The sequence below is a fragment of the Myotis yumanensis genome, unplaced genomic scaffold (genome assembly GCF_028538775.1).
Source record: "Myotis yumanensis isolate MYYU_CA2020_CCGP unplaced genomic scaffold, mMyoYum1.0.hap1 SCAF_11, whole genome shotgun sequence".
In the NCBI taxonomy this organism is placed as follows: Eukaryota; Metazoa; Chordata; class Mammalia; order Chiroptera; family Vespertilionidae; genus Myotis; species Myotis yumanensis.
This window is the reverse complement of record NW_027223762.1, coordinates 61,230,589-61,301,262: the sequence shown is the minus strand read 5'-3', so window position 1 is coordinate 61,301,262 and position 70,674 is coordinate 61,230,589. Positions and strand designations below refer to the sequence as shown.

At 49.5% G+C, this 70,674-nt stretch overlaps 2 protein-coding genes and 1 pseudogene across 2 annotated transcripts; 2 read left to right on the top strand and 1 right to left on the bottom strand.

The window, feature by feature from the left end:
* Positions 1 to 6,076: 6,076 nt before the first annotated feature.
* LOC139019297 (pre-mRNA-splicing factor 38A pseudogene) lies at positions 6,077 to 6,970 on the top strand (annotated as a pseudogene).
* Positions 6,971 to 14,252: 7,282 nt separating this feature from the next.
* LOC139019296 (F-box only protein 31-like) lies at positions 14,253 to 20,028 on the bottom strand. Its single transcript, XM_070428344.1, has 3 exons — positions 19,980 to 20,028; positions 14,599 to 15,529; positions 14,253 to 14,505 (listed from the first exon to the last, which is right to left on the bottom strand). Exons 1-3 carry the CDS (start codon positions 20,026 to 20,028, stop codon positions 14,253 to 14,255), a joined length of 1,233 nt encoding a protein of 410 aa, XP_070284445.1.
* Positions 20,029 to 35,494: 15,466 nt separating this feature from the next.
* Positions 35,495 to 57,129, top strand: LOC139019295 (protein Daple-like). Its single transcript, XM_070428342.1, has 11 exons — positions 35,495 to 35,539; positions 36,827 to 36,964; positions 37,513 to 37,639; positions 39,947 to 40,092; positions 44,718 to 44,855; positions 46,406 to 46,867; positions 47,356 to 47,600; positions 50,731 to 50,874; positions 53,042 to 53,222; positions 54,297 to 54,920; positions 56,980 to 57,129. Exons 1-11 carry the CDS (start codon positions 35,495 to 35,497, stop codon positions 57,127 to 57,129), a joined length of 2,400 nt encoding a protein of 799 aa, XP_070284443.1.
* Positions 57,130 to 70,674: the final 13,545 nt, after the last annotated feature.

Genomic DNA, 70,674 nt, shown 5'->3' with positions numbered 1-70,674 from the left:
AAAAAAGAAAAGACCGTACCCTTTTATATAATGATATTTACTTTGAATTTATATTAGTTCACACAAACACTCCATCCATGCTTTTATTCTGGCCCTCCGGTCCAGTTTAAGAACCCACTGTGGCCCTCGAGTCAAAAAGTTTGCCCACTCCTGAACTAGATCCTCCCATCCAATATCTAATCTCAGGTACCTTAGTGGGTTATTTTGCTTAAAATCCCATGTATCCCTGGCCATGCATAGATTGTGCAGTGAGTCTCAGCCTCATCTGGATAAACCCAAGGGTTCAGATTCAATTCCAGGTGAGGGCAGTTTACAAGAATCAACCAAGGAATGTTTAAAATCAGTGGAAGAACAAATAAATGTTTCTCTCTCCCCATTTTTCTCACTCTCTAAAATCCATATACTTGTTTCATTCACCCTGTCAATCCATGCACATGAGAACACTAGCACAGCTCAGGGATCCCATGGGACCAGAAGCCAGGGTTTCATGAGGGCAGAGCACGAACAGGAAATGACTGAGGGAGCACGAGCGAGGTGCCTCTGCTGTTAGTGTAGCAGGTAGGGAACTGGGGTGAGCTACACAGTTACCCACAAGAAATGATGACGCCAGTGTGCTCCTTGAAACTAAAACCGAAGCGGCCAGAAGCTCTGAGCCTGGACAAGCCCCTTGTGCTTTCTGTACCCTCCAGCCAGGTGTTGAGGTGGGGCTATTTCAGATTCAGGTGGTCAAGGAATCCAGCTTGCTCTCAGGTGTCAAGGCTGGGAGCCACAGTGGCAGCTGGGCAGAAGGATGTGGGCAGGCAAAAGCCCTGAGCAGTTGTCTGGGAGAGTTGTGTGTGTGGTCCTCGTGTGTGGCTCTGAGGCCCTCTCTAGTCCAAATCCAGGCAGGTGGCCACTCTGTCCCATGGTTAGTGGGAAATGGACTAAGCTCTGCTGCATGAGTTACTAAGGGACCTGACCTAGGAGCCGGCATGAGCTCCAAGAGAATTTGTGATCCTGGAAGGCCCCACCCATTCCACTGTAATAAATCGCTTCCAACATTGACCTGCACAGGCTGATCGTCTGCCCAGCAGGAGGGTTGCTGGCTGCTGAGCCAAGTGAGCCTCTGGTGTGATGGAAGTGTGTTGAAGTTTAGCGACTAAAGGAGGTGATTGATCTTTATCAAACTACTAAGAGAAAATGGCCCTGATCTTTCCTTACGGGGTAAACATCCACCCCAACTCGGCCAGTGTGGTTCAATGGTAAGAGGGTCATCCCGCACACCTGAGGGTGGTGAATTAGATTCCCAGTCTTGGGCATGTACCTGGGTTGCAGGTTGGATCCCCAGCCCCACTTGGGGTGCGTGGGCAAGGCATCCAGTCAATGGTTCTCTCTCACATCAATGTTTTTCTCTCTCTTTTCCCCTACCTAACCCCTACCTTCCACTCTCTGTATAAACCATGAAAAAATATCCTAAGTTGAGGATTAACCAAAGAAATGAGAGAGAGAGAGAGAGAGAGAGAGAGAGCGAGAGAGCGAGAGAGAGAACCATTCACCCACAGCCTGCACAGCGCCCCCTCCTCACTCTTTCCTGCCTTTGCTGGGGATGCTCCTACTGCAATTGGGGCATTGTCTGTCCCTCCCAGGGGTTGGCAGAATGAAGCCCAAGATATGGCCTGGTAGGAATTTGGGTTCTGTGTCTGCCTAAGAGGAGCTGGCCAGGCACCGTCTGTCTCTGCTCAGTGCTCCCTCCAGCCTGCTCTTCCCCATCCCCAAGTCACCTGACCCACTGCGGCTGCACCTCTTTCTGTATGGGGGGCACCTCCTGAACCTTTGGTCTCCTGATGGGTTCATCTTTGGTAAGTCATGCCTACAGCCATCCCACACACAGCCCTGAGCACCACTGGAGTCATTTGAGTCTCTGTTTTTGCATTTTTGGGGTCATTTCCCTCTTTGATTTAATTAAAAATGAAGCCCTGTCCTTAAAGGGTCCTGGAGGTACCATGGATTTTCCAGGAAATGGTGCTGTGTTTTTTTAATGGTGGGAACATTCTGCAATACAAGGGTTTCTAGAAGGAGGGGCTTGGCCTTTACATCATAGCACATTGTAGGGATGTGCTGTGGCTAGTGTCCCCCCTCCCTAGGTTGGCCTGTGCAGAGCACACCCCTGATGCTGTGTTGAGGTGATGAGCCCTGAGCTCTAGGGGACAGTGTGCTGCTGGGCTGTGGGTTGAACATGGTTGGTGAGGGCGTTTACTGCCAGTCCATGGGCCTGGGTTCTTAAGTGGGTGGGTGAAAGGAAGGCTCTAGAGACCAGAACTTGAATCAGGCTGGATGGAGGGACACCAGCCAAGGGCAGGCACACATGAGATCTGTAGTGTCTGAGGGCATGGATGTTGTTGAGCCCGCCTCTTTCAGACTCTGGAAGTACATAGTCTCCTTCCTTTGAGAACTGGGGTTCTAGTGGAGGACAGCCCACAAACCATGGGCAGGAGAGCTAGGACAGATGGCAGGAGCTCGGGGGAAGGTGGAGCCAGGGCTAGTCGGTGGGGATCCTCCTGAGCAAGTCTAGGAAGGGGTGGCAGAGTCCAGGTGGAGGGCCTTCAGGGAGCATGCCAGGCCCATTTGGTAGCTGAAGGGTGGCCCTGTGGCTGCTTTGAACAACCAGGATCAGAAGGTGGGGTCCTGGCTGGGCTGTGAGTGCTGGGTGAGCACTTCACTTTTCCTTCGGGAAGACTCACAGTTTATCTCAGCCACGGGCTGCCTTCGGAAGGGCTGCTGTGGGCACCCCCAGCAAACTCTGTGTCCAGAGGTAACCTTGCAGGACTGAGTGCAAAGGGAAGGTCCTGGGGCTGAAACAACTTGCTTTTTTATTATTAAAGTGTGTTTGTAAGGTACTTCGTATACTCACCGCAAGCACAGTGCTCCAGAGGAAAATGACAACTACAGAACTTTCCAAGAAGGCAGCAATGATGGTAACTTCCCACAGAATTTCAGAAGATCAGGCCACAGGTCACAAATATAGGGCAGGATGTGCAACCAATGAAACCTTATCTGAGATAATGCGGAGCCTTAGACATTTCAATACGTTTTTTTCAAGAAACCATCTCTAGAAACCCAACATCGGCTTCCAAGTGGTCTCCAGGGGTCGCTCTGCTTTATGAAAGGCTGCAAGCTGGCTGGCTCCTGCTTCCTGTGCTGCTGGCAGTGTTTTCACACATTAGAAACCTGTGTCTCTCTATGTAACGCACACTTTCTAGCTGACCATGGGATCTACCCACCCCACTATCTCCCTAAAGCCATGTTGGAATCTCTCAGAACTGCCTTCTCCCAGGGGTAAGTTCATTTTTATCTCTCAAAGATTAACTTACGTTAAAAAAATTAAGTGATGACTTTATTCAGAAATCATGAGAATTTAATGCTTAAATGTAAGCAGGAAGAGGATTATGACAATGACCCTAATAGTGTGGGATCTTCCTGAGATCCATGATATCGATGGTCTTAGCCTCTTAGGTCAAAGGAGACAGACTACCACTGCGTTCAGATGATTCTGATGACAGTTTTAGAGGAATTGCTCTGGATTTAATGGGATGTTCTTGAAAACTCAACTTAATACATTTTGCATCTTAATCTGAGGATATGGTCATTGATTTCAGAGAGAGAGAAAGGGAGAGAAAAAAATTGAAACATCAAAATGAGAGGAGACATTGATCAGTTGCCTCCCTTATGAGCCCCGAGCAGGTATGGATTCCTCAACCGAGGTATAGCCCCTTACCAAGATTGAACCCTCAATTTTTTCTGAGGGTCCGGGGAGTAAATTAAATGATGCTCCAACCAACTGAGCCATCTGGCCAGGGCAGCACCTTAATTCTTAATGTTTCCTTCAAGTCAGTGAATTAGTATGATTCGGGATTTGAGGAGTGTTTATTTGCATGTGGGCATGTTGGTTGTATGTGTAAATTTGCTACCCCTTTAGGTGTTTCTGATGTGTGTGTGTGTGTGTGTGTGTGTGTGTGTGTGTCCTCTTTGTGTCCTTGTTCTGTTTCCACGTATGTCGGTTATGGTGCGTGTATTTGTGTCTGTTGTGTTTGTGTGATTGCCCTGTTGCACTGTCTGGGTGGCCGAGTGTGTTCTTATCTGTGTGTTTGTGTGTGCGTTCCCCTCAAGTTGTTACCTGTGTCTACAGTGTTGGTCTCCGTGAGCCTGGCCATAAGCCCTGCAACTGAGTGCCCATCTTAGGCGGGGGTGTTCTGTGTGTTTCTGTGCCTGAGGTGTCTGTGTGTTTCCCTTTGAGTCTGTGCACCCTGGCCACAGGCAGCTGCATAGGCAATCTGCCAAGGGGTGATGGAGAAGACAATGTGTTCTTCCCTGCCCCTGCCCACCACAGGCTGAGCCACACCTGCCCCTGCTCTTCCAACCCTCCGGTGTCCCCTTGGGGGTACCATCTCTCACCACAGGAATTGGTGTGAGTTCCCGGCAGCATGCCCTCTGGTCAGATCCAGTCGCTGGCCACCTGGGAGGCTGCACAGGGTGACGTTGGCAGCAGAAGGGGCTCTTGGAACATGTGCATAAGGCAGTGATCAGAACAGGGGCCCTGCCAGCCCACTTGGAGGTGAAACAATTTGATAGTCACCAGCAGGCTGGTGTGCCTTAGTCCCTCTCAAATGGATTTTTGTGGGAGGAGCCATGCCTGGACCTCTGAGAAGGTCCTAGACAAATTTGGGGGCTGGGACTTTAAAAGCAAGTGAGTATTAACAGGACACCTCACGAATCATTATATCTTTTTCTGTCTCCCTCTCTTTTTTTTTCAAATTGAATTAACTGGGGAGACCATCAGTTAATAAAACCATACAGGTTTTAAAATAAAATAGATGAATCAAATAAATGAATAAGAATCATTGTGTGGAACCCCATTCACACACAGACTAAAGCTACAGGTTTGGCAAGTGTACATGTCAGTGGCAGAAATAGAATATTTGGGACTACTTATTATGCATAAAAAATAATTATAAGAAACATTACTCATGCTCTATTACCCATAATTGTTTGTTCTGATTTAAGAAAGCACATTCTAACCTGGCTGGGAGTTACATGCTGGACCTGGGAGCTCACCCGGAAATGCTGCCATCCTCCCCATGTGGGAGCTGCCCACTATCATGGAAAGATTAACAACCTTGTTGAGGAAAGGAAACAATGGAGTCCCGGATGCCCCCTGCCCTTTGCAACCCCCCAGCCCACACTGCCCACATTGCCTGTAATCTGTGACCATTATACCCATCCTTACTCCTTTTGCCCACTTCCCCATGGAAACTTTGTCCTTGTTCCCCGTACAGCCCGCTGGCTTATGGGAGAGTGGGGTACAGAGCAGATCTTCCTGCGTGACCTGCTGCTCTCCCATACCACCGGCATTATTGGAATAAATGCTCATATATGATTCCACCCTGTCTGTGCTTTATTGGCTCAAGTAGGACAGGCAGCCTGGACCCCTCGGTTGTCTGGCTTCATATGTACATCTCAAGGAAACATCATGAACATGCAGTGTACCATCATCTCAATGCATACTGCGAGATCAAAGGATAAAGTCTCCTTCTGTTCACATTTATTCCTCCCCTCCCCTTTTCTCCCTTTTCTTTTGACTTCACCCCAACACTAACCCCTACCCCACTCACCAGTTCCACAACTGTACCCAAAATCAACACAGGGATGAGGTCTTTCCAAGGACTGTAAACAAAGCCTGGGAGCGATACAGGCAATGGGTGAGAAACTCAACCTCATAAAAGGTAAGAGAAATCTGGTTCTGCACAAAGACACATGCTGCTGGGGTGGGGAAATGCTGGTTCTATGTGAGTAGGTTACAGATCAGCAGGACTCACCTGGGGGAGGGGTCATGGTGGGGGAGGGGGAAGGAGCTGAGTATGTGCCTTTGAGAGGAGATAAATAAGAAGAAGGACACTGTGAACTCATTCAAGTCCTGATCCCGTAGCTCTGTGGCTAGAGGGTCATCCAGATAGGTCCATGTTGTGGGTCCGATCCTCAGTCAGGGCACATCCAAGAAGCAGCTAATGAAGGCACGCAATAAGGGCAACAGGCTCTAAAAATGGTGAACTTCATAGTGACGGAGGATCAGAGCATCCATGGCACCTCCCTCCATATCAGGTGAAGATCATTCGGACTCGAATCTATGAGTCCCGCACTGGAGAGAGGAGTGCTTTGGACTGACCCCCAGACTTGTGGTCCATAAAGTCATGGCATTAAGGTTTGTGGGTAGTGTCTCCCTTTCTGTGATTGACCTTGAAACGGCTTCAGATTCAGGCGGAGAAGGACATCATTGTTGAGTTTATAAAAAATGAAGACTTCTGTTTGCCTGCATGTTGGGAGCACTTTCCATGAGGCTGACAGGCAATGCAATTGATTCCTAAAAGTACTTGGAGCCTCTGTCAATGTCAACAGAATAATTAGGAGCCAGAACTGAAATGCAAAGTTTGAACTGATGCATGTAGATGAGTTCATTGATAAACTTCTTCAAAGTGAGAGTTCGTGATGTCATTCTGGCCTGGCAACGGAAACACTGTGTGCTCGAGGGAGCTGAGCAATTGCAGCTAGTGCTCTGGACCAGGACATGGATGATGTCAAGTCCACTGAACAGCAGGAAGAAAAGGATGTGAGGTTGGAGAGGATACCATCACTCCATCACCGGGGGAGAAGCTACCGGAACTTGGACTAGCCCCAGGGCTCTCCCAAACTGCAGTACAGAAGAAGTGGGTACTGGGATCCCAGTAGGCAGAGACCCAGTCTCAAAAGAAGGAGCCCTTCCCCTCGTGTCCCAGAGAGGTATCAGTGTAGGGGTCTAAGAAGTCACCACTGCAGGTCCTGTGATAGACCACACACCTCCTGCTCCAAGTCCCCAGGTCATCACCATAGTCACAGATGCAGGTGCCACTCAAATCGATCTAAGAAGGGCCACAGGAAGAGCCGCAGAGGGAAGGAGTAATGGGCCCAGGTGGGGTTTAGTTTGAATGGCCTCCTGCACATGTGAAGTCATCTCTCTCTGTGGAAGGATTCACATCTTCTCCTGAGGCAGCCTTGAGAATACGTTAGGGTTTTCTGTTGTTGTTATTGTTTTAACCTAAAAGATTCTCCATATGTTTTTCTTTTTAAATAAAAGAGGTTTTGAGTTTTGTGTCTCTTTTTGAGAACCACACAATAGCCCTCCCACTGGGCAGCAAATAGCCAGCAGATGTGTCCACACGCAGGTCATTCACACTGCAACATGGCCAACCTGACAACATGCTCAGCGAGAGAAGCCAGGCTCAAACCCACAACACGTGACTCAGGGTCTCCTGGGTGGGGGGCCTGCCCTAGCGGAGTCTCTCCATGGCTCCTAGTCCCCAGAATGGGGCCGTGTTCTTGTCCTGCCAGGTGAACCCCACCCCCATTTCCCATCTTCTCTACGCCTGCGGTTTTCAAGTGACATGACAGAGGCCCTATGGAGCAGCCTCAGGTCTTTTAAAGCAATTCAGTCACCTGTTCTCCCTGAGTGCACCTTCGGTCAGAGACCGCGTACCTCCACGTAGGGAAATGCCAACTTAACTGCATGTGCACCATGTGAAAGGTTCCAGATTTTCCTCTCACCCCAGGTCTCAGTCTCAACAGTGCTTCTCAATGACTGAGACACAGGTGTCCCTGTGCTTGTAACTGTCACAGCCTCATTCATAACTTCGCATACTGTTCTAAGGCTAAGGATGGGGGGCTTTATTTTTAATTAAATCAAAGTGGGAAATTATCCCAAAAATGCAAAAACAGAGACTCAAACAATTCTAGTGGGGCTCAGGGGGGTGTGTGGGATGGCTGTAGGCAGGACTTCCCAAAGATGAACCGATCCGGGGAGCCAAAGAATCAGGAGGCGCCCCCAGATACAGAAGGAGGTGCAGCTGCAGTGGGTCAGGTAACTTGGGGATGGGGAAGAGCAGCCTGGAGAGACCTCTGGGTGGAGACAAAAGAGCCCTGGCCAGCTCCTCTCAGGCAGACACAGAACCCAAATTCCTACCAGGGCCTTTTCTTGGGTTCTGCTTTGCCAACCCCTGGAAAGGACAGACCATGTCCCAAAGGCAGTGGGAATATCCTAGGCAAAGACAGAGAAGAATGAGTAAGGGTGGGCTGTGCAGGCAGATGACCTATCTCAGCGCAGTGGGCGGGGGGGGGGGGTTCCCTTTTACTGTTAACTAGAGGCCGAGTGCACATGAAATCATGTACAAGTAGCACGCTTCCTCCAGCCTCAGCTGGCCACCCCGCCCATTGCTGCTCTTAGCTCTCCAAGGCTAGTAGCTCTTGCCCTTCCCTGCCCACCACGAGAGCTGCTGCTCATTTGGTGGTGACGCCATTACAGCATCATGACCACAAGCCTTTTATGATATAGATCCTCATATTTGGATATTTTTCTATGATTTTCACAGAGAAGGTAGGGGATGGGTAGGGAAAGAGAGAGAAACATTGATGTGAGAGAGACACATCAACTGCATGCTTCCACCATGTACCCCAATGGGGGCCAGGGATCCAACCTGCAACCCAGGTACATGCCCAAGACTTGGAATCTAACACACCCCCTTCAGGTGTGTGGGATGATGCTCTTACCATTGTGCACACTGGCCACGTCTGGGTGGATGTTTACCTATTAAGGACAGATCAGGGTCATTTTCTCGTAGCAGTTTTATCAATATCTACCACCTCCTTTAGTCTCTAAACCTGAAGACACCCCAACCCACCAGAGGCTCACTTGGCTCAGCAGCCAGCAATCCTCCTGCTGGGCAGATAATCAGCCTGTGCAGAGGTCGCCCACTCCCTCCCTGGGCAGCTCAATGATGGAAGCACTTATTATAGGTAATAGTTTGCACCTTCCTTGATCATCAATTTTCTTGGAGGAAATGCCAACTCCTAGTCAGATCCCACAGTCACCGGTGCAGCAGAGCTTAGTCCATTTTGCACTAACCATGGGACAGAGTGGCCACCAGCCTGGGTTTGAACTAGAGAGAGCCTCAGATCCACACAAAAGGACCCAGCACCAGCTCTGCCTGGCAACTGCTCTGGGCTTTTGCCTGCCCACACCCGCCTGCCCAGCTGCCACCATGGCTCCCAGCCTTGACACCTGAGAGCAATCTGGGCTCCTCAACCACCTGAATCTAAAATAGCCCCACCTCAACACCTGGCTGGAGGGTGCAGAGTCCACAGGGGCTTGTCCAGGCCCAGAGTTTCTCCTGGTCACTTCGGTTTTAGTTTCAGGGAGCACACTGACGTCATCATTCCTTGTGGGTGATTGTGTAGCTCACCCCAGTTCCGCACCAGTTACACTGACAGCAGCACCTCCTCTGTGTCACCTCAGTCATGTCGTGCTCTGCCCTCATGAGAACCCTGGCTTCTGGTCACCACGGGGCCCCTGGGCTGTGCTGGTGTTCACATCTGTGTGGACTGATTGGGTGAATAAGTCAAACATACTGACTTTAGAGACTGAGAAAAATGGGGAGAGAGGGTGAAAGATCAATTTGTTGTTCCACTAATTTTTTAAAATATGTTTTATTGATTTTTTACAGAGAGGAAGGGAGAGAGATAGAGAGTTAGAAGCATTGATGAGAGAGAAACATCAATCAGCTGCCTCCTGCACATCTCCCACTGGGGATGTGCCTGCAACCCAGGTACATGCCCTTGACCGGAATCGAACCTGGGACCTTTCAGTCCGCAGGCCGACGCTCTATCCACTGAGCCAAACCGGTTTCGGTGAATTTTATACATTCTTTGGTTGAATCTTGTTATTGTCCTGACCTGGGATGGAACATGCAATGTTGGCATTACTAAGATGAGGCTCTGACCCACTGTGCTATCCATGCATGGCCACATATATCTGGGATTTTAAGTAAAATAACCCACTAATGTACTGGGAAATGGAGAGATACAAGAATCTCCTTGATAATAGGTAATGGTGTATGGCAAGAATAGGATTCATGGGGTTTTATATGTGTTTCCTTTATATGGATACTAGTGGCCCAGTGCACAAAATTTGTGCAAATTAAAAGGGAATTAATTAGAGGAAATATTTTAAAAATATATTTTATTGATTTTTTACAGAGAGGAAGGGAGAGAGATAGAGAGTTAGAAACATCGATGAGAGAGAAACATCGATCAGCTGCCTCCTGCACATCTCCCACTGGGGATGTGCCCGCAACCCAGGTACATGCCCTTGACCGGAATCGAACTTGGGACCTATTTTTTTTTTTTTGAGAGTCAATTTAATGTATTATTTATGGTGCATTTTTTCCTTGCCAAGAATAAGAATAAACCAGAAAGAGAAAAAATAACAAAACTGGGAGACTGAAATACATACTGCAAGATACATACAAATCTACATATAATCCTCGTGTGCTGAAAGATTTTCTTAACAAAAAGATTGCATTCCAAGTTGCTGCTTGTTTTGATGCAAATGTGGTATGTGCCATGGCCCACAAGCCTATGGCTTCAAGTAGGTAGAGTACAGTCATCACAAGTTATTCTTTGTTCAAGATTTCTATTTCAGAGTTAAGCATGCCTTGGTAGCAATAATTGTTATACTTAGTGCAAGTAACCCAAACCAAGGAAAAGACACTGTGGGAAAAATACAAAAGATTTACTCTACCTAACCTAGCAACTCCTACTGAACAACATGTACCCTGCATATTTACGAGCTGTGGCCCGTGGTTGTGGAAAATTCTACAGAATTAGAACCAACACTGCGTGTTACATTTAGTATACAGCATGCCTTTCCTGCCCCGAGAAAGAAAAATCTGCTACTCCGCAGGTCATGAGACCGATGGCCTGGCAGCAGCAATGTGGCGGGATGTTGTTCTATTTTTAGCCCCCAAATGAAAAATAATAATAATAACATGGTTGACTATCCCGATTAAATTCCAGTCCAATTCAAAACTCATCTTCAGAGCTGTCAGCTAAGAGCATTACTCAGTCTTGCATGCTGTTGAATTCTCTCTGCTTTCTTTTGGGCCTTTTGAAGCCATTTCTCCTTCTGCGATTCATCACCTTAATGCTGTAGAGCGCTCCCAGGATGAACAAGGCTCCCACTATCACCACCCCTACAGGCACCAGCATCCAGACATATAGCCAGCCTTGTCTTTTAGTTTTTCCATCCAGCTTCTCACCAGGCCCTGACTCTGCTGCTCCCACTCGAGGGCATCTGGCACCTGGTAGGTGACTCCCTCCAGAAGGTCCCTGCTTTCCTGCTCGAAGTCAGGCTCCTGGGAGGTGATGCCAGGGAGAGTGAACCCTCACAGCTCAGTGTCACCACCCAAGCTTTCATCCAGGGAGTCTGCATCTTTATCCTCTTCATCTTCCTCCTCATCTTCCTCTTCTTCATCCTCTTCCTCCTCATCCTCTTCATCCTCATCTTCTTCTCCCTCTTCAGATTCAAGTTGGTCCAGGCCATACGGGGCAGCTGTATTAACACGGCTAACGGATGGAACAACGGTTCTTCTCTCCGAGGATGCCTCAGAATCAGAAAGTGCTGGGGCGACGCTGGGTGCCTCCTCCATTATTCCAGGCTGACGCCCTATCCACCGAGCCAAACCAGTTTTGGCAAAGAGGAGGAAATATTTTAATATTGCTATTTGCCCTTTCTCTATAATAGATGTGTCAGAGATGAAAGAAAATTAGTAAAATGTATATGAAAAATATTCCTCCTGTCAGAGTCTGGGGCGCACTGCAGGACCCAGAGTCAAGTCCCCATCCACCCGTGGCACCTCGAAATTGCTTGAGACCCAGACCCATCTTGTCCCACTCCCATTGGACAAGATCCAGACCTGGCTGGCCCAACCTTCTTCTGTTAAGCCCCACTGGGTGGGGGGGGGGGGCATAACATGGGGTCCCGTGTCTAGCCCTTCTGGGCAGGGGGCACAGTCTGAGGTCCCCCAGCCTGGCGCTGGGGGAGGGGGTGGAGCCTGAGGTCCCCTGTCAAGCCCCACTGGGTCGGGGGCACAACCTCAGGTCCCTGCCCCGGCCAGATGCCATGCAGCCTCAAGTTCCTGCTGATTGCTTGTTAAGGCTCATTACAGAACATGGCCTCCACTGTGGGTGCAGCCATCTCTGTGACGGTGTGACAGTCAATTTGTATATTCTCTCTTTATTGGGGAGGATATTTCAAATAACTGATTACAAAAGTGGAATATGTCCTTGCAGCAGTTATTCCATATGCCGAGGAAGAAGCACTGAGGAGGGCAGGAGGAAGTTGGGTTCAGGGATGCAGGCATGTATGGAACCACCAAAAGTGAATGTTTAAAAAAATTTACAGTTAAATCAATTGTACTTAAACAAACTTTTAGTAATGTATAAAACTTGCCACGTCCCAATTATTTTACTCTGTAATTATGAAAGGTCTTGTCTTGAGCATATTTGTTGCTACTGTATCAGTATGTTGGAAATGAAATATATGATGTTCTACTGAAATATCTTATCATGTCCATGTTCAGTGCTATCGTTTTAGCAGTTTGACACTGATGATGATGAGAACATTTACAGCAGGGAAGATGACAAGTACTACAAACCTAGACTTCACTTAATGTATTATTGAATGCTTAGACTTAAAAAGAGTGATGGGCAATGTAAGCAATGCAGATTAAACCTGTGTTAATATGGTACCAGTTTATTTCAATTGTACATAAGAAAAAAATTGAGAAAAACAATTTTGCTTCCAGTATTCAAAACCAATAGTTCCATATGGCAAAGAAGTCACTTGAGTCATTGAGGAATGAGTGAAATTCAAACATATGTGTTAGATGCAGCTCTGCCCTCCTATTGGTTAAAATAGTAAACCCATTTAAAAATATGAAAACCATTCTGAACAGACAGAATGACCAAAATACAATGTAACTGCAATGCTTCATATGTTCGTGCAATTATATAGTTTTTCATAGATTGACCTGTACGGTTTCCACCAATGAGATAGCTTCATTTGATGTGGACAAGACAGTGTGTTGACATCTAAGGTCTATAACAGATGTCACGTGAAAAACGAGAAAACTAATGAGCGGTCCTTAACAGATGGCGCACGAAACACGAGAAAGCTCGTGAGCTGTACAAAAGGTGTTAAAAGCAGCAAGAGGAAAACAGTCAGTTACTTACAAGGGAGTAACCATAGGACTGTCAGCTGATTTCTCAACAGAAACTATGAAGGCCAGAAGGAAGTGGCCAGAAATATTCAAAGTGATGAATACCAAGAACCTACAACCAACTTTATTTTACCCAGCAAAGCTATCATTCAGAATTGAAGGTCAGATAAAGAGCTTCACAGATAAGAAAAAGCTAAAGGAGTTCATCACCACCAAACCAGTACTATATGAAATGCTGAAAGGTATCCTTTAAGAAGAGGAAGGAGAAAAAGGTAAAGATACAAATTATGAACAACAAATGCACATCTATCAACAAGTGAATCTAAAAATCAAGTGAATAAATAATCTGATGAACAGAATAAACTGGTGAATATAATAGAATCAGGGGCATAGAAAGGGAGTGGACTGACTATTCTCAAGGGGAAAGCGGTGTGGGAGTGCAGGAAGAGAATGGACAAAAATCATACACCTATGGATGAGGACAGTGGGAAAGAGAGGTAAGGGCAGAGGGTGGGGTGGGAACTGGGTGGAAGGGAGCTATTTGGGGAAAAGAGAGGAACAACTATAATAATCTGAACAATAAAGATTTAATTAAAAACATAAAATAAAATGTACAATTCAGTGGTTTTTATTATATTCAGAGTTGTACAATCTAACAATTACCACTATCTAATTTTAGGCTCTTTCCTTTTTCTTTCTTTCCTTTTAAAAGGACATGCTCAGCCCTAGCTGGTTTGGCTCAGTGGATAGAGCCTGGACCTGTGGATGGGAAGACCTAAGACCATGGGAAAACACATATTGTTTTTGTGATTAATCACTATGCTTTAATTATGTTCAACTGGTAACAATGAAATTGGGGGTCGCCACAACATGAGGAACTGTATTAAAGGGTCGCGGCATTAGGAAGGTTGAGACCACTGGTCTAAGGTTTATTTCTACCTCAGTTGTTGGCTCATACCCAGCCTGGCCCAGGTCCCGGCTTGGGCAGGAGGCAAACAACTGATGTGTTTCTTTCACATGGATTATTTCTGTCTTTCCCTCTCTCCCCCACTCTCTCTAAACATCAATGGGAAAATATCCTCGGGTGAGGATTTAAAAAACAAAGGTGGGTAACCTGGTCAGAAGGCCAAATCTTCAAAGTGCATGGAAGCTGCTCATCACAGGGTGTCTGGACTGAATGTTCCAGAGCATCTCCAGGAAGGCCTGCGGGGATGGCGCCTCCACATTCTGGAAGATGTTCTGGACTCTGCCAAGCAGGATGAAGTATTTCTCCTCCAGTGAGATGAACCCGAGGTGGTTCTCATCGAACAGGATGACGACTCCAGGGAGGCGCATGAGGTTGTGGAAGCCACTTAAGATAACATTGTGCACGCCATAGAAACACATCCTGCAGGTTCGGGGGTAGTTCTGGTCTCTTGAGCTCACGCCCACAGGCAGAACAAACGGAACAGGCTGCTCCTCCCAAGCTGCAGCCCCGGACTCCCCGACGCTGGGCTGGGCAGGGCTCTGCCAGCCATGGCCCTGGCTTTCCTTAGTCCCATCTTCTTGCTGCTGCTGCTCCCGGATCACCTGCTCGTCAATCTCCCGGACCATGCGGGAGAGCTCGTTGAAGTTGCGGAAGATCTGGCCATCTTGCAGCTGGATGCCGCGCCTGAGGTGGATCTCAAATGTCCAGATTAAACCTCCCCTGATCTCGGTGACCCTGGCATACTTCCCATGGAAGCTGAGTATGGCAATCTTCTTTGGTCTGAAGCTCTCGTCTTTGAATTGGAAGAGGCCTGGCCTGATGAGGTCGCCCGGGTGGCTTGGCGGGAGGTAGAGGCGGCGGTAGGTCACCCAGTCATACTGCTGTCTGTCCTCCCGCACCAGCTCCAGCCCCCGTTCTCTCCTAATCTGTGGTGGTAAATCCATTCGGTGGTCTCTTTGGATCCACTGGATGCTGAACCTGTCCTTCCGAATCTGCAGGTGACGGCTGTGGGAAAAGCTGTAGAAGTCATCCAGGTACTCCAGCGTGGCTGATTTTCTTTCTGTCAGGCGAATTCTAAAGGAGGGCTTGAATTGCATTGGGTCATCCACATGGGTGTTATGGGAAGGCCTGCAGGTCCCACCAGTAATGCATAAGCCACCTACCACTACATTCAGCAGTGTTCCATAGTCTCTATCTAGCTGCCACAATCCCAAAATGTTTCTGTATGGGTGGAGCAGCTTCACATAAACTTCTCGATAAGACATACCGATCATCTTCAGGTTCTGCAAGATTTCACAAACGCCATACTCTTCCCGGCAGCACCGTCTCCAGATGCTGTCGGTGTGCAGGATGTGGTGGAATTTGGTGCAGGCCTGGGCCAGGCTGGGCAGGTCGGTGCCGGGAGCAAGGCGAAGATTTTCACTAGCATCTCCACTGGCAGGTCCTGCAGCGAGCAGTACGGGGGCGGCATGGGGCTCGAGATTCCTCCACTCCCCGCACAGCACCACGCTTCCGTGTCCGCCTCGAGGTGCTTTTTTGCCAGAGCTGGCTTGCCCTAGGCCGCTGCGGTCTCAGCTGGGCCCTGGCACTCCTGTTGACACTGCTTGCCCTTGGCCGCTGCCCTCTCAGCTGGGCCCTGACACTCCTGATGACACCGACATCCCAGCAAAGAGCCCACTCCGCAGAGGCAAGCGCACTCCTCCATGCCTCCATGCTTAACAGCCACCACAGTGTGGGCAGCCGCCCCTCAGCAGGGTTTTAAGCTGGCTGGGTCTGCCCTAGAGTCCAGCCACGCCCCCTAGGGCCTAGCCACGCCCTCTCAGAGAGGAGCCAATTGTAGGACTTTAAACCCATACCCATTAACAGTTGCCTCCCTTTCCCAATGCCCCGCCCTATCCTCCCACCCTAACCCCAGGCAGTCACTAATCTGCTTTCTGTAGGGAGGTGCCTCCAGGGAAATGCCTATGCTGGGGGGGACATTTCCCAGAAATGCAGTAAAAAATAAACACAACTGTGGTACATCTACACAATGGAATACTACACTGCGGTAAAAAAGAAAGAATTCTTGCCATTTGCAACAGCATGGATGGAACTAGAGAGCATTATACGAAGTGAAATTAGCAGTCAGAGAAAGATAAATACCACATGATCTCACTCCTTTGTGGAATATAGAGACCAACATAGACTGATGAACAGGGACAGATCCAAAGAGAGAATCAGTGATCAGACTATCAATCCCCAGAGGGAAAGTAGGGGAGGGTGGGGGTAAGGGGAAGAGATCAATCAAAGGACTTGTATGCATGCATTATAAGCCAAACCAATGGACATGGACAACAGGGGGATGAGAACATGAGTGGGTGGGGAGGTTGCGGGTTATTGGGGGGATGAGGACACATTTGTAATACCTTAACCAATAAAGAAATTAAAGATTAAAAAAATAATAAAATAAAAAACATTCATGAGAATGTTTAAAAATTGGACCCCTCGTACATTGCTGGTGAAAATGTAAAACAGCGGAGCCACGTTGGAAAACGAGAGTCACCCGATGGCCCAGAAGTTCCACGTCTAGGAACATACCCAAAAGAAATGGAAACATGTTCACACAAAAAACTTCTACACTATGTTCACAGTGGCGTTATTCATAAGAGCCTCAAACCAGAAACAACCGAAATACTCATCAACTGATAAATGGATAAACAACATGTGGTATACCCACACACTAGAATATAGCATACATAAAACTTCAAAATATTATGCTAGGTGAAAAAAGCCAGTCACAACTAAGATGTCTTTAAATAGAGACACATATAAAACAAGATGATGTACTAACTGATGGATGGGCAAGCTATGATCAGAGGCTGAAAGGAGACTAGCTCTGCCTTTTTGCAAACAATAATGTTTTAGTACTTGCTAGTATGTAGAGTGTTTCTGCTATATTATAGAACATGAAGGGAATTTACTATAAGCATGGAATATCTGTCATTTTAGTCAGAAAGTAATTTGTTTTTAGAATGCAATGAAAAATCTATACTTGCAGATAATAAAATTAATGGATTATGAAATAGAAACATGAACAATTTTAGGAAGAGCTTATTTATGATGTAAACACCCCAAAAGGTAAGTAAAACACTGCCCACAATCAAAGGAGATGGAGGTAAATAAAAGTGGGAAAGAGGCTTTTAAAAATATAGATTCTTATAAAGCCACTCTTCTTGAAAATCTTGTCCACAGCCTTTATAAAATTATATTAAGTCCTCACTTAACAATGTCAATAGGTTCTTGGAACTGCAGCAAAATGATGCATAATAATTACAATTTTACCACAGCCTTATTGATATACATATAAAAAAAAAAAAACGAGTTAAATCCCTGGGGAATTCATTAGTGTTATAACAAAATGTTTAGTGTTAAATAAAAAATTATGCGACGACCTGCTATATGTGTCAAGAACAAATAAAAACTTTAAAAATCTCCTTCACAAATATTAGCAAAAAGCTTCAGCCATCTGTCACTTGACCAAGTAACCTTGACTTACCCATCTGCCAGAAACACAGTTTGGATCCAAGTGTTCTTTTTTATACTAGTAAGCTGTGCATTGTTGTACCTGTCTCATAGTTAAGATTTTAAAATGAAAGCTACAAGATCTCTGGTAGCATTGGTCTATATATTTTTGCATGTCTATGCATACTTATATGTTAAACATGGGTCATTTTTTCTTTCTCTGAATGGTATAGCCAAAATTCATTTTTAAAGAGCTCTATTGAGATCAAGTATATACCCTCAAAAATAAGGAGACTACTAAAAACACATAATGAAAGAAAATTAAGTTTTTGTTTTATGTAAGTCTACTGTTTTCATCAGCTAGGAGGACAAAGTGTTCCTGGACTATTGGTCTGCTCTTGATAATAGATTATAAAAGGTTTTATTTATTTTGTTTTAAATGTTTAACCTTTATTCGACCTAAAAAGCAAAGACTTTGAGTCTTACCAAATGTTTGTCAAGGTCACTTGATCTAAGATAAACTTCTAGTTTAAGTTTGTTAGTTTAAATAAAGCAGGCATGTCTTTAGAGTTATTAGAATTAAATATAATACTTTATTCCACCTAGATTTACTAAAAGTCAAATAAGCTCATGTTATCTCTATTACAAAATGTGTGAGCAAGAAAGGTAACCTCATATGTTGGATTGCCACTTCTGAGGAAGTTGAGACTCAGCTACATAAGAAGAAGCCAGTTGGCTTAAGAAAGTCACTCCTTAAAACTGGGTCTTTTTAAAACTTACTTTATCCTAATTGGTTTGGCTCTGAAATGAATTTCAGACATTGAGAATTATCCAATATAATAAAAGGCTAATATGCAAATTGGCCCCTCTACTGGGAGTTTGACCCAGGGGGCGGAGCCAGCCGGTCAAACTCTCTCATCCCCTCCTCCTGGCCCATTGAGATGGCCCCCATAAGGGTAGGCAGGCTGGACCCTTTGTGTGTACAAATTCGTGCACTTGACCTCTAGTCATGCTTATAACCATTAGTCTCCTTGGTACCTCAAAAGTTGTAAACGCGTGTTCACAGCCAGTAACCACCAAGAAGATGATCTCCCTAAGATTAGAACATCAAAAAAAGAGCAAGGAGAATGACTGATTTAAAAATGTGAACCCGACAGCATTACTTGTGAATACCCCACAGACTCAGCAAAAAAAATAATGGAGACTCCAAATCAGTAGCACGAATCATGCCAATGCCTTAAATATTGACCACATCTCTCTGTGTGGCTGATAATCTGATCAGAAGGAGGGGAATTGTTAAAAACAAGACAACAGGCCAAAAATGGAGTTGCTTTTACTAAGTCCCACATCACCAAAGCCAAGACTTAACCAGAAATGTACTCTTAAACCAGTCAATCAGAAATCACCTGATCAGCACTAGATAGCCCCGCACCACCCCCTAGACTAGAGAAATGTAACTTTGCCTCCAGCAGCCTACTTCTCTGCTTACTATAACATTCTTTCCCCATTCTATTCTGGCTATAAAAATGTTTCATTTTGTACAGCTTCACAGAACTCCTTTTTATCTACTAGATTGCATGCTGCCTGATTTCAATTGATCTTTGCTCAAATATGCACTTAACATGCCCTAAGTGCCAGTCACCATAGGAGAAGCCAGATCCCCCAGACTTTTTTTTTTTTAATTTTTATTTTTCGCTAAAAGTATTACAAAGGGTATTACATAAGTGTCCTTTTTCCCCCCCGCCCTTAACAAGCCCCTGCCCTCCCTTACCCCCGAGTGTCTTATGTCCATTAGTTATGGTTATATGGATGCATACAAGTCCTTCGGTTGATCTCTTACTCCCATCCCTCCAGTCCCCCAACCCTCCCTGGTCTTCCCACTGCAGCCCGACAATCAGTTTGAGGCAGCTCTGCCTCTGTATCTATTATTGTTCAAAAGTTTGTAATGGTCTTAATTATCCATGAAAGAGTGAGATCATGTGGTATTTTTCCTTCATTGACTGGCTTGTTTCACTTAGCATAATGCTCTCCAGTTCCATCCATGCTGTTGCAAATGGTAAGAGTTCCTTCTTTTTAACAGCAGCATAGTATTCCATCGTGTAGATGTACCACAGTTTTCTAATCCATTCATCTACTGATGGGCACTTAGGCTGTCTGAAGATCTTAGCTATGGTGAATTGTGCTGCTATGAACATCGGGGTGCATATATCCTTTCTGATCGGTGTTTCTGGTGTCTTGGGATATATTCCTAGAAGTGGGATCACAGGGTCAAATGGGAGTTCCATTTCCAATTTTTTGAGGAACCTCCATACTGCCTTCCCGCCAGACTTGAAGTGAGAGCCTAGCTCTGATCTCAGCACATCAGTGGACCAGGCTTCTGAGAGGAGACTCACTGTGACCGCGTTTCCGGGGCTGCTGCCCTCTGGCCAGAAGGGGCGTCATCCCGCCCCGCTCTGCTCCCTGCCCTCCACCAGGAAGTCCAGCCACTCCCTGCTCCCTGCTCTCCCCAGGAAGTCCCGCCCCTGCCGGAAGTTAGAGCCCCTGCCTCTGGAAGATGGTGGCTTTCCAGTGCTCATGGCCTCAGGAAGCGCGAGGCAGGCATGGGCCCTTGGGATGGAGCGAAGCAGGCGGCAGGCGGGGCCCTGGAGCAGCTAAGCCCGCGGTGAGGAGTCCCTGCTGGGACTCCTAGCCACCCCCGTGGCGGAGCAGCGCCCATTGCAGGTGGTCCATTCCCTCCCCCAGAAGGAGGCCAGGCCAAGCCAGGCCAGGGCAGGGCAGGCTGGGCTCGGTCATCCCGGTGAGGTCCCCGCTCTGCGGGCACCAGCTGCGTAGGGAGCCGCCTTCTGAGGTCGGGGTTCCCTCCATCCTCACCTCGCCAGGCCCGCTGCTCCCTGCAGAGTGTGACGGAGCCCGGGCCTTCCTCGTGCCCGTGTGGATCCAGAGTTTCCCAGCGCACCCCGCCCCCGCACCTCCTGTGTCAGACTGGGACCCCCCACAGCCACGTGGTTCTGGCCGGGACAGGATTGCAGGGAGATGCGGGGACAGCCGTGGGCCTGAGGTTATGGCCACTTCTCACTTCACCTTCACTCATGGCGTGAAGGGCACCAGCAATGACAGTTCCAGGGAAGCCATTGCGGGGCCTCAGCCCATGGCAGCCCCTGAAGCCTGTGCCCAGCGAGGAGCTCTCCCGACGCTGCGCCCAGGGAACCCCAGTTCTGCGGGGCCAGGAAGGTCCTCCCGGGATGAGAGGAGCATGAAGCCCTTGGCGTGAGTCACTGAATGGCGCTTGAGTCACTTAAAAATAAAACCAGGTCTCTGCTGATTTGTGTTAAAATCCCATCGAATGACTGTAAGTGCTTAAATAACCTCAGTAACATGAACGGTATTGCTATTTTTAAATGCTATATTAAGTTTTATTTTGAAGACATCAATTAAATTTAAAATTTGAGAAAATTTGATATAATTAAATAATCCCATTCACTTGTTTAAAACATCCAACTTGAGTGGCTGTTATGCATGAGTTTTTCTTGATATCTAAAGAATTCTAATTTCTTTTTTAAGTTATATTTGAACATAATATAGTGCCTCTTCAGGTTTATCTTTAAAAGGGGCTCGAATTGGCAGTTTACAGGTTACATTTATGTGTTAACTAAAGAATATTCCAAGTCTATAGGATCTGGCCTCTGTGAAGTAATTGTCCCATCCTGCCCATCGGTGCCTTTCTCTGATGTCTTCTAGCATTTAGTGTTTACAGTCTAACCTGTTGAGCTCACCTGCACCCACAATTTAACTAGCCCCCGCTAACCTGCTCTCCCCCCAGTTTCTTTTTCCGGCTTTTGTTCCCCAATGTTTAAATCTTTCTCATCCAGTGTCTGAGTGGCTGGTCATACCTGCTAGTTGTCCGGCACAGCTGTGTTCCTCCAGGCCTAGGTCTCACTTCCTGACTGGACCGTTGACATCCATCCAAGCCATCCTACTTCTCCCTCCTCCTCCTCCAGTCTCAGCCTGCAGTTCAGAATGAGTGCTGTTAGATATGCACCTTGTGCAGCGTTACGGACAGAGATGCATTTGAACACTTCTAACAGTGCTGTTTTTCCAGGGAACCAGATGGCTGCTGATCAAAGCACGCCACCTTGTAGGAGACGAGGGGGTGTACTTACAGGGGAGGTTTGAGTGCTGTCGCAGATTGCTCTGTGCTTCATTCACCAGTCCGTGCTGTTGTGCATCAGTACTGTACACTCAGACAGGTTTGCAAAGATTATGCCCTGTGGTAGTGTACACACTATCATATGTATATCTATGTGTTAATTTTTAATATGTTTTTGTTAACTTCAGAGAGAAATGGAGAGGGGGAGAGAGAGAGAGAGAGAGGCATCAATGATGAGAAAGAATAACTGGTAGGCTGCCTCCTGCATGCCTCCTATTGGGAAATGAGCCAGAAACGCAGGGGTTGTGCCCTGACTGGAATTGAACTGTGACCTCCTGGTTCATAGTTCAATGTTCAACCACTGAGCGACACTGGCCCGACTTATGCATTAATTTTTGAAGTACTGACTCTTTCAACATAAACATCTAATTTTGTTGAAAAGAAGGATCCCTGAGAGTACCTTGCCAGCATGATTGTCAAGTGTGTGCTCGCAAGGTTCATTGTTCCTGTGCTGGGACCTCCCCAGTCACAAAGCTGACTGGCAGCCATATCAGACTTTCCGTCAGCGTGGCTCTCCCTGTTTTCTCCCCCCTGGTTATTCCCTGAGACAACACTCCATCCAATTGGCAGCCCTACCCAAGCTGTTTGTAGCCAATTTTCCATGTGAGTGGCCTATCTTGGCTCAGGCTTTAGACTTTACTAAAATCTCAAACAAGCAGCAGCTGGCATCGAACCTATCAATAAAAGGCCCAAGACTCTGCACTAGCACCAGCCTGTTTTGCTTCACAGCTGGGTCTTACCTGGGCACTTCCTAGCCCAAAACAAGTAGCAGCCATCTGCGGATCTCTCTCTAGCTCCTGCTAGGTGGCCCCAGGCAGTGGCTGACTTTACTCCTCTTGGAGGCCCCAAAGCCAATGAAACTGGTGGACAGTTTCATATCATAACAGATTACAGCTCTGCACATCCACAAGCAACACACTCAAGGAGCTGACTCAGTGAGCACCAAAGCCCCACTGAAACAAGTCCTGTTCCATAGGGGTGTCTCCTGCACAGCAGCTCTTCCATTTTGGATGCAACTGGTCCTCACAGCCCATCAGCCTGGAAAACAGTTCCTCCCAGTGATGCCATCTGCAGTCAAGTCTCAACTACAACAAGACTGTGCAGAGCACACAGCACACACGGGAACATACCTAGAGTGCCCTGCTCAGCTGACTGGGGAGTCTGAGCCACTAGGCCCTACAGGAAACCTAATACACAAGTTCTCTCTACCAATTCCAGGACACATAGTAGTTCTACCTAATACATAGAAACAAATACAGATACAGGGAAGCTGCCAAAATGCAGAGACAATGAAACATGTCACAAATGAAAGAAATGGAAGTAAGCAAACTACTGGAGACAGTGTTCAAAACAATGGTTCTCAGGTTACTCAAGGATCTTCACGAGATTTTCAAGGGACTTAATGAGAGCTTCAAAGGAATTAATGAGAGATTCAAGGGTCTTAGTAAGACTTTCAAGGATCTTGGTGAGAATGCCAAAGACATAAAAATAGGACCAGTCAGAAATTAAGTATATACTAAGTGAAATAAAGAATAATTTACGGGAATTAAACAGTAGAGTAGAGGATTCTGAGAATCAAATAAATGATTTGGAATATGAGGAAGCAAATGACACCTAATAAGAAGAACAAAAGGGAAAAGAATAAAAAGGTATGAAGATAATGCAAGGAGCCTCTGAGACAACTTTCAGTGTAACAACATTTTCATTATGGGGTGCTAGAAGGAGAAGAAAGAGAGAGCAAGATCTTGAAAACCTATTTGAATTAATAATGACAGAAAACTTGCCCCACATGGTGAAAGAAAGAGTCTTGCAAGTTCACGAAACACAGTAAGTCCCAAACAGGATGAATCCAAAGAGGTCCACATCATAACTAAAATGCCAAGCGTTAAAGAAAAACAGAGCATTTTAAAAGCAGCAAGAGAAAAACAATCAGTTACCTACAAGGGAGCACTCGTATGACTGTCAGCTGAATTCTCAACAGAAACTTTGCAGGCCAGAAGGGAGTGGCAAGAAATAATGAAAGTGATGAATAGCAAGCACCTATAACCAAGATTACTCTACCCAGCAAAGCTATCATTGAGAATTGAGCGTCAGATAAAGAGCTGCACAGACAAGGAAAAGCTAAAGGAGTTTATCTCCACCAAGCCAGCATTACATGAAATGTTGAAGGCAATCTTTAAGAAGAAGAAGAGGCAGAAGAAAAAAAGATAAAAAAAAATATGAACAACAAAATGGCAATAAATACATATCTATCAGCAACTGAATTTAAAAATCAAAATAAATGAACAAGAAATCTAATGAACAAAAAAACTGATGAATAAAATAGAATCAGAGGCATGGAAACAGAATAGACTGACAAATCTCAGAGGAAAGGAGAATAGGAAGATATTAAGGAAAATCTTATATGCATATATGCATTACCTATGGTCACAGACAATAGGGTGGTGAAGGCCTGGAGTGGGGTGGGATCTGGGTGGATGGGGGCCCTGGAGGGCAAAGGGGGGCATCTATAATGCTCTCAGCAATAAAGATTTTCCTAAAAAACAAAACAAAACAGGATATTTAGATGTGCCCTGACTCTAATCAAACTGTGACCTCCTGGTGTCATAGGTCGATGCTAATAAATATATTAAAACTACTTAATTATGATATATACATATATAAATAAAAATAAAATATGGTCTGTGTTTCATTTATTTCTTCTTAGGTGCTACAATAAACAGTAATCACAATAGAATTTAGCTATGTTTTCCTAGCCTTTTTATATCATCCTATCTAATAAAAGGCTAATATGCAAATCAACCTAATGGCAGAAAGGCCAAGCTATGACACTGTGACACGCACTCACCACCAGGGGGCAAATGCTCAACACAGGAGCTGCCCTCTGGTGGTCAGTATGCTCCCACAGGGGGAGCAGCTCAGCCAGAAGCTGGGCTCACAGCTGGCCAGTGCGGGGGCAGTGGCAGTGGCAGGAGCCTGCCTTTGCAGCAAAGCTAAGGATGTCCAACTGCCCACAGGGAGCCCCAGATTGTGAGAGGGTGCAAGCCTGGCTCAGGCCTCTAGTAGTTCGTAAAATATGACCTACAACATTTCCTGCCTCCCACCAGAAACTGTCGCCTGTCATACCTCCTCGATTTGTTGTGTTTGTTCTGTGGCACTATTGAACACATGGCACCAGATACTGTCAGAGGGGGAGATTCAGGACATGACAAGGTATGTTCTATTTTTGACACATCTTTATATATCACTATAAACTGTATAATAAGAATCCTAGCTTAGGTAGAGTTTCCAACAGAGTCCTCTTTCTGGTGTTGCCTTATCTTTACTTTTTCTCTCCTTTGCTTTGTATACATGAACACATTATGGTATCTGGGGTTGTAGAGGGAAAAAATAATAGAAAGGTTGGAACATTCTGGATTTCCCTTTTTTCAAGGTTTACGCCTGAGGATCATCTTTGGTTTTACAGAGTAACACTTTGTTAAAGGAAACTTCAAAAGCAACTGATTCTTCATATAATAATTTTTACGTTATTTGCATGAAAAGGATTTGTATCTTGAGCAGAGCACCAGTGGTAACTCTATATAAAACCAAAATCATTCATTTTCTGTTGCATGGGACCTGCTCTTTTAGGATTCAGCTGAGCCACAGCACAGTGCAGAGGTGTCACTGAATGCGCAGACTGTCCACTGCTCCTGTGTGAGTTGCGCTTGATGATTTTGGACAGCGCTGGCATTATTGATTTTTGTTAGAAAAATACATGGGACGTATAGTTAGCTTTGTCACCTTAGGTTGATATTTGCTTTCTAAGAGGGCATTGAAAAAGGAATCTTTCCTATTTTTTATTTCCAATTGTGCTTTTAACTTTGTAGATTACTGGAGACATTGTTGATTATCTCTCCCACAGGAATAATCATTGTAACACTCCTTGGAGAAAGAAAATCCAAGATAGTCTCTGTTTTCCTAAGCCCTCTAAAGCAGTAATCACCAACCGGTGGCCGGCAGACCACTGGTGGTCCGTGAGGTCCGAAAGGTGGGTGACCGCTGCTCTAAAGAGCTCAATTTTTTCCTTCCCACTTTCTTTGTATTTGCAAAATGAAGGCTGGGAAGAGGCTTTCTAAGTCATTATGTTATAAAATCTAGGTCACATATTTTTATTTCATGAATGAAAGGGTACACACCTGTCCAGTTCTTTATCTTTTTTAAAAAATATATGTTTTATGGATATTACAACGAGGAAGGGAAAGGGACAGAGAGTTAGAAACATCGATGAGAGAAAAACATCAACCAGCTGCCTCCTCACGTCCCCTACTGGGGATCGAGCCTGCGTCCAAGGTACATGCCCTTGACTGGAATCAAACCTGGGAGGGATCCTTCAGTCTGCAGGCTGACTTTTTATCCACTAAGCCAAACCGGTTAGGGCTGTCCAGTTGTGAGCACTTTTGCTTTATTAATAACTTTCTCCAAGTAAGGGATTCTGACTATTTTTTATTTCTCACCTTCCCCTCTTCCTCATTCCCTTGCAAAATCCCACATGTACTTTCCACATATCTTAAGTGTAGAGATGTTCGCTAATGACTCATTATATGTTTAAAGACTATTCAACTTTTCACAACTAGGAATCTGATTGTAGAGCTGTATCTATTGATTTCCAATCCAACAGCAGAGCATTCTGAGGGTCTGACTCAGATGGCAGTAAAACTGCTTGTATAAATAAAATAATTGAATTGTTGGTTTAGTTCAAGTCAAGGTATTCTCTGAAACTATTGGGAATTTTGGTAGGAATTTATAACTATTAAAAATTGAAAATTACTTTCTAAGTTTTCTAAGATCTAATAGAACCAATTTTCTTTTCATCCTAACCTGAGGATATGCTTATTGATTTTAGAGAGGGGCGGGGGGAGATACAGAGACAGAGATTGAGAGAGACAGAGAGAGAGAGAGAGAGAGAGAGAGAATGAGAATGGATCATTTAGGTAAGAGAGAAACATTGATTCGTTGCCTCCCATATGCAGCCTGACTGGGGATTGAACCCACAACCTAGGTATATGGCCTGACTGGAATCAAACCCACAACCTTTCAGTGTATGGAATGATGCTCCAGCCAACATTGAGCCACAGCAGCCAGGGCATGGAACCGGGTTTCAGGAAAGAAAACCTTATATTCCTCCTAGAATTTCTGCATACCTGAGGTCCAAAGTTCAGCTAAGTCATTGAGAGTAGATGGGACACCTTGAGGCCTTTGAGTTGATTGAATGAGCTATAATGTGTGCAACGTGCTCATCACTGTGCCTGGCTTGCACGCACTCTTGTGGTTTCAGCCTGCCTGACCCTGTTTTCTATGTCACTGTTACGTGTTTTCTTTACAACAGTCTTAGTCCCATAAATTTGGCTGCATTTCTCTGAAACCTTGGCCCTGAAATTTGGAAGCAGAGAGTTTAAATTTTAGCATCCAGTTAATATCTCATTGGCATAAGCTCATATAGGCAACCATTATTCAAATCATGATTTGCATAATCATAATGGAAGTAATTTTCCATATATCAAGAATCTCTAAGTTATGTGTAATTTGCTGTGTTCTCAGTTCAGGTAACTACATTTATAAATTTGTTTCCCTTTTAGAGCACATTTTGTTTTGCATTATTTTAAATCTCATCATGCTTCCCACAAATGAAGGCTATTAGATTTTTGGAATGTTCTATAAGAGGAATTGATTTAGGTGCTTATGAAAATATAACACCTGTAGGTGGGCTTTTTTTTCATTTTTTTCTTTGACTTTAAGGATTTTGTAATATTTATTGGAGCTGGATAGTTACTAAAAATGCTAATTGGTACTTTGTCCCCCCTCTATCATAAGTCCAAAGATTTCATTTACTTAAAAAAATTAAATTTATTTTAAATCAAAATAAATTTTTTAGTTAACCAAAATAAAACCATTAGTAGTTTAGAAAATAATTAAAACACTTTTAGTTCATTGATTGACAGCCTAGATGTTTAAATTTGTTCTGACATAACTGCATATCTGTTCTCTAAATGTCTTTCTTGCATGTGCTAGTTTAATGCTCCTTGCACAGAAAGCTATGCACAGGCTCTTTTTGTTCAAATATTTCCCAAATATGCAGCTTTATTTTGCTCATTTTTCTTTCCTCTAAATGACTTACTAGTTACTATTCTATCAAATCATTTTGTAGGCAGCTGACTGGTGGGTTTAGGTGTTGTAATGTAGGAACTACTAACTGGAGAGTCTCCGTTCACTGTGATGGGAAAGAGAACTCCCAAGCTGAGCTACTAGGTCAGACTTAACAAAATAAAATGAATGGTTACTTCAAAGGAACTGATCAAATTTCTGCAATTTGGCTGATGGAAAAAATAATTAAAAATGGAGATTGGCAAAATTATGTTGAAGTGGTTAATTTACATTTATAAGTACATAGGATGTAGACATAGACCTTTTATATTTCCTCATATTTCATGTGCCCAGAAAGATTTTAAATTTCATAGGGAGTGTGTCATAATTTTTGTGTATTCCAAAGCATTGAGCATTGACAGGGAGCTGCCACAGCCGCTGACACAGCTGTGTTCCCTGCTAGAGCCCTTTGGAATACGGGGCCCAGAGCAGTTAGGAATACAGGCTCAAGAGCCGTTTAGAATGTGGGGCAAAGAGCCTTTTTCGAATGTGGAGCAAATAGCAGTTTAGAATGTGGTGCAAATAGCAGTTTAGAATGTGGGGTGAGGAGCCATTTGGAATGTGGGACGAGTAGCCGTTGGCAGTGCTTGGCACAGAGCTGGTGGGCACAGAGACGGTGGGCCCAGAGCCTGTGTGCATAGCGATGGACGGTGGACACAGCCTCAGGATGGACGTTACTGTCCGCGAGCTCATGGAGCTCTTTCTACAGAGCCCGTTGGTAGCAGGAGTGAGTACACCTGCCTCCCTGTCCCATTGCGGGTGCCCTGGCTCCTCTCCCGCCCCCCTGAGGTCTCCACAGACCCCACCGGCCTGGGCCCTGGCAGTCCTGGGACTCAGGGGTCTTCACAGGTTTCCAAACTGGGGCAGGGGTCCTGGCTTGGGGCCCTGAGGGGTTTCCTACTCTGGAGTCCATGCACCAGGTGCAGAACGCCCTGGCGCTTCCAGCCCTGGACCGAGATGAGTTCACCTGCTCCTGCCAGGGGGCTAGGCTGCGGGTCCAGGCTCTAGATGGTTTGACTCAGTGGTTAGAGTGTTGGACTGCCCACCAAAGGGTCGCAGCTTTGATTCCCTGTCAATGGCATGTCCCTGGTTTGAAGGAGGTGATGTCGGCAGTTGGAAGAGAGGCTGCCCAGTGAGGATGAGGCTGAGGGCCTGCGCTCACACCCGGCAGAAAGGGGAACCAGGTGGTCTGGTGTGGCCTGTGGGGATGAGATCCAGGCTCACCGGGAAAGGATTTCAGGTTATGAAAGGTTTCCTCAAAAAATAAGATTATCATGGATCCAACCTTCTAACATTTTGCCATCTAATATTTTGCCATCTTCGCATTAGATTTTATTTGAAGAATAAGATGCTATCCCTCCTGACCCTCCCCTCCCAAGGCTTACCCTCTTTGTGTGACACATGGATGGTGTGTGACTGAAATCCCTGGGACAGTTGAGGGAGCTCCCACACTGGGAGAAGTGCTGTCTGGTGGGAAGTCAGTGTCCTCCTTGAGCTAGTGTGACAGCAGCAGTGGTGTGTGAGGACAGGGCTTGGCTGCAGAGTGTGGCTGCACTTGCTGAGGAGCCTGCCCGCCCCCCACAGGAACTTGGTGGCTGAGGGTTAATAATGTCAGTGAGGTGGGTCAGCTGTGGGAGAGTGGGCCTAGGTCCCAGGGGGCGTGGCCTTGGGAGGCGGGTGCTCTCAGGGACCCTCCACTGCTCCCTGCCCGGCCTCCGCAGCACCTTACCCTTGTGTGCCCTCAGGTGACCCGCCACCAGGAGAGCCTGTTTGACCTGCAGTGGTTGGAGGTCCCAGACATGGCCCTGGAGGACGTGGAGTACGTCACCAACAACATGACCTTTCGCCTCAGGAGGCTCTTAATTGAACATGACAGATGCAGGGAGGTGTGTTTGCGGGTGGCCCACAGCCTGGGGGATGGGTGGAGAGGGGCCTGGGTTTGGGGCCCTAGTTATGGCTGTGCTCCTCATCCTGACTTCCTCTCAAGCTGCACACTGTCTGTCCTCCTGGCCCATTTCCGAGGGGGCAGGACGTGGGCACTTTCCCTGCAGTGCATAGTCCCCTGAGACACCTGTGTGACGACAGAGGTTGAGCTTGGTCCATTCACTCGGCCCTTCTGTCTCACTAAATATATCCTCGCTTCTTAAAAACTCCCCCACTTTCTCCTGCCTCCCTCCTGGCTTTGCAGTCTTGGCTGCCATCTTCTCTTTTACTTTCTTCCGTCTTTTGGTCATTCTTCACCACGTTCTAGTGCGGGCACTGTGCCGGGCACAGGAGCACGCCGGTGAGACCCCTCTGTCTGCCCTGCTGTAGCTGGTCGTGACCCTGACCCAGGAGTGGAACACCAGCAGCCGCCCCAGCGAGGACATGCAGCACCTGGCCATGGAGCTGGCGGACACCAAGGCCACGCTGCGAGGCGTCAGGCAGGAGCTGTGAGTCCCCCAGTGACCCTGGTCTTTCTGCTCTTGTGCCGTGTGTCACCACCCATTGCTCGCACATGTGGTTCACTGCCATGCGGTGCACCAAACGGGGCAGCTCTCACAGCGCCCTGGAGTGACGGGGCTCTGCTTTGAGCTGGGTCCCTGTTGGGCCCTGGGCTAGCCCGCTCCCTCCCCTCCCTGAGCCTGCACAGCAGAGTTCTGCTGGGCCTTAGGACTCCTGCCAGTCCAGACATGGCAGACTCAGAGCAGCAGCCTGCCGCTCAGCCTCGGGCCCAGTGTGGGTGCTCTTGGCTGGAGGGAGGATGTGTCTCTCTGGTCTCGTCCGGTGGGCCTGTTCCCCCTTTCCTGCAGCTGGTGATGGCACCATGCCCGGTATCTGGGAAGCTGCCTGCCTTCACCTCCCTGCCAGGGGCCTCCCTGCCTGCCTGGCTGTGGAGGGAGGAGTGGCTCTGGGGGCTCCTTCCCTGCCTGCACCCTCAGAGGAAAGCTCAGGTCTGTGGTGAAGTCTGAGAGCAGCAGTGACAAAGTAAAGCTCACCTTGGACTCCAGAGCATTTTTGCAGCCCCACGTGCAGAGGCCCTCCTCACGCCTAGAAGCCAGGATCCCCTCCTTCCCCGCTGTGGTCTCCCGGGTGGTGGGCTTTCCGGGTGCTTCTGAGGAGCCCTCACCACGTGTTCTCATCGCCCCCAGGGAGGAGAAGACGAAGCAGCTGGAGGACGCCAGGCATCAGTTGTACCAGCTGGTGTGGGAGCTGCAGGAGTTCCGGCACAATGTGAGCAGGCCTATCGTGTGGGCCGGGGGTGGGGGGCTAGGACGCCCCAGTCACCGGGGCCCCAGGTCCAGGGATGTGACCTGGGACATCTCTCCTTCCCACCCAAAACTGCGCTGCCTGAGAGCCAGTTTTCCTGGGAGCTGCTGGGGAGTGACATGCTTCAGTGACAGAATGTGGGGCCCACACACAGGGGCCTGCACATGGACCAGCTTGGCCGCCCCTGGCTTCTCCTGGGGCTGCAGGGAATTGGGCCTTCCCAGCCCCGAGGGTGCCCTGAGCCAGGTCCCCTGCCTTTGCCCACCTGCCAGAACATGGAGCTGGCGGCCAGCACCCAGGCTGCTCGTGCTCCCCTCCCTGAGCTGAACTCCCTGAGGGAGAAGGTTACCTGCATGGAGAGGCTGGAGATGGAGGCGATGGGCCTCAGGCAGAAGGAGAAAGACATAGACTTCTGTGCAGCCGCATGGAAGTGAGCCCAGCAGGGGCAGGCGGCCCGCGGGCACTTTTGTCCTGGAAGAGGGGAGAGGGGCCGCAATGCCTCCCCAGCTGGCCCTCTCCCTGCACCGCAGACTGACTGCCAGACCCCTGGGCTCCCTCTTGTAGTGGAAGGAACAGGGTTGGGAATGTGGTTGAAGGGCCCTGATTCTTCTAGGACTTTTCCTCTTCCTCCTTCATGCCACAATGATGACCTTCTATTCACTAATCTTTTTCTTTAAGACTTCTTGTAATTTCTATGGCTAAATCTTACCAGGACTGTTTCCTCATCTCTAAAACAGAGATAACTGTACTAGTCCGTGAGGTTTATACAAGGAAAGAGGTAAAATACCTGGTATTGGGGCAAGTCCCATATGAAGCTCTCCGTGGTGTAGCCTACTTGGATTCCAAGGTTATGGGTCTGTTCAGAGGAGGGTGTCAGGGCTGAGGGGGGATGGAGACCAAGGCCCAGATAGGGTTACTGAGGCTCTGACCATGCACCCAACTGCCTCACGTGAGCAGTGAGTTCAGGACCCTCTCTTCCAGGCGTGTTTGCTCCTCCCACCTACTCAGGGAGTGGCTGTTCCTGCAGGAATGTTGGTGGCTCACTGCTCTGCTCCCTGGGGAGAAGGCACCCTGGGTGCTGTGCCAAAGCAGCCCGGCCCAGGGGGGTGGGGTGGGGGCCAGCTCTCGGCTTTGTCCTGGAAATGGTCCCCTGGCCCTACTGGTGACCAAGGGCATCAATCTGCAGCACAGACAGGTGTGGGGCACGGGCACCCTCACTCACAGGTAGGAGGGTTGGGGGAGGTCATGTGCAAGCTTCCCCAGGCTGTGGCCTCCGCAGTCTCCTGCACACTGGGGACCTAAGGCAGCCCCCACATCTCAGCCGACACTTTGCCCCGTGGATGGGGGTGGGTTTCAGGGCACAGCCTCTGTCTCCGTGTCTTTTCTGTGCCTGTCCAAGCAGCCTCGCTCAGTCATGCAGACACAGTGACTGAAGGCCTGTGTGGCACCAAGCCCTGCGCCAGGAGCAGGGGATCTAACACAAAGCAAGACTCACTCCTGGCACTGGGGAGCTTCTGGGCTTTTGCAGGGTTTCCCGTGGGAACCCTGTTCCATGTTCTCAAGGTGTGTGCCTCTGGATAGCAGCAGCAACATTTTTAATATCCTATTTAATAAGAGCCTAATATGCAAATTGTCCCCTTGGATGGGAGTTCCACAGGGAGGCCAGGAGTTCGATTGCTTGCTATGACATGTGCTGGCCACCAGGTGGCAGCGCAGAACATTGCTGGCATTGGCAATGCACTGTTACCTCTTGCTGGCTAACTGGGATCTGGGGTGACAGGGATGGAGATGCTGTAAGAATGCAAGCTCGTTCTCACTCCCCCTGCAACTATCCCCCGGGACACCAGGGCTCGCCCGCCAGGGAAGCCCCTGAGCTCAGGTGCTGGGTGCCCAGGAGGAGCCCACCCTGCACACGCACAAACTTGTTAAGGTGAGCCAGGCCACAGCAGCCAGGACCACAGGGGCCTGTTGGGCTCCTGGTGGGTTTGAGCAGGAGCTGGTCTGCAAGGCCAGCCAGGAGAGAGCATGCTGCCCTCCCTGCTTCCGGGGGACACCACTGGGTGGCTCAGAGGCCTACACTGCTCTCCAGCCCGCAATGTCCGTCCATGCTCACCGCATCTCCATGTGGAGACTTGGGCACCATGACTCAGGTGCGGGGATGAGGGGGGTGCGCGGGGGGGCCAGCGGCCCAGATGCTGCCCTGGGCCCAGAGGTCAGCTGGCCTCCACGCCAGATGCTCGCACTTGGATCTCCGGCCAAGCCCAGGGACCGCACCCAGCAGGAATTTCATGTACCGGGCCTCTAGTTGATTAATAATTTTGCTGTGAAACTAGTAATGCTTTACACTTTGCATTAGTAAATGAATTACAAGAGAAACAGAGTGGTCCATGGAGGCCAGGCCACAAAGAGGATGAGTCACACTGTTCTCCAAAGCCCGTGTGCTGGGGCCCAGGGAGCCGCGAGGACAGAGCTTGTGCCCTCCCCAATAGCCCATCCAGTGTCGCCACTGAGAAATACATAAAATGGGAGGGTGTCAGTGCCACAACCCGAGGAGACAGGCCTGGGCGCCCCTAGGCACACCTGGGAAGTGGGGGTGCACCGGGTGATCCTTGACTCTGTCTGCAAACACTCATCCCACCTCTGCTGCCAGGGCCCGGGGTGGAGGACAGAGGCAGAGAGAGAGTGCCTGGGAGGTCCCTCTGGTCCCATGCTTTGTCCTTGGCTGAAATTCCCTCCACCAGGGGCAGACATGCGGGTGCCTTGAGGGTCCTGAGCAGCTGAGGGCCAGCTGGCCCTGTCTCTGCCCCTCAGAGAGGGATGGGCACTTTGCTTCCTGGGCAGGGCTTGCTCCCAGAGGCAGTGGAGGCTCCTCAGGCGAGTCCCAGCTCTCACTCCACTTGCTGGGTGTGGAGCAAGCCTTGTCCCGTCCCTCACAGGAGAGGTGGTCCAGGTGCCTCTCATCCCCTCGTGCCCTGGCACCGGGTGGCATCGATAGGAACACGTTTCTAGTGAGCTTATTACGCGAAGTTCTGTCCACAGATGGGGCCCCTGGTTGCGATTGTGCAGGGAGGGGCAGGGTGGGTGGTGGCAAGGCAGGTAGGAGCTGGGTTTAAGATCAGACCGTGGGTCTGGTGGTCTCACACTCTCTGCCTCTGCCAGGCCCAGGCTTTGCCACTTTAGGACTCGGGCACAGCTTCTCGGGGTCCTGTCTCTCACTTCTGCAGTGGTGGGTGTGCAAAGCAGGTTTAGATGTTTCTGCTGCCTGATCCATGGGAAGGTTGACACCCCCAGAAAACTGAGGCCCATTGGAAGAGTAGCTATAAATCATTTAGTTCCACGCTGTACTCTGCTTCTGGACACTTGTCCATCCCTGACTTTCCCCAGGTCCTTCAGGGCCCAACTCACATGGCGCTTCTGACCCCCCTCATGGTGTGATTCAGCTGACAAGTGCATTTGAACATTTCTGGGGGCCCAAGGAGAAAAGCAGTGGCATAGTCCTGCCCTGCAGGACTAGCCTTGGGGGGTGGGTACGGACAGGCCAGTTCAGTGTTGCCTCATACTGGGCACTCTGGGTGCCCCAGCATCTGACTCAGTGGGTGGGATAGAGTGGAGTTGAAGTCCTTTTCAGAGCAGGCAATTCTGGCTGGGTTTTGAAGGCTGAGTAGGAGTTGGTTATAAGGATGAGCAGGCAGGCTTTGCTATGGTAGTTCAGGGCCTGAGAGTATGGTGATACTGGTGAGTACTGGTGGGTAGACACAAGATGAGAATGCTGGGGACAGTGGCCAAGGGGAGAGAGCTGGGCCTCCTTCCCCTTGAAGCCCCTCCATGTGCTCCGGCTCAATCGCTGATAGTATTCAGGGCTCCTTACCCCCGCGGGCTCCTTAAGGATAAGGTGCAGGCTGCTGAGGGCAGTGAAGAGACAGGTCTGGACCTCTCCAGCCTAAGTTCAAGCCCAGCTTCGCCACTGGCTGGCTTTGTGACTTGGGGCTCATTCCTTAATTGACCCAAGTCAGCCTCTTCGTGTGTAGGAAGAGACTGTCCCTGCCTCCTTCTGGGGGCTGTTGTGAAAGTGAATGTGGCAGAGACAGAGAGCACCTAGTGCAGGGCCGGGGACAGGCAGGGAGGGAGCCGTCTGGTGAAGCCAGAGTCAGTGACAAACCCTTCCGGATGCCAGGCTTTGACCAGAACCGTGTCCACTGGTGGTAGGTGCACGGTTTCCCCTCTACCGAGAATCCGGGGTTCTGGCCCGTGCGGGGAAATGAACACGTGATGGATAAGCAGGAGCTACCGGCCCGCTCCCAGGTGTTAGAACCCGTGAGTGGGGCAAGCCTTGGAAAACAGCCCGCCAGGAGAAATGGGCATGTCCCCGTGTATGCGTGCTCACAGACTGAGGGCATTCAGGGGAGACTCAGTCCTCCTGAGACTGAGTGGCACTGGGAGTTCTCCGGGGGGTGGGAGCAGGGATGAGGGGAATGAGCTGAACAGCTCCCCGGTGTGTGCTGGGCGCTGGGACGGGAGTAAGTGCAGTTGACGCCTCCCATGAGGGGGCCTGTGAGGGCCCAACCATTGTGTCCACCCCCAGCATGTGCCTGGCACACAGAGGCCATAGAACTTGTTTGCTTGTTGTTTCTTACAGACCCCTCATTTCCGGGAAACTGCCCAGAGCTGTTGTTTTTCTAAGAGTAGGTGTGTGACATGTTCAAATAGGAACTGCCTATTGAACAAAAGCTAGTCTGAATTTTGTTCCTGGACCCAGACCAGTGGAGTGACTGTGAGAGGCCTAGACTCGGCCCTCAAAGCCAGGACAGACTCTCAGCCTCACCCCTTCCTTGTTTAAGAAAGTGGCTCAGCCAAGTCCCACACCTGTCAGCAGGTGCACTCGTCCAACCACCGAGGCTGTACATGTCAGACACTCTGACAGTGTTCCCTTTCGAATTTTTTTAAAATATATTTTATTGATTTTTTTACAGAGAGGAAGGGAGAGAGATAGAGAGTTAGAAACATCGATGAAAGAGAAACATCGATCAGCTGCCCCCTGCACATCTCCCACTGGGGATGTGCCCGAAACCCAAGTACATGCCCTTGACCAGAATCGAACCTGGGACCCTTCAGTCCACAGGCCGACGCTCTATCCACTGAGCCAAACCGGTTTCAGCTTCCCTTCTGAATTTAAATAGTGTCTTGCTTCGGGGATTTTTCCATCTGGACTGGCCTAATGGAGAAGCGCAGGGGCTCAAAAGTGGAGACAGCCCCAACCGGTTTGGCTCAGTGGATAGAGCGTCGGCCTGCGGACTGAAGGGTCCCAGGTTCAATTCCGGTCAAGGTCATGTACCTGGGTTGCGGGCACATCCCCAGTGGGGGGTGTGCAGGAGGCAGCTGGTCGATGTTTCTCTCTCATCGATGTTTCTAACTCTCTATCCCTCTCCATTCCTCTCTGTAAAAAATCAATAAAATATATTTTTTTAAACAAAGAGGAGACAGAACTTTCCGTGGCAGCAGAGACATCCCTAGGTTGTTGGTTTGGGTCCAGTGACTGGAAGAGCTGTTGTCATGACCAGGGGCCTTAACCTGATGGCTCTCATGTGTGTTCTTGCTGACCAGGTGCGGACTGGAGACGATTATTCAATTGACACCAAGAGCCACCTCCAGGAGCATTGGATTTGGTATTGGATTGATAAGCTATTCGAGCGGGAGGAGGAGAATGTGCAGCTGAAATCGAAGCTGCACCACCTACAATTGGTAGGACAAGCTGTGGTCACCACGTGTAGCACAGATGGGGGCAGTTTTAGGTTCATATTGTGCCCTTCTCTGATGTTCACCTACTGGATCAGTGCTGCTGCCACCACAGTGACCCTCTGAGGGCAGAGAATCACTTGCTAAGCCCAGTGGCTTGAGTGGGCACCACTGAAGCCTCCAACACAGAGAGGGCCTGATGCTGTGTTGCTTTCCTGTGAGGATGGAGGGATTGAGCCTCTGTTGCAAAAAGGGTCTCCTCCGACGTCTATGATGTGGGTTGAGCTGTGATGTGTGAGTCCCTACAGCCTTTCCACGGTATTAGGCCTGCTAAGGGGCCACAGAGCTGCAGTCCCCATAGCACTTGCTCTAAAGCCCTGAGCTGTAGGTCACTTTGTTCAGACACCGCTCAGAGACCTCGGGTGTCTCCATCCCCTAGGGGCATGGAGGGCCTTCATCCTGCGGGAATGAGGACAGATGCACGGGGCCGGGGCTTGTCCAGAGTGTGCCCCAGTCCACATCCTCACTGCCCCCCCCCCCACTTCCTGCACTAGGTCCGGGACACATACCAGAAATGCCTTGAGGAGCTGCGGGAAGAGAACATGGCCCTCAAGACTGCACAGGGGCAGAGTGTGGAGGAGTCTGCCCACCTGCGCTGGGAGCTGGAGCAGCTGTCAGAGGGTAAAGCAGGTGCCTGGGGGCAGCCTGGCTGTGGATTCTCTCTTACCTGGGGAGCTGAGCCCTTGGATCTGAAACTCATGTGTCAGCCCTTCCTCTACCCAAGTAAATAGGGTTTTATTCAAGGGCCATTTGGAACTGTTTCATTGCAATTCTCCCCAAGAACATGAAGGGCCTGGCCACCTTGAGTCAGGAAGCCAAATGCGAAGGAAGTGTTGCCAGATTTCTCAGCTTCCATTCAGCCAGTGCCAGGAGCTTCCAGATGACAGCACGCTGATGCCCAGAGGGTGTCTTAGATCTATCGGTGGAGGATTGGAAGCTCTGGATGCAGGAGATGTCCCCAGTGGTCACTCACCTCCATTATAGCTGTACCCGGGGCATGGTTTCCTCTGCTGATTTCATAATCAGACAGATGGGTATAGTTTGCTCTCCACCTTCCTGGGCTGGGGCTGCTCAGTGGCTGCTGTTCAGGGGACCCAGGCCTCTTCCTCTCCCTCTGGTGTTGGCCCCTCCCAGCCCCCAGAGGAGGTGAGGGCTTGGCCAGGGAAGGTGGCTGTGGTGGCCGGTCGTACAGCAGGAGCCTCAGCACCCAGCAAACAACAAGCCAGTTCCTGTGTCCAATAATAGCACACGTGCACCTGAGAGTGCAGGTTAGGGTTTGCTTAGAGCTCTGCTGAGCCAGGAGGGCCTTAGGCTGGTTTGGGGAGGGGCTGCTTTTTAAATTCTGAGCAACATTCCTCAGCGTCATGGAAAGGCTGTTGGAAGCAGCTGGGTATTCATTCTCTTCAAGGCGTCCCATCCGCTCCAAACCTAAAATCAGTTCATTGAACTCCGAGTCTGTGTGAGAAGTTAGTTCTTTCTGTGGTTTGGTGTCTCCCCACTCCTGGGAACCCAGGCTCTGGGAGTTGAGGTTCCTGGAGAGCACACTGCCCCCTGCTGGGACACAGAAGTGGTGCCGCTGGCAGGGACTGGCTCAGACCAAATGTGCTTCTGTTAGCATCCAGGATGGCTGATGGGGTTGGAAAGCCTCCCTGATTCAGATGCTCAGTGTAGCTTGTGAGCCCTTCCAGGTCGGTGACTGACTTCTTCTTCATGTTCCCAACTCCTACTGCTCAGCTGGCAGCTCCCGAACAAAGCATGAACGTACTTCTGTGTGGTTGGGGTGGTGGCTTCTTGAGTCAGAAAGGTCTGGTTTAAAGTCCTGGCTCCTCTACTTGTTAGCCAAGTGACCTCTTCTGCACCCCAGTTTACTTATCTGAAAAATGGGGGTGATGAAGCTGCCTCACAGGATTGCTATGGGTATCTTGTGAGAGGAGAGAGTGAAACGTTAGGCTGTGCCTGGCCCACGGGGTGCCAACAAAGGATGGCTGTTCTTATCGCCCTTGTCTTATCCAAAGATACCCATTGCTCTGCTTCTTGGGGTGCTCGTGAGCAGCCCTACTAGCAGTACAGTGCGATAAGGCTCTCAGAGCTGAGTGTGTGGCCTGGAGGGACGGGTGAGGGAACAACCCTGACCCCTCAGACACTCATGTTTTCCTCCTGAACAAGCCCCAGGACTTTCCCAAAGTCATGCACCTGCTGGCGGCAGGGAGGGGCCGTGAACTCCCATTCTTCTCAGGTCTGTGCTCCCTTTCTGTTCCGCATTGAAGCTGTTTAAAAGCAAAGGAGGACATTGCCTTTTTCTGGCTTTACCTTATGTTTTCATCTCGCTTAGAATTTTTAAAGCAGTTTGGATAAACTGTCTCATTCTGTTTCAATGCATTTGTGAAAGTATAAAATGAAATCTCTGACTGAAGGAACTTATCCAGAGATGGCGAGTACTGGGCATATGTGCCCCATAGCTTCTTCCACCCACAGACATGCGGTCAGTGATCGTGTCCCCCTACACTGTCGGCTGAGCCACCTGCATTCACACCACTCTGAGGCTGGCACAGAGAGCGCACTCTGCCATCTCCGTTAGTCTCGGAAATCCTTGGCTTGACGGTCAGGTTAAAACTTGGCAGAAAGTGGTGCCAGCAATTCCACTGTCTTGAACGTTTGCATTGGCTTCTCTCTACCATCACCTGCTTTCTTCTTAAGCTCTGCTTGCTCCCCTGACAAACCCAGCTGAGCCAGCAGAGGGGCCATAACCGTCTGAGGAACCCTCAGGTGCAGACAGCAACAGCACCCTGGGAAAAAGGGAGGGCACCCAGCTGACCATCCCAGACCCTCAAGTCTAGGGCTCAGGGTGATGGCTGTCTCAGGGCCAGGGACAGAGAGCAGAAGCTGAGGCCCCTGGAATATGGGCTCTGACTCCACTTTGCTCTTCAGCCTCCAGCTGCTTCCTGAAGCTGGACCAGGAGAAGCAGAGCCTCCAGGGCATCATACAAGGGCTGCAGGACGCCTCCCTGGCTCTGCAGGAGAGCAGCCTCCAGCGCCGGGAGCTGGAGGAGGAGAACCAGCAGCTCAGAAAGCAGGTACCCGTGGGTGGTGTCCGGAACATACGGGCATGTAAGTGGCCAGGGGGAGTACCCAGGTGTCCGTGAGCATGCGAAGCTGGGGGACAGGCAGAGTCCTGTGCAGCCACCGTTTTGGTAGGGGGACAGGAGGCCTCCTGGAGAGGCATCACGAGGCAGCAGGAGGAGTCCCTGCAGCAGGGAGACCACACAGGAAGGACCTCTGTGGGCCTCGCTGCCTTCATCTGTGAAATGGGGTTAACAATGCACCCACCAGTAGGTGTGGTGAGGATGGTGTGAGTTAGTGCAGGCAAAGGGTCCAGCCTGTAGTAAGTGCCTCATGGAAGGAGAGCAGCACCCTGTTAGAAACCACCGGGCGGGCCCGGGAGAGAAGCAGCGATGGAAGACTCCCTCCCCTGTGGAGACCATGGATGGGCCGTTTCAGGGCATGGCTGGTGGTGACAGGAGTGCAGTGCTCACTCTCTCCTTTCGGTCAAGGGCATGAGGAAGAAGAGATGTCTGGACTGCATTGCCTTTCTGGACAAACCAGGTCTTCCCAGTAGCGCAGTAGAAGAGACATCTGGGAGGACAGACAGGCTCACCAGCCAGGTTCATCCTACAGTTACCAGGACCCCATTCACATGGCAAGAAGGGCCCTGAGAGGCTAGCGATGGCCTCCCTGAGCAGGGCATTCTGGGTCAGAGGGCCTCAGTCCATGTAGCCACCGCGGGTGACACAGCTGCGTCGTGTGCTCTGAGCACACCGTGACGGGTGCCCCGATTCCGGATGAGGGAGGCGCAAGGGCACTCCCGCTTGCTGACCACCTGGCAGGACTGGTGCTTTCAGGTGTCTGGGTGTCTATCCCATCCGGCCCAGGGGTCCTGCCAGCGTCATTTGCTGAGGCTGCCCCGGCAATGGCAGGGACGTGAGCTGCAGACCAGAGACCTGGGTCCCGCTGGTCATGGCTCTGCTGGAACTTCATCTCTGGGTGAGGCTTGGGACCGCCCCTCCTCCTGTGCAGTGGTTTCTCCTGGCCCTTCATGGGACGTCCAAGGTGCAGTGACTCACGCTTCTCGTCCTTTGAGGCTCCGTGTGCCTCACAGCAGAGCAGCTGCCAAGCAGTGTGTCCTCTCCCTGGGGGCCGGGAGGAAGGCCCTCCTCATGCCCCGTCTCTCTGTGCAGCGCTGCTCAGGGAAAGCCACCAGACAGTCTGGGTTTTAGATTCACGTGGTCTGGGCACAGTGAATGTCTCTGTATATGGCAGCCCGACCTCGGCTGAGATAGAAAGGCTTGACCTTTAGAAAGATGAGAACCTCCAATGGGGCGGGTCCCCAGGGGTGAGCTGCAGAGGCCTGCGCTGTAGCCTCTGGCCCAGCTCCCGGCAGGGATGAGAGATGACCCCTGACGCTTCTTCTGTCCTTGGGGTCCACTCCAGTCCCTCCTCCACACACACAGGACAGGTGGTGGCTGCCGCCTCCCCACATGACTCCTTAGCCCTGTCTCTCGGGTCCCATCCCCTGCTTCCTCTCCTGATCAGTTCCCTGTAGGACCCCCGGGCAGTCCTGCCACAGCTCTCAGAGACCTGTCTTGGCTCTGAGCCCCTAGTGGGGGAAGGGGCTGCAATTTGTAGTCCAGCACTCTCCCTTGTCTGCTGCCAGGAGCCCTGCGAAGGCGGCCCTTCTGCTCTACTCCCTGTCCTGCTCAACCCACTCGGGGCCTGGCTGCATTATGGGTCCTCCCTAGTGTTGGATCAATGGTGCATCTGGGCCATCAGCTAAAAACCACAGGGGACATGGCCTGACATTGACCACCCTGGAGCCAGGACAGGCCCAGCCTTGGACACGTCCAGACAACATGGCCCTCTGGGAGGTGTCTGAGAAGGAGAGACAAGGGTCAGCCAGGACAGGTGGCCCAGTGTCCCAGGCCCCCCGGTGCCAGCTCGGCTCTCCCACCACCCAGTGTCTCCCAGGCTGTAGGCTCCCTTCGGTCTGTGTAAACCTTAGTTCCCGAAGTTCACGTCCTTCCCTGTAACTCACGACCCTTCTGTGGACCTTAGAGAGGGTGTGCCCCCCACCCTCACTTTGCACTGACATCCTCAGAGTTCATTCCTCTTAGGAAGAGGGGCAGCCCTTTGGGGCCTATCGTGAGCACAAAAGCGCAGCATAGGGGCTGATGGGCAGGCCCCTGGCACCCGCGTGCTCTGGGGACCTGGAGCCTTCCCACAGGAGTCTGCGGCCCAAGCCTGGTGCTTTGAGGAAGACAGGAAACCCATCTCAGCCCAGCGACCTCTCAGAGTGGTTCTCAACCTTCCTAATGCCGCGACCCTTTAATACAGTACCTTGTGTTTTGGTGACCCCCGATCATAAAATTATTTTCGTTGCTACTTCATAACTGTAATTTTGCTACTGTTATGAATCGTAATGTAAATATCTGATATGCAGCATGTATTTTCATTGTTCGTGACCCACAGGTTGAGAACCGCTGCCCTAGGGGAAGGGAGGGCCTTCAGGGAAGGACAGAAGTGAGAGTTCCAGTTCCACAGCAAAAAGTAGCAGAGAAAGATAGGGTGTCCAGCCGGGGGGTGGGGGGGGACATGAGGTAGTCACATCTTCAGACCAGAAGCAGCCACGCCAGATATGCAAAGGTTGGACATAACATTCCTTTCACTGGGACAGACGGGGCGGCAGGGGAGAAGGATTAACAGTAAGACGGGGAGGGGTAAACAAGGCTGGAGGTTGGCGGGGGGGGACACACCCCAGACCTTGTCTGAGAGAGCAGGCCTGGGGTCAGCCCACTGCCATGCGTTTGGCTCTGCCGCATCCTCACTGTGGGACTCTGGGCAGATCACTGGACTCCCTGAGCCGGTGCCCTTCTCAGAATGAGGGTGAGTGACAGCTGTGCAGGGCCTTCCTCCTCAGGGCCAGCTCCAGAGAAGGCACGGCTATCAGGGCAGATGCCTGCTTCCTGCTGAGCCCAGACCTGGTGCTAGGAAGTGGGGCAGCGATAAGGAAGGAGAAGAAAGATGTTCTCACTTGTGAGAAAGACTCAGACACGTGGCACCTTGCAGCGCCTTTTGCTGTTGGCCCTGGCTGGTGGGGCTGCCCTGTCCCCATGTTGGGGCAGGGGGCTGGGTGTGCCCACAGGGTGTTGTGAGGGCACGGATATGAGCCCCACTGTGCCTGACCCTTCCCCTCATGGGGAAGAAGCTGCCTGCCTGCTGCTTCTGAGGAGACTGGAGGCTGTGCCCAGACCTGTGAGATAAAGGCAGGGTGGCCTCGGCCCAGGAGAAATAGGCAGAGCTAGCGATCCTTCCTGGAGTTTGTAAACCTGTCTGTGCCAGGCTGCTCCCAGCCAGGTGAATGGAGCCGGCTCTTGGTCCTGCTGCTCACTGGGTCACTGGGTGTCTGAAGGTCCTGCCCCCAGAGGTTCTAGTCGGTAGCCTGAGGTTTGGGGTGTTTAACGCTCTGAGAGCCACCTGATCTGGATTGTGGGGCTCCTCTGTTTTAGCTTTAGAGCCATCAACCCAAACCAGCATCAGGGTCACAAGTCCAAATGCAGGCTCTTGGGCCCCAGCCCAGACTGACCATGTCAGAAGCTCTGAGGATGGGAGGGGCCTGGCGCTCTCAGGAGGGGTCAGCTCTTGTTGTACCTGCCACCTGCCAGGTGTGAGCTGAGCACGTCACCCTGACAGAAACTGGCTCCCATGCCTGCTGCTTGCTGGCCCTGTCAGTTACGGAAATGCACTCGTGGTCACATTGTTAGCAGGGAGCCACCCTCTCCCCCTCCCAGGTGGTCATGAGTTTGCTGTCAGTGGGAAGGGACAGCAGCATGGGCCTCGCCTGGGAGTCGCACCTCAGGGCCCACCCTGAGTCTGAATCTGCGTCCATCACGGTGTTCAGGTGTCAGGCACAGAGTGTGAGATGTGCGGGTCCAGGCAGTTCATGTTCAGGGAGTGGGCACTGGTGGGTCCCGCAGAAGAGCTCTGTGACGGGCCACTGATTGGGCAGTCGTCCAGGCAGGACGGAACTGGTCTGGCCTGGGCAGCAGTGGGGTGTGGAGGGGGAGCCGCATGGGGAACGAGCACAGGCCTTGGTGGTCCATTTACTTGGAGGGGAGAGGACGGAGAGAGATGGCAGAGGACCCCTCAGAGCAGCTGGATCAATAGGAATGTCACCAACTGGGGAAAGTCCCGGTAGGACATCCAGTGGTGGCTGCTGGACCCAGGAATGTGGCCTGACCCTCAGGACAGTAGTGGACACGGCCTAAGATGGAAGCATTGAGAGTAGCAGTGGAAAACTGGGAGGAAAGCTGACCTATTGGTGTCCATGGCCTTTTTCTCTATCATGAGCTGGAAGTGTACGCTGTGTGCTGAGTGGTGATGGTCAAGGGTGTGGGGAGCTCACTGCACAACTAGGCCTGACCTGGGCAGCAGCTCAGGGACGCCACCCAGGAGCCAGGCTTCTCCCCTCCTGCTCTGCAGTCTTGGCAGTGGCTGATGTACCTCCCCAAGAAGTGGGACGGAAGGTTTTCCCTTGAGAAAAGGCTGATAAAGTGTTCCCTGGGGCTGACAGGTTTCGGGTTTGCTTTAAAACACAGTTCACTCCCTGAAACGGACTTTTGCATGGGCTTCTTCTTTGGTTCCACAGATTGAAGACTTTCGAGTTCAGATGGAAAGAGAAAAGCAGACCAGCCAGGTTCTGGAGACTCTCTGTGAGGAGCTGGTGGAGGAGAGAGAACAGCTGCTCCGTGACAAGAAGACCCTGAATGCTGAGAGAGCCCAGCAGGTAGGCCCTCCAGCGCCATGCCTCCCCTGGCGCCCCGGCCTGCAAGAATGTGAGTCCAGGATCATAGGATGTCCTGGGAATCCAGCAGTGATTCCCGGGTTACCAGTTTCTTCCCTCAGATGCAGCTCACACCAGCTGTTGCAGCCACAGCAAGGGCATGGGGACAGACATTGCTTCCTAGGGACACTGGCAATCTTTTTGTTTTTTCAATCTATTTATTTATTTATTTCAGAGGGGAAGGGAGAAGGAGAGAGGGATAAAAACATCAATGATGAGAGAGACTCATTGATCAGCTGCTTCCTGCATGCCACCTACTGGGATCGAACCAGCAACCTAAACATGTGCCCTAATCAGTAATCAAACCGTGACCTCCTGGTTCATAGTTTGAGGCTCAACCATTGACCCACGCTGGCTGGGCAGCACTGGCCATCTTGTTTATGATCGTCATGACTTGGGGGAGGAGAGGCGAGGTGCTCCTGGCTGTGGTGGGAGAGGCCAGGATGCTGCTAAATGTCCTGCAGCTCATGGGATAGCCTGCAGGACAAAGATCCCCCTTCAGATGTCCAGCTTCATGCTCAGAGCTCTGGAGAACCTCCAGGGTTAATCCACCCCCACATTACAGGAAGTCCTAGGGTAGGCAGCCCAGTTCTGGGGCAGCGGCTCAGGGACACCACCCAGAAACCAGGCTTCTCCCTCCCTGCTCTGCCAGTCTTGGCTGTGGCTGTTGTACCTCGCCAAGAAGTGGGCAGGAAGAATGTGGAGGGTGAAGAGACAGAGGGAAGGCCTCCTGGGATCCTCTGTGGACATCTCATTGGCCACACCTGACACATGACTAACCCAAGCTGCAAGGGAGGCTGGGTATCAGGTACTTGAGTTCTTCAGCCTCTCTAGTATTGCAGAAAACGGGCTTGGGGTGGTGCTGTGTAGACTTAAGAGGCATGCATCCACCCTCCCCAAATATGGCTTCCAGTCTAGGAGGTGGAATGACAGGTGACAAGCCAGGAGACTTTAGACGTGTGCTATTGAGGGAATATACGTGGGTCCAGGGAGAGTCTTATTAGGTGCAGGACATTTAGAATCGTGGTGCAGGGCTTCCCTGAGGAGCTGTGAATCACACTGAGCCCTGGATGATGAGAAGGAGCCAGAGAAGCTGGAGGCTGGGGGTGGAGGCAAGTGAGCATGCACAGCAGAGGGAAGATCATGTGCAATGCCTGCAGGGGAGAGTGGTGTGAGGAGCGGCCACAGGGGTGGGCGGTCAGCTCTCGCACCACTGTGGACCAGGGTAAAAAGCACCAAGGAAATCACTTCCATTGTTTTAGGAGAAGATGCAGTTTCTGTTTCTAAGTCATCTGGCTTCTGTGAAAGTGTTTAGACTTGAACTGTCTGGGTGGGGATCTCCATGCCCTTCACCTTGTGTCCATATCAGGCCTTTGGGAAACGTTAGGACATCCTTTGGGTCCACGATGAGATGGACATTCCAGGCCTACACTTTGGGCCTCCAGTTTGGACCGAAATCATGCCTGTGTTGTTTCCATTGTGTTTTCCTGCAGTTCAAGGATATGAAAAAACTGGTGCATTCACTGCGGGATAGTTCACAGACCAGCAGCAAAGCCCGCATGAAGGGCAGGAAGACTGAGCAAAAAGTCCTCCTCCAGACGGTGACGGACACCAAAAGGAAAGTGACCATGATGGAGTGGGAGCGGCGGCAGCTGTGCCGGGACCTGGAGCAGGTGAAGGCGCAGGCGGTGCAGGCACAGGAGCTGAAGCACATGAAGGTGCGGGTGAAGGAGCAGGTGGTGCGGGCACAGAAGCTGGAGCAGGAGCTGCATCGGCTGCAGGAGGAGATTGAGAAGCTGGCCATGGAGGTCAGCACCCTGACGACGGCCCCTGAGAGGGTCCACGCTCTCGAGTGGGAAAGCCAGGACCTGTTGCTGGAGAACCAGAGGCTGCAGACATCTCTGGACACCCTGCAGCCTGAGGGTCTGGAGCGGGACAAGCAGCTGGACACCAGGGTAATTCTGGCCTCAGAATGACTTAGGACGGTTCCTCCCCAGTCAACTCTCCGGTGCTTTGAATGCGGTTGGATGAGTGTTGTGTAAATATCGGTGAAATAGGTTGGTAGTGCTGTTCAGCTTCTCTATGTCCTTAACTGATTTTCCATGCACTTTTCAAAGTATTCAGAGAGGGTACCCAAGGAGGTTATCCAGAGAAAGGGCATAAATTGCCAAGAAAGGTCACATATGCAGGGAGGGGCCCAGGACTAAGCTTAGGCCCATGGGACAGTCCGTTTCTGCCGTGGGCCTTCCCAGAGCAGTTCCTTGAGTGCAGGTAGAACTGTCCTCAGCTCGGCTGGGTGTTGCCTCTCCTGAGGGTCCTGCTATTTTGGTGTCAGCACTTGACCCGCTGTTGGTCCCTCACTGCTTGTGGGGACCTGGGGATCCGGAGTCTGTGGTCCCCCTGGGCCTGCACCTGTTGAGGCGTCCTTTCCTTCTCCCTCCAGCAGGTGGAAAATTCCACTCTGAGGTCCCAGAGCGCCTCGCACACTGCGCTCACAGAGCAGGACACTCAGCTCCAGCACCAGCAGCTGGTGGCAGCCCACCAGGCCCTGCAGCAGGAACACGCAAGCCTGGGCGCACTCCACGAGCACCTGACTAAGGAGCACAAGGCCCTTCTGGACAAGTACCGCCGCCATAAGAAACTGCTGCATCAAATCCTGGAGCTGGAGAGCAAGGCTCTCAGTGACAGGTGGGTGCCTGCGGCTGGGGGTAGCTGACGGGCTCCCCCGGCTCCTGTCCCCCCTTCACTCTGGTCCCTCACCTTTCCTCTGGTCCCGCTGCTTCACAGTGAAGAGAAGTAAATCCACCATCACCCTCAATGATGTAGAGTTGGTGTGGCTGGAGACTGAGGGGGAGGAGGGTCCCCCAGGATAGAAGGGTGTGCCCACTAATTTCGGCTCAGGGAAACCAGGTGTCAGCATTGGGGTCCCAGCTCCCCTGGGCATTCCTACCCCCTCTTCCTTTTCTCTCCAAACCAAGGACAAGGAGGGGAAGTCACCACAGCTGCCGATTTTCAGGGGCGTGCCTAACTCAGCTCCCCTGGCCTTTTCCCTGTCCAAGTCTCCAAATCTGGGCTTCTCATTTTCTTTTTTTTAATATATTTTATTGATTTTTCACAGAGAGGAAGGGAGAGAGATAGAGAGTGAGAAGCATTGATGAGAGAGAAACATCGATCAGCTGCCTCTTACACATCTCCCACTGGGGATGTGCCCGCAGCCCAGGTACATGCCCTTGACCGGAATCGAACCTGGGACCCTTCAGTCCGCAGGCTGACGCTCTATCCACTGAGCCAAACCGGTATCGGCTGATTTTCTTTCTTTTTTTTTTTTTTTTACTTTTAATTTTGGAAAGTATTGAATATATGGATGTGTGCAGAATAGTATAGTGAAAACCCTGTGTTCCCATCACCTGCAGCAGCATTACCAATACTCTGCCATTCTCATGTCCCCTTTACCTCTGACTCTCCATATACCTTTTTAAAGGTAAAATTGATGTACCTTAAATGCATAAATCTTAACTTTGCATGTTTTCAAAATCAGGGCTTTGTGTGCATGTAGTCAGCCAACTTCAGCTGAGCTCCAACCAGGCAGATCCCTGATTGCAATGGCCCCGGCAGGTGCAGTGGGACCCAGAGCCTGGGAGAAGTGAGATGTACAGAGGACTCCAAGGTGGGGGTGGGGGGGGAGGGGGGGAGAGATGTGCTAAAGAGAGGCTCTCCCACACTTGGAGAAGCACAGGAGGGAGCTGTCCACTTTCTGTGCTTGTGAGTTGTCCCTGCTGAGGTCTTCCCTTGCCTCTGCCTCAGCAAATGCCAGGCAAAGGCTGGGGCTTCCCTAGGAGCAGGTGAGGTGCAGGGATTTGGCATCACAGGGACCAGGGAGGGCGCTGAGCCTGCAGAGCCTGTGGAGGGCGCCTGCTGCTGCATCAACTTGGGGGTGATGATGTTCATTTAAACACTCACCCAGTGCTTCCTGTGGACGCTCTCCAGAGCCTTCCACCCCTTTCTCCACCCAGATTCCCTTCCTTTGGGGGTGCTGGGACGTCTGCTCCTATCAGACTCTCGTTTCTTCCCGCCAGAATGAGTATCTTCTGCCTCTTGGCATCTCCCTCGCTGCCTCCTCCGCACCCATCCTGTGTTCACGAGATGCTTAGTGAGCACCCACTGGGCGCTTGGTGCTGTCTAACGTGGTGGGAATGCACCCAGCTGACTACTGATGGGAGCCTCCTGTGGTGCCCACCCCGCAAAAGGTGCTGCGGGCCCTACCCTCAATGCCCTGTGATAACCTTGTGGATATATTCTTATGTCTGTTCACATGGGAAGGTTTGTGCAGGTGGCATTTGACTGCTCTGGGGGAGGAGTTCATTGTTCTGCCTGTGACTCCTTGCTTGATGGACCTACTGTGTGACTCAATGGTTTTTGCTGGTTGGACAGATAGCTGGAGGCCCTTGGTGTGTCTGCAGCAAGGATGCAGGTTGGAGGTGGAAGTGCCTGGAGCACAGGCCAGGGGCTCTGTATTCATTTCACCTGACACTTGACTGGGTCACTTGCTCCTTCGTTCCCCTGGCGCACATGTACTGGGTGTCAAGCCTCCTACCCGGGATTCAGTGGGGAGTAGGACTCTCAGTTTCTGCCCTGCAGGAGGGTGGTTACTAATGGTTGCGATATGCTTGATCCTGTGATTTTCCAAGACACAACAGGGAAGCAGGAGGTGGGGACCCTAATGGTCCATAGCCCTGTTTGTCAAACCTGGATGAGAAAGATCACTGCCCTGAAAGCCCAGCAGAGCCATCATCCCCACCTTCCATTTCCCATGTCTGGGCAGCCTCCACTTGTGGCTAAAGGCCACAGGAAGGAAAGTTTGTCTTCCAACAGCTGCCCAGAAGGTATCTGAGTCTGAGTGTGAGTCCGCACAAGTCTTGGCTCCAGGCAGATGGTATAAATACAGCTGATATGGGATGAGGGCGGGGCGGGATGGAGGGCTGAGGGCAGGGGCTGAAACCATGGAACCTGGTTGGTCTCTGTCAGCCTGTCTCTGGGTGTGGACAACTCAGGAAGGGGGTCTGGAAAGGCATTTGCCTGCCTGGGGAAGATTGAAAGGTGATGACTCAGTCTCCACCTTGGACCTGGGAAGGCCCCTGAGTCACCTGAACAGGGAAGGTTCCTGCAGGAGGAGGAACAGCCTAGAGCTGGTCAGGGGCTCCCTCTTGTGCTCTGCTGCCCTCCAGAGAGGCTGTGCGGGACCCTCTGCAGACTGAGACAAGAAGGAAATAAAATCCCGAGCTGAGGGGGAGGCTGAGGGAGAGCCGAGGGCAAGGGCTGGACTGGGGGTGCCTTGAGGAGCAGGGTGTGCAGCTGCCCCTGATGGCTGCTTGGGCCTCACCAGGCAAGCCTCTGGCCCCCAAGCTGCCTGGCTCAGAGCAGAGAGACTGCTGTTCCTGAGCAGGGGCGGAGGGCTCACCCAGGGCCCGGTGAGGGGGATCAGCTGTTATTGGCTGTGGAATTATGCTGTATGTGCAGTGGTTTCTTTGAGAAGGGTGTGGAGTCCAGAAAACAGTGGTTTTGTTCCCAGTGGGATGTAGGAGGGAGGCTGCTTTGACAGGGATGGAAGGGACCATGGAGACATGTCGAGTGGGAGCAGAGGGCTTGGCTTCTGGGCTGCAGGAGACCCCCTGAGCTGGCCCAGTGCCTATCCCTCTCTCTGTCCAGCCCCATCCCCTGTCCATCTCATTCTCCCTCAGCTTGCAGAGAGAAGCTGCTCACCAAGGCTTTGAGGTCTCCCTGGGTGCCCATTCCTAGTGGGTATGTTTCCCTTCAACAGCTACAAGGACCAGATCCAACATAAGGTGGCGCTGGATCAGCTGGGGATGCTCTTGATCACAGAGCAGGAGGCTCTGCAGCAGGAGCAGAGGACGAGTGCCATGGCTGCAGAGGAGAACCAGAGGCTGCAGCGAGAGCTGGACAGGTAACCGCCAGGCCCCCTGCAGCGCCTCTGCAGGGATGTCAGTCTGACCCACTCACTCAGCACCCGCTGAGCTGAGCTCAAGTGAGACCCCTGGTGATGGTGCATTTTTACCAACCCTGCCCTGGAAGCAGCTGGTGGTAACAAGGTTAAGGGGACTCCAGCTGGTGGCTGGAACGAATAACTCGGCAGCTGGGATGGGGCATTGTCTAGGTTTGGACAACGTTCCCTCCCACAGTTATGATGCTGATGACTGTCGGGCAGGGGCACCTGCATCCTCTAATACCAGTGATCCCGTGAGGGAGAGAGGCTTGGTCCTCAGCATCCACGCATTCCCATTTGTGAATTCACCTCCTGGCTGAAATGTACCGGTGACCCCCAAATCAGTGCCCGTGGCCTGTCATGGACGTGCCCAGACTCCATACTGGAGTCGCCTGATGTGCACATTTGCAGCTGAGGTTGAACAAGGCCTTTGACCCCAGCTGTGTTTCATTTCTCACCAACCAGCATCATCTTCATGGGCCACTGAGTGTCATGGTGTTCTGTTTTCTGCGCTTCGGTGGCAATTTTGCCTTTTGAAATGGCCCCAAAATGGAGTGCTGAAGTGCTGTCTAGTGTTCCCAAGTGCAATGCTGCACTTGGGCCTCATGGGGAATATTCGAGTGGCACACAAGGGTCATTCGGGCCCAGGTATGGTGCTGTTGGCTCTGAGTGTATTACACGAGGCATCTTTACGTCTTGATGAGCTGACAAAATGTGACCAGAGACTCCCAGGAACCGGTGGGAACAGGTTCAGTACTCACTAATTCAGGGTTCGCGTGGTTGGGTAGAACATTATACTGTGAATCACGAGAATTGACTGAGCTATTGTTATCCTTTAAAAAATCCACAGCAACAGAGGAGGAAACAGGCTCAGGGAGATTAAACAACTTGTTCAAGGTCAATGCTCCTAGTTAGTGACACAGGCAGGATTCGAATCCAAGTCTTTCCTCAACCCAGAGGCGTGACCACATGAAGCCTTCCTTCCCACAGCCCTGATTTAACATGTGCTGTGGGGCTGTAAACTCAGCTGCCTGCAGTGGCCGGGCAGGTCCAGCAGGTGGGGAAGGAGAGTCAGCGATAGACCAGGCTCTGGTGGAGAATACACCCAGCTAGAGGCTGTCAGCTGGGAGGCAGGATGGACTGCCAGGTCTTCCTTCTTTATGCTTTCTTTTTTTTTTTTTTTTTTCCTGAGAAGAAGATATCTGAATGTTGATGGGTACCTTAAAATTTTGGAATGCTGATACACTAATTATTTTTTTGTTTTGTTTGTGTTTTTTATTAATCTGCTTTTTTGGGCGGGACAGAGGACTGGGAGGACCTGGAAATATATTTGAGGCCGGGGACCCTTAAATCTAACCTGCGAGTATTCACAGGACTACAATGAAGAATCTTTTTATCTTGTTCTGTTTCTTCTTGATGTTATTTTATTTTTTTAGTTGACTTTATTGGAGAGACGTTAATTAATAAAACCATACACACTTTACAATGAAAAAGAATAGAACAAAATAAGTAAATGTCAAAAAGTTTTTAAAAGCTGTGTGGGCCAAACTTCACACACCTGTGTTCACATTGAGTCCATGAGCCTCTGGTCATATGAGCTTTGTCGGTATGAATCTTCCCCAAGGAATCCCAGTTGGGTGATGATGATGATGATGATGACAATAATTTAAGTGGATTTAGGTAACACTCCAGAATCTTCTATTTTGTGTATCTCAGTAGTTGCAATTAGAAAGGGGCTTGGAATTGGGGAGAAGAGCTGGATATAGACATAGAGTCTTAGAGCAGAAATGTTCTGATTCAGTGTTTAAATGTTTGAATCAAAGAACCTTTTTTCCAAGTAGGCAGATGTGCCAAAGCCTCACGTAGAAAGGACTTTTATAGGGATGCTCTGTTGTAGTGGTGTCGGAGCCTGCCTGTCCTTCTCCCCCAGTACGCAGTGGGGCACCTGGGGTAGCCTCCTAGAACCTCAATGAACACATTTTGAAAACCGCTGATTTTGTTCAACCATTCATTAACACATGAAAAAAATTGAGGCCCAGAGAGGTTGCAGTTTTGATTAAGGTTGCCCAACTGGGACAGAGCCTGTGAGTGCGCCTCAGCCCTTGGCCTTGTGTTTCTCCAACCCCAGGGCCAATTTCCTGCACCAGCAGCTGAAGGGGGAGCAGGAGGAGCTGCAGTCCCACACTAAAAAGCTTCAAACCTCCCTGAATGATATGCAGCTGGAGGTGCACCACTGGAAGGCCCGGTACGAGGAGCTGAAAGGGGAGCAAGAGGAGATGTACACAGTCACCAAGAAACTGCAGACCCAAGTCAATGAGCTGCTCACAGACAACAAGGAGCTGCTCACAGACAACGAGGAGCTGCTCACCTACAAGGAGGAGCTGCTCACAGACTACAAGGAGCTGCTCACAGACAAGGAGCTGCTCACAGACAACGAGGAGCTGCTCACAGACAACGAGGAGCTGCTCACAGACAACAAGGAGCTGCTCACAGACAACGAGGAGCTGCGCACAGACAACAAGGAGCTGCTCACCTACAACAAGGAGCTGCTAACAGACAATGAGGAGCTGCTCACCTACAAGGAGGAGCTGCTCACAGACAACAAGGAGCTGCTCACAGACAACAAGGAGCTGCGCACAGACAACAAGGAGCTGCTCACAGACAACAAGGAGCTGCTCACAGACAACAAGGAGCTGCGCACAGACAACAAGGAGCTGCTCACAGACAACGAGGAGCTGCTCACAGACAACGAGGAGCTGCTCACAGACAACGAGGAGCTGCGCACAGACAACAAGGAGCTGCTCACAGACAACGAGGAGCTGCTCACAGACAACGAGGAGCTGCTCACAGACAACGAGGAGCTGCGCACAGACAACGGGGAGCTGCGCACAGACAACGGGGAGCTGCTCACAGACAACGAGGAGCTGCTCACAGACTACAAGGAGCTGCTCACAGACAACGAGGAGCTGCTCACAGACAACAAGGAGCTGCTCACAGACAACGAGGAGCTGCTCACAGACAACGAGGAGCTGCTCACAGACAACGAGGAGCTGCGCACAGACAACGAGGAGCTGCTCACAGACAACGGGGAGCTGCTCACAGACAACGAGGAGCTGCTCACAGACTACAAGGAGCTGCTCACAGACAACGAGGAGCTGCTCACAGACAACAAGGAGCTGCTCACAGACAACGAGGAGCAGCGCACAGACAACGAGGAGCTGCTCACAGACAACGAGGAGCTGCTCACAGACAACGAGGAGCTGCTCACAGACAACGGGGAGCTGCGCACAGACAACGGGGAGCTGCTCACAGACAATGAGGAGCTGCTCACAGACTACAAAGAGCTGCTCACAGACAACAAGGAGCTGCTCACAGACAACGAGGAGCTGCGCACAGACAACAAGGAGCTGCGTACAGACAAGGAGGAGCTGCTCACAGACTGCAAGGAGCTGCGTACAGAGAACAAGGAGCTGCTCACAGACAACAAGGAGCTGCTCACCTACAACGAGGAGCTGCTCGCAGACAACGAGGAGCTGCTCACAGACTGCAAGGAGCTGCGTACAGACAACGAGGAGCTGCGCACAGACAACAAGGTGCTGCGTACAGAGAACAAGGAGCTGCGCACAGACAACAAGCAGCTGCTCACAGACAACGAGGAGCTGCTCACAGACTACAAGGAGCTGCTCACAGACTACAAGGAGCTGCACACAGACTACAAGGAGCTACAAATGTCCCTGAAGGACATGCAGCAGGGAGTGAACCACTGGCAGGGCCAGTATGAGGAGCTGAAGGCTGAGCAAGAGGCGCTGTACGCCCACACCAAAGAGCTGCAGACCCACACCAAGGAGCTGCTCACAGAAAACCAGGAGCTGCAAACCACCCTGAAGGAGATGCAGCAGGAGGTGACCCGCTGGCAGGGCCGGTACGAGGAGCTGAAGGGGGAGCAGGAGGACCTGCAGACGCACAACAAGAAGCTGCAAACCTCCCTCAACGACACCCAGCTGGAGGTGAACTGCTGGCGGAACCAGTGCAACTGGCTGAGGGAGGAGCTCCAGAGCAGGGACATCTCGCTGACCGAGCTGGACAACCACTGCCAGGTGAGGCCTGGGCTGCAGGGCTCCAGGACCCTGGGTGGGCCTGCTCTCTGGGCTAACGCCTTGAGCTTAACCAGGAGGGAATGGGTCCTCATTGGCATCTCTGCTCAAAGGGTGTGTGTGAATGTCACACAGAGGCAGAGAGGAAGCCAGAGGCAGTTGACTGGGACGAACACCAGGACTGGCAGGGGTGTGCTACAGAACACCTTTCACCTGATCTTTGCTTTTTGCAGGGTCGGGGCGGTGCATGGAAACAGCCAAGTACCGTTGTATCTCCGTCCTCTTGGCTGAGCACTCTGCTCTCTGTGTCATCTCATTTAATTCTCGCAATGATCTTGTGAGATGGGGTTCCCATCCTTGTCCCTCTGAAGTAGCGGGTTGGAACCCGGTTTGTCTGAAGCCAAAGCTTGGGACTTCCTGCTGCACCAACCACGATGATATTCTAGAGCAGGAGCTGGCCAGCCTCAGCCCAAAATTCAGGTCCAGCTTCATGCCTGTTTGTGTACGGCTGTGAACCAAGAATAGCTTTCACAGTTTTGAATGGTTGGGGAAAATCAAAAGTAGGATAATATTTGGGGGCAAGTGAAAGTGACATGAAATGTAAATGTTGGTGTCACGAGTAAAGATTTTTGGTTTGTTTTTTGTAAACAGCCACACCCATGCATGTGCATTGTTTCTCTGGCTCCTTTCCTGCTGTAATAAGTGTTGAACAGTTGCAACAGAAACCACTGTCGGCCTGGAAAGCCTAACATATTTAGTACCTCGCTCTTTACAGGAAGAGCACGCCAACCCTGCCTACAGCAGAGATGTGCAATAGGAATATAACGCAGGCCACCACATGTATCACTCAACTTTCTAGTAGCCATATTCAAAAAGTAAAAGGAATCAGGTGGGATTAATGTAGGGGTCTGTTTTATTTAACCCTTATATCTAAAATATCACATGTAACCCCAAAAGCTTATTAATAAGATTTTTAAAAATAATATGATTTTTTATTGATTTTTTGAGAGAAACATCCATCAGCTGTCTCCTGCATGCCCTGTACTGGGGAATGGAGCCAGCGACCCAGGCATGTGCCTTGATCAGTGTGGGGTGCGGCTACAGTGTTTGGACATGTTCAAGCCTTGGACTGATAAAAGGGCACAGTCCTCTCATTGCCACATGCAAGGCCCAGCTTGGAGGGCAGAGCCTTCCCAGCACAATTATAGCCAACAGCTATAGCGGGAAGCTTGAACCTATGGTCCAAACAGGTGGCCCCACATGCCTGAGTGATAGAGTTCAGGTGCATGTAGTTGAGTAGGACTGAAACCCACAAGAATGTTGTAAACATCGTGATCATGCCCTTACTTTGCCTCGTGGCATCTGCTATAAAATAAAGACACGGCTTGTGGGCACTGGCCCTGTCTCTTTGTCAGAGAAGCAGCATCCCACTGAGACCCAGCTTTCATTCTCTTGCTGTCTTTTCTTAATCTTTCACCGCCCCCTCTCAGGGTCACTGAACCAGGCTGAGCTGGCATGGCACATAAGGAACCCGGGGGCTGAGTATGCCATGGCCGTGCCGGCTCGCCACAGATCAGGAATTACACCGGTGATTTCTTGGTGAATGGGACACTCAACCTACTGAGCCACACACACCGGGCAGCTTATTAATGAGATACTTTACATTACTTTTAATTGTTATTAAGTCCTCAGAACCTATTATATATTTTGCACTTATACCTCAGCTCAGACTGGCTGTATTTTCAGTGCTCAGCAGCCACACGTGGCCAGTGGCTGCCTGATTGAATGGTGCAGTGGCAGAAGGTTTGGCCATCCCCATAGCACTGGCTGTATTGGTCATGCCAGCTGATGTAGATAATACCAAAATGACCATCTTTGTGCATGTGACCTTTTTCTCCTTTTGGAAGTAGATTCCCAGCAGTGGAATCACGGGAGCGTGTGGTGTTTGAGACATTGTCCATCTGTGTTTTAGCTGCTCTCCCACCTCAAGGGCAACTTGGAGGGAGAAAACCGTCACCTGCAGAGCCAAATCCAAAGCTTGACAGAGAAGAACCAGAGGCTTCACCAGGAGGACGTGGAGAACAACGACCAGCACCAGGAGGAGCAGCGGCAGTACGTGTGAGGGGTGTGGGCTGACGGATGCCCATCAACAGAGGGGTCGTGGCTTCCAGCTCCATGACTAGACCGCGCCATTCTGGGCAGCAGAGAACCCCCTGGGCGCATCGGTGTCCCAGGCAAGGGGACAGACCATCTTACCAGCACATACTTCTCTCGTTATCCCGGGAATGGTTCCAGATTTCTGCAAATAAGAGTGGTTGACTTTGTTGGTTTTTCAGAGACACTTCCCCCTGCCAGACGCTTCTTAATCTGCTTTTGGAATCCAGTTCACTTTGAAAAGTACAATAGTGATAAAGAGAGTTTCCTAGGGAAGGACTTCAGATCACAGGCTGAGCCCCTTCTGTGTCGGTTTTTCCCTTAATGGGCTGCAGAGTGGGTTGTTGGTGCACAGTGGCTGTCCTCCCTCTGCCCATATTGCCTTTGCCGACAGGCCTGGCCCTGCAAAGTGCACAGAACCAGTTACCTGGTCTCCAGGAACCAGTAGGGGTGATGGGATGTGAGCAGAGCTGTGTGCACACAGATGTGAGGAGCTCCATGGAGGTAGGAGGAAGCGTGGTGATGGGAGTTGGAGTTCTGCTGCTGACACGGATGAGGAGAAGGCTAGCCAGTCTGTGTGTGTGGGTGGGGTGGGGGGGTAGGGGCTGAACGTGAAGGTGGGGCTTGGCATGGTCTGGGTGCAGGGAAGGTGCAGGGAGTGGCAGGAGGGGAGCTGGAGGAGGCAGCGCTCAGCCATGGAAGGCTGCCATGCCCGGCTAATGAGTCGGATTCACTGGGAAGTGGGTGATTAAGGGATGCTGGTGTACAGGGCCTAGGAAGCTGCCAGAAATGAGGGCAGGAGGAAGAGCCTTGGTGCTGGAAACCTTGTGGTTTGGAAGTCAAGTCATCTGAGATGCATCTTGTGGGTCCAGGGTGGTCTGCACCCCTTGGTTCTGTGCTGCTGGGACTGTCCTTCCTTGCCATCAGGAATGGCTGGCCTGTGTGGGACAGAGGGACATGGCCACAGTGACCACGGGGCACTCTCCCAGCTCCCTGGGGTGATGATGCTGCTTACTGTTCTCCCGGATTCGTATGCTCATCTACAGGCAGCTCAACATCTACCGAGGATGGTTGACATGGGAAACTGCACTGTACTTTTGGGGTGGAAGTGAGAGTTTGTAGCCTGAAGTGGGCTCTCTATAACGCAGCTGCTAAAAATTACCAGCAGAGGTTGGGCAGTTGCAAACTACAAGAGTGGGGACCTGGTACCCTGGGGATGATCTGATGACCGTTTTGCATTAGAAAGTGTCTGCAGGAGGCCAGGGAGTGGGCAGGCTTCCTGAGCCTGCTCCAAGCAGAGTCATCCCCAGCCCTGGGATAGCTGGGCCATGAGTTTTTGGGGCTGGGGGACTGCTGTGGGAACAGAATAACACAGACTAGAAGAACAGAGGCCAAGCCGAGGGTGCTGGGAGCAGAGCAGGTCCGTGGCCAGGGACCCAGTGGTTTGCAAGCAATTACTTCTCACGGGCGCTCACTTTGCCATGATCTCACAGAAAAGCCCTTGTATTGGGGCATGGGGAACTGGGCTCCTTCTTGAATGAAGGAGCCTGAGCAGCTGTCTGGATGCCGAGGACTCATTTTCCAGCAGGGAAAGCAAGGGTTTGAGTGATCAAGGCCACATGGGTGAGGAGAGGCAGGAACTGGACAGGTGCCGGCGACCCAGGGGGGGCGCTTTATAGCGAGCACTGCCTGCATGGCTCCTGGACCAGTGATGGCGAACCTTTAGAGCTCGGCGTGTCAGCATTTTGAAAAACCCTAACTTAACTCTGGTGCTGTGTCACATATAGAAATTTTTTGATATTTGCAAACATAGAAAAACAAAGACTTATATTTTTGATATTTATTTCATATATTTAAATGCCATTTAACAATGTAAAATCAACCAAAAAAATGAGTTTGCGTGTCACCTCTGACATGCGTGTCATAGGTTCGCCATCACTGTCCTAGACAGACAACAGGAAAGCATGCCATGCCATCAGTTTCAGGAAGGCCAGGCTCCCTCTCCCAGGAGCAGGGGTGCCCTCTGGCAGCCCAAGGTTTAAGAGGTGTCTCTCTGGTCCTCTCTGTGTTTTTAAAAATGTGAACTGACTTCCCACATTTAGGAATTAAGAGAATTTGCTTCAGAGCCGGGGAGTCTGGATCCTTCGGAAAAGCAGTCAGAAGCTCCGCCACATGGAGAGCGGCACTTCGTTTGCAGGCCACGCATTAGGTCCCACGTGTACCAAGCGCTCAGCCTCGCCGCAGCCTCCACTCCTCTCTCAAGTCCTCCCAGGCTGCTTTGCTCCTTATCTTCTCTGTCTGGCCCCCAAAAGGCTTTGAGTTTGCTTCACTAGAAGTGTTAGCAGAAGCCCAACATTGGAGTGGGTCCAGGTCGGAGCTCTGACTTTGCTAAACTGACCTTTTAACCTGATGCCCATCTAAGTCACCAAGGGCAGATCCCTCCCGACCACTAAAGGTATTGTTGGTTGGCACCCACAGGAGCTAGCCTAGCCCTGGGTCTGACCTGAGTGCCCAACTTCCTGAGCTGACCTGGCCAGAACCCTCGGGGTTCCCAGCTTGAGTTTCAGATGGTTCAGGGTCTCTCTCCTGAGGTGACATACAGCCTGACCCTAGGTGTTCAGCCCTCTCCTCGACGTGTTAGGATCCTGGACCCACGTAACATGCTTCCAACCCCATATTCCCAACTCAGGGGTCATGGTGGTCATGAGCACCGTGATGTCTGAGTCCCAGAAACACACTGGTTCCTTCTGGGCCAGGTCCCAGGTGGGGTGATGAGTCAATTTATGTGTTTTATTTTTAAAACAGACTGTTTTTCTCTCTCCTCTGTTAGAGACAAATTAAACGCCTTACAGAGACAAAATGAAAAACTGGAAGAAAAAAACATGGCTCAGCACAAGTTCCATGATCCAGCGCCAAAGAAGTGAGTTGATTTAAGCGTCAGTAGCTTACACACAGGACAGAAAGCTTGCTTTTTCACGAGTAGGGGAAGCTGTAGCATCTAGAGCAGTGGCCAGTTTGTTGGGCCTGTACCTTCTGCTGTATGGCAGGTCCCTGTGTGCAGGTCCCTCCCAGCATGGAAAGAATTTAGAGTTTCTTTCAGTCCCACCCTAGGTACTCAGGGTTATCCTATAAGGGATGGTGAATGCCAGCTGGCCAGGAGCCTGTTTAAGGGCAGAGTCTGTGCTTTTAGAGCCACTAAAGCAGGCATATCAGGTTTTGTCTCAAGTTTGCGGGACCTAGAAAATCATGTTTCTGTTTTGGGAAGGAAGCTTGGGGCAGACGCTTGGACAAGCACCCCTGTCTTCAAGCACAGGAAACTTTTGTTCTGCCCTCCATTCCTCTGGGTTCACTGGACCCCCCAGAGCAGGTTTAGAAACACATTCCCTTCCCCAGAGAGCAGCAGCCCTGGTGGTGGGTCAGCTTGGTCCCCGAGACTGCTGGCCTCCATCCAGCAGGGCTCCCCCTGGGCCCGGGCCTGAGCCCAGGAGCAGGGCCTTCCCATTGTCCTGTCCCAACCTTGAGGTCAAATCACCATGAATCCCACATGGCCTCTCTGTAGAAACCACAGAATTTCAGAACCTCCACCTGACCCTTCTGTTGACAGGGAAATTGAGGCACCGATGAGGAAATTGAGTGGCTTGTGTAAGCACAGTGCTGTTTTGTGGCAGAGCCAGGACCAGAACCCAGCTGTGGTCCTTGTTACATTAGAATGCTTCATTTCCTGTTAGTTGCAATGAATTACCTTTTACATTCACAATTTTCATTTATTTACTTATTTTTCCAATCCTCACCCGAGGATATTTTTCCCATTGACACTTAAGAGTAGTAGGGAGGGAGGAAGGGAAAGGGGAAATGAGAGAGGGGAAGAGGGAGGGAGGGAGGGAGGGAGGGAGGGAAGGAGGGAGAGAGAGAGAGAGAGAGAGAGAGAGAGAGAGAGAGAGAGACATCTATGTGAGAGAGACACATCAGTTGGTTTCCATCTGCATTCACCTTGACCGGGGCCAGGGATCCAACCTGCAACCCAGGTATGTGCCCTTATTGGGAGATCAAACCCACCACCCATCAGTGCTCAGGCCAAAGCTTCAACCACCAGGCAAGACCACCCAGGGCTCACTGTTTTTCATTCAAACTGCCCACTCTCCTGCCCTCTTCCCCTCACCCCGATTCCTCAATGACGAGAATGGGCAGAGTATGCCAGCCAATTTCATGTATTGTTACACCTAGCAGAAAATGAGGAGGTCCGTGACTTTCTGAAAATGGCGTTTTGGTGGAATTTTGCTAACCAGCATGATTAGGTCAGCACAGCACCACTTCTGACACTTGGCACAGTAATCAAGAGCTGAGAGCTGCGTTTGAAGTTCTGTTTTCCCGAGGGGCTAGTGTGGGTTCCTGCCATTATGAAGGCTTCTACCACCCCTGGGTCTGTGCAAATTAACTGCACATTGTGTGCCACCTCCTGAGCCCCAGGTGGGATGATCATGGTGATGGCAAAGAGCACCCTCATTCTGAACCAGATTAAGCGCCACCTTCTCAGGCTGGTGATTGAAATCCCAGCTCGAGTAGGGCACCCAGACACCTGCTGGAGGGGCAGTGAGGGTTGGCTGTGTCCTAAAAACCTACTTCTTACAGGAAAAAGCACTGGATTGGAGCCAAAGCCTTAGTCAAACTCATCAAACTAAAGAAAGGGGGTTCCAGAGAACGACCAGAGTCAACCCCAGAGAGGCCTCCCTGGTCGCTGGGGTCCTCAGACCAGGCCTCGCCCAGTACTTCTCAGCCTCTTCAATCACAGCTGGAGCTCCTCGAGGCCACCCCATGCTGCTCAAAGGGGACAGAAGAGCAAGACACCTGCAGGGGGCTCTGGGGAAAAGGTAGGAAGGGCTTACCTGGCTGCAGGCGGGAGGTGAAGGGGAGGATCTCAGGTGTCCCTCAGGGATGGGAGAACCAAGGAGACTGCGTGCTAGGTGTGCACACGTGTGTGTATGTGTTTGTGCAAGCGTGCGCGTGCACGTGTGTGTGTGTGTGTGTGTGTGTGTGTGTGTGTGTATAGGAGCCTGAAGGGGGCATACTCCATACACCACATCTGTCTCCTTTGGTATGTGAACACCCAAGTAGGAAATATAAACCCCCGTCAGTGTGGCTGCACTTTCTCCCAGAACAATTCAGGTCCTTTAGCATGAGGAGCCTCACAAATCATGGACACTGTGGTAGGGACTCGAATATCCAGAGCTGATCTCCACACAGTTACCACAGATACAAGCTCCACAGCGGATGTTCCCTCCAGGCCTACAGTAGGCCACTTCTGTAGGGATATCCGCGGTGCATTTAACACGTGAGGGACAGCTGCCAGGTCTTCAGCGAGGCCTCCTGTGGCTCTGATCTTCCTGTCACTTTGACAAGCGGGTCCAGTTTTCTTCTCTGACCTGATCTGGCCTTGAGCCCTGCACCTCATCATTCAGGGTTGTCATGTGGAATTGCCAGAGCTTTTGAAGTGCATTTCTAGTTGCATGTGCTGTACGTATTTCATCGAATCTAAGAGGCTGTCAGACAAGGGTGCTCACATAAGAAGAAGATAAATGGGTTGTGGCAGTGACGATTTTGTCACAGTTGCCACCTAGCCCATAGTGACTGTGAGGCAGGCTCAAAGCTGCATCCTATTTCAGAGATGATAAGGTTTGGGAAAGGGGGAAAGTGCATCTTATTTGCCTTAAACATGACTAAGTTTTCAATTTAATTTTAAATATCATGTTCTACATGACTTACCTATAAACCTGCCAAATGTGCACCCTGAGAATTTAAAATTTATGAAGGATACCAGGACTTCCTAAAGACCAACCCAGGCCTAAGACTCATGCCCTCTCAGGGGCAGCCGTGGCAGCACCAGGGCCCATGATAAGCCGCCTCTTGAGTGTGACCCGTGCACATGCCTTTCTGGGTGACATTCACCACTTCAGGACCTGGTGTGTCCCTCAAAACTCAAAAAACACAATGTGTACATGCACCCATACTAGTGTTTGGGGACTAATGCTTGCATTCCAAGTCTTTACAGGAGGTGAATTAGGTAAAACCCTCACATGCAGGGAAATGATAATAAACTTATTAATATTTATCTAGAGGTCTCTGTTGCCTCTGGTTTTCATACAGGATACAGAATTTTTTTTACACTCACACCTCCCCTTGTGTTATTGTCTCAGTTGACTTAGTTAACTGATAATCAGCCTAATTGACTTAGCAAAACTTTCAGAGAAAAGCTGCTTGACTGCCCAGGCTGGTTATTCTCAGTGGTTAGAGCATCATCTCTCATATCAGAGAGTCCAGGGTTCGATTCTGGTCAAGGGCAAATACCTGGGTTGCACACTCAATGCCTGGCCCGGTCGAAGTTGGTGCGTGGCACCCAATCAATGTGTCTCTCTCACATAGATATTTTTCTCTCTGACTCTGCACCTCCCTTCCACTCTCTCTGAAAAAAATAACCTCAGGTGAGGATTAAAAAATAAAAAATAGGAGAAGTAAGATGGCTGCAGACGGGACTGCAGGCTGCGAGATAGTGTGAGAGTGAGAGAACAAAAGGAGAGTGCATGGATGTGTAGGGAGTGTCAGTATTTGTGAGTGAGGGACAGCTATAATCCAAGGGACTGCTGGGGACTGGCCACCCATGATTGGGCAGACTCTACTGCAGCTGAAATCACTTCTGGAGTAGCTGGCTCTGCTGCAGAGGTCATGCCATCTTTAAGGGGAGATGTCTGTGATCAGAGACTGACTGTTATCGGAACTCCAGCCTTACCTTCAACTGGGGAGATCTCAGATGCCTCCCAGGACCTTAAAACCAAGACGTCCAGAGACCAGTTATCTCAGCTGTGAATCTAGGAATGGAAGAACTCCAACCTCCCTGGCCACGGGCACCTGGCAGGTCTTCTCAGGGGGAGACAAATGCGAGAACTCAAGGACAAGCACTGTGCCTCCTCACAGAGCAGAAGGAACAGCTGAATCAAAGAGCACTCACCCATAACTGGCAAAGTAAATACAGCTGGCATTGCCTAAAGAAAGTCAGCACAGGAGACAGAGAGCTACATAACCAGAAACCCTGAGAGGAGAGATCAGGGGGAAACAAAGAAACAGCCCGCATACAAAAGAAAGGAGGAATCACCAGAAAAGGAAGGAAAGGAAATGGAGGCAAGCAATATGACAGAGAAAGAATTCAGAGAAGTGGTCATGAGGTCACTGAAAAGGATGGAAGACACATTCAATAATATGCATAGAAACCAAGAAGAAATGAAGAAGAAGTAAGAAGAAATGAAACAATGACATCACTGCAATAAAGAACTCAATAGAAAGCATCAACAGTAGATAAGAAGAAGCAGAGGACCACATCAGTGAGCTACAAGACAAGGTAGGAAAAATACACAAGCAGAGCAGCATCTAGAAAAGAAACTTAAAAAACAGGACGAGAGCCTAAAGGAACTTTGGGACAACACGAAATGAAACAACATCCGCATGCATAATAGGGGTGCCAAAAGAAGAGGAATATGAACAAGGAATAGAAAATCTGTTTGAAGAAATAATGACAGAAAACTTACCTGATATCGGGAAGAAAAAGCTCACACGGTCCAAAAAGCTCACAGAGTCCCAAACAAGATGAACCCCAAAATAATGATAACAAGACACATTATAATTAAATTGGCAAACACCAACTACAAAGTAAGAATCTTAAAGGCTGCCAGAGAGAGACAGAAAGTTCCTACAAAGGATCTGCCATCAGACTATTGACTGATTTCTCAACAGAAACACATCAGGCCAGAAGGGAATGGAATGAAATATACAAAGTCATGTAAAGAAAGGGTCTGAATCCAAGAATACTGTATCCAGCAAGGCCGTCCATTAAAATTGAGGGTGAAATCAAGATCTTCCCAGACAAAAAAGGACTAAGGGAGTTTATTACCCCCAAACCAACAATGCAAGAAATGCGAAAGGGTCTGCTATCAAAAGAAGAAATAGGAAGGGAACAAGGAACACAGGCATAAAGAATAAAAATGGTGACAAACAGGTACCTATCAATAATCACTTTAAATGTAAATGGATCAAATGCCCCAAAAAAGACATAGGGGAGCTAAGTGGATAAGAAAACATGACCCATATATCTCCTGTCTACAGGAAACTCATCTTAGAACAAAGAACTCACACAGACTGATGGTGAAAGGTTGGAAAAAGCTTTTTCAGGCGAATGGAAATGAAAAAAAATCTGGGGTAGCAATACTTATATCTGACAAATTAGATCTCAAAGTGAAGGCCATAACAAGAGATAAGGAAGGCCACCTCATAATACTAAAGGGAGCAATTCAACAAGAAGATATAATTCTGGTAAACAAATAGGCTCCCAATACAGGAGCACCCAAGTACATAACAAAAATTCTGGAGGCTATCAAGGGAGAGATTAACAGCAATACAGTCATAGTAGGGGACTTTAGTACCCCACTAACACCACTGGACAAATCCCCTAAACAAAAAGTCAGCAAAGAAACAGCAATCCTAAATGACTCACTAGATCAGATGGAATTGACATCTTCAGAATATTCCACCTCAAAGCCACAGAATATGCATTCTTCCCAAGTGCACATGGGTCATTTTCAAAGATAGACCATGTATTGGGGGACAGGTAAAGTTTTTTCAAATTCAAGAAGAAATCATATTAAGCATCTTCTCAGATTACAATGGCAAAAAACTGGAAATCAATTACAATAAAAACAATAAAAAAATAAAACACCTGGAGGCTAAATAGCATACTTATAAATAATGATTGGGTTATCAAAGAGATCAAAGAAGAAGTAAAAAGCATCATGGCAACAAATGACAATGAAAACACAACGTCCAAAATCTATAGGACACAGCGAAAGCAGTCTTGAGAGGGACGTTCATAGCTTTGCAGACCTATCTCAAAAAAACAAGAAAAATGGTAATAAATTGTCTAACCCTACAACTCAAAGATTTAGAAAGAGAGCAACAAAAAAATCACAGTGTAAGCAGAAGGAAGGAAATAATAAAGATCAGCATGGAGATAAATGACATAAAGACCAAAAACACAATAATAAAGGTCAGCAAAACCAAAAGCTGGTTCTTTGAAAGGAGAAATAAGATTGATGAACCTCTAGCCAGGCTCACCAAGAAGCAAAGAGAGAGGGCCCAAATATAATTAGAAATGAAAGAGGCGATGTAACAACCAATGCCACAGAATTACAAAGGATTATGAAAAAGTACTATGAACAACTCTATTCCAATAAAGTGGACTACCTAGATGAAATAGACATATTCGAAAAATACAACCTTCCAAAACTCAATCAAGAAGAATAAAAAAAAACCTGAATAGGCCGATGACTACTGAAGAAATTGAAGCAGTGAGCAAAAATCTTCCAGCAAACAAAAGCCCTGATCAAGATGGCTTTACAAGGGACTTCTACCAAGCATTCAAAGAAGAACTTAAACCTATCTTCCACAGACTATTTCAAAAATTCAAGAGGAAGGCACACTTCCAAGCTCTTCCTATAAAGCCAGCATTACCCTAATTCCAAAACCTGATAAAGACACCACAAAAAAAGAGAGAACTACAGGCCAATATCCTTGATCAACATAGATGCTAAAATCCTCAACAAAATTCTAGCAAATCGAATTGAGCATTACATTATAAAGATCATACGCCATGACGAAGTTGGATTTATTCCGAGGATGCAAGGATGGTACAATATCCGCAAATCTATAAATGTGATACATCACATAAACAAACCGAGAGACAAAAATCACATAATCTTATCAATCGATGCAGAAAACACATTTGACAAAATCCAACACCCTTTCTTGATAAAGACTTTCAGCAAAGTGGGAATAGAGGGACCATGCCTCCACATAATAAAAGCCTTAAATGACACACCTGCAGCCAACATCAAAATCAATGGGCAAAACTAAACTCGTTTCCCCTATAAACGGGAAGAAGACAGGGATGCCCACTCTCACCACTCCTGTTTGAAATAGTACTGGAAGTGCTAGCCATAGTGATCAGACAAGAAGAGGAAATAAAAGGCATCCAATTGGAAAAGAAGTAGTAAAACTGTCCTTATTAGCAGATGACATGTTACTATACATAAAAAATCCCAAAGACTCCATTAAAAAACTACTGACGTAATAAGTGAATTTGGCAAAGTAGCAGGATATAAAGTTAACACCCAGGAACCTATTGCCTTTTTATACACTAATAATGAACTCACAGAAAGAGAAGTGAAAAAAACAATCCCATTTACCAGTGCACCAAAAAAATTAAGATACTTAGGAATAAACTTAACTGAGGACATAAAAGACCTGTACTTAGAAAACTACACAACATTGAAAAAAAAGAGATAGAGGAAGACATGAACAAATGGAAGAATATACCATGTTCATGGATTGGTAGAATCAACATCATTAAAATGCCCATACTACCCAAAGCAATTTATAAATTCAATGCAATCCCCATTCAAATACCAATGGCATACTTCAATGATCTAGAACAAACTCTCCAAAAATTCACCTGGAATTAAAAAAGACCCCAAATAGCTGCAGCGACCTTGAGAAAGAACAATGTAGGAGGGATCCCAATACAAGATCGCAAGCTATACTACAAAACCACTATTCTCAAAACTGCCTGGTACTGGCACAAAAACAAACATATAGACTAGTGGAACAGAACAGAGAACCCAGAAATCAACACAAGCCAGTATGCTCAATTAATGTTTGACAAAGGAGTCAAGAGCATACAATGGAGATAAGAGTCTCTTCAATAAATGGTTTTGGGGAAACTGGACAGATACTTGCAAAAAACAAGCACTAGAGCACCAACTTAAACCATACACAAAAATAAACTCAAAATGGATAAAGGAATTTAAGATAGGAAACCATAAAAATCTTAGAAGAAGAAATAGGCAGCAAAATAGCAGACATTTGTGGTAGCAATATCTTTACCGATACAGCTCCTAGGGCAATGAAAACTAAAGAGAAATAAACAAATGGGACTACATCAAAATAAAAAGCTTCTGCACAGCAAATAAACACAGAAAACTATCAATAGAACAACAAGAAAACCCACTGCATGGGAGAACACATTTGCCAATGTTTTCACCAATAATGGTTTAATCTCCAACATCCACGGGGAACTCATACAACTTAACAAAAGGATGATAAACAATCCAATCAAAAGTGGACAAAGGACCTGAATAGACACTTTTCAGAAGGGGACATTCAGAAAGCCAAGAGACATGTGAAAACATGCTCCAAGTCACTCATCATCAGAGAGATGCAAATCGAAAGACAATGAGGTACCATCTCACACCTGTCAGAATGGCTATCGTCAACAATTCAACAAACGACAAATGCTGGCAAGGATGTGGAGAAAAAGGGACCCTCTTGCACTGCTGGTGGGAATGCAGACTGGTGCAGCCACTGTGGAGAACAGTATGGAGTTTCCTCAATACGTTAAAAATGGAACTCCCACTTGACCCACTGATCCCACTTCTAGGAATATATCCCAAGAAACCAGAAACACCAATCAGAAAGGATATATGTACCCCTATGTTCATAGCAGCACAATTTACCATAGCTAAGATTTAGAAACAGCCTAAATTCCCATCAGCAGATGAATGGATTAGAAAACTGCAGTACATCTACACAAAGGAATACTATGCTGCTGTAAAAAAGAAGGAGTTCTTTCCATTTGCAACAGTATGGATGGAACTGGAGAGCATTATGCTAAGTGAAATAAGCCAGTCAATGAGAGAAAAAAAGCACATGATCTCACTCATGTATGGATAATAAAGAACATTATAAACTGGTGAACAAAAATAGATACAGAGGCAGAGCAGCATGGAACAGACTGTCAAACTACAGCAGGAAGGCTGGGGAGGGCTGGTGGGGGAGGTAAGGGATCAACCTAAGGACTTGTATGCATGAATATAAGCATAACCAATGGACTCAAGATACCGGGGCTAGGGGAGGCCAGGGGAAGGTCAATGGGTAAAAAAGGAAGCATATGTACTACTCTTTGTAATACTTTAAGCCAGTGGTCGGCAAACTGCAGCTCCGAGGGCCGCAGCTCAAGAGCCACATGCTGCTCTTTGGCCCGTTGAGTGTGGCTCTTCCACAAAATACCAGCTCTTCCACAAAATACCGACTTCTGTGCATGGGCCACAAAGTCTCAATCGGACTGTACATGCATGCCCACACGTGGTGTTTTGTGGAAGAGCCACACTCAGGGGGTGCGGGGGCAGGGAGCTGCGTGTGGCTCGTGAGCAGCGGTTTGCCGACCACGGCTTTAAGCAATAAAATAAAAATTAAAAAAACAAACAAAGAAACAACTGTTTGGATCCATGAATGAGCAGGTCAGTGGTAGATATTAGTAACGGCAGCCATGTAATGGGGGCTCTTTCTGGGCTCAGCACCCTTTAGGTAGTTTCACACTTTAAGTCTCTCCTTTAGATCCAACTGCCATGTGAAGCAGGTATGATTCCTATTCCCTTTTTGGGGCTGGGAAAGTGAGGCTTGACAAGGATAAGCACTTGCCCAGAGAATAAGAGGTAGGGCTGGGATCTGAACCTGGGTCTGACAGATTACGGAGCCTGAACTCTTAACCACTGTCAGCACTGCCTGCAGTTGAAGCTGCTTTGGTCCCTGAAGGTGTTGACCAAACCTGGGGCACCAGCATTGCATAGTGCAGTGATGGTGAACCTATGATACTCGAACTCATTTTTCTGGTTGATTTTTCTTTGTTAAATGGCATTTAAATATATACAATAAATATCAAAAATATAAGTCTTTGTTTTACTATAGTTGCAAATATCAAAATATTTCTAAATGTGACACGGCACCAGAGTTAAGTTAGGGTTTTTCAAAATGCTGACACGCGGAGCTCAAAAGGTTCACCATCACTGGTAGTGGGTTCCTTCTCCTGTGGTGTGAGCTGTGGCCACCAGGTGGTGGTGTGGAGAGAGAAATAACAGTGGACCTGCTATGAACTTGAATCCTAAGTCAGAAATCAGATCAGTCAGTTATGCTCATGTACATGACATGTTCAGGAAGTTAGGCCAATTATCTGCTCTGATAAGACTCCATAATTTAAAGGTCATGAAGCATAGGTTTGCAGTAGAGGATGTGTAGGGATCTAAATGGGAATAATTCTTGATGTTGACAGTGTTTTGGTCTGAAAAAGAGGAATTTCAAACTCATCCTTCCGTAAGAGGCTGTTTGAAATGAACAAGGACTATTAGTGAGCAGTTGAGGTGGACTGTCCCGTTGCAGCAGCCAGAAGCACACCAGGAAGTGTCCCAAGGTCTTTGAACAGGAGCAGGAGTTAGTTGTGTGTGAGCCAAGTTGCCAGGGAACTTGTCATTAGGACGGACGAGTAAGAAAAACCGGGTCCTAAACTAGTAAACATTCTTATTTAATAGTTAAACACATTGACATTGAAAAATAGTCTAAGGCATCGGCTCCTAGAGCAATATTG

Bases quoted from the DNA above. Each gene is read 5' to 3' on its own strand.
- LOC139019296 (XM_070428344.1), bottom strand. From the start codon at position 20,028: ATGACGCCCCTTCTGGCCAGAGGGCAGCAGCCCCGGAAACGCGGTCAC. The intron at 15,530-19,979 runs GTGAGTCTCCTC...TGCTCGCTGCAG, and splicing joins GCCCCGGAAACGCGGTCACA to GACCTGCCAGTGGAGATGCT. The intron at 14,506-14,598 runs GTCCGGGGCTGC...CCGAACCTGCAG, and splicing joins GCCCAGCCCAGCGTCGGGGA to GATGTGTTTCTATGGCGTGC.
- LOC139019295 (XM_070428342.1), top strand. From the start codon at position 35,495: ATGGATAAGCAGGAGCTACCGGCCCGCTCCCAGGTGTTAGAACCC. The intron at 44,856-46,405 runs GTAGGCCCTCCA...GTTTTCCTGCAG, and splicing joins ATGCTGAGAGAGCCCAGCAG to TTCAAGGATATGAAAAAACT. The intron at 53,223-54,296 runs GTCAATGAGCTG...ACAGACAACGAG, and splicing joins CCAAGAAACTGCAGACCCAA to GAGCTGCGCACAGACAACAA.